A 72,089-nucleotide genomic window follows, 5' to 3' on the forward strand; every position below is an offset into this window, starting at 1 on the left:
TTTAATGCCCACTGAAGCGACTTCCGTTTTCGTCGACTCGTTTGATCTCCGATCCTTATGAAACCTTCTTAACACTTGTTTAACACTTCAATACCCATCTAAAGGACGATATTTCTTATCCCTAATACCTCATTATGCCATCACCAAATCGTTGCTTGTTATTCTTATCCGATACACAACGTATGATTCGTTTTCGTAGCAACTTTCTTTCCTTGCATTGTATGCCTTTAGAATCTCGTCGAGGGTCATCTAATACTCTTTCTTACTCGTCACAACATCGCCTACGCTATGTCCTTCGTTAGCCTACTCACTGTACATGTGCGGGGGATTTTCCAAGGTGTAACATTATGCTAGCCAATGATTTATTGCTACTGCATTTTGAAACTCCACGCTTATCGTACAACCCCTCACTTTTCTATCTTATTCTTTCATTTGTTTATGAAATGTCGGAAGCTTCGAGTTCTTCAAATAGTTGTAGAAGGGTTTGTGGATGTGGAGTTGTGGAAGGGTTTGTGGACGTGGAGTTACTGCACTCCATCTCACTTATGGACTTAAAATAATTCTACTAAATTTCGGTTATGCGTGAAATTCGCGAAAGGGCCAAACCACATTAAATGTTATGTAAGAAACCGTATAAATGCTTAAAATGTGATACTCTTTCTATTATTATTATCAAAATTTTGAGCACTGCGGGAGTCATTTTTTCATGTGTCATAAGTCTAATATAAGTTATCTCCTTTTTTATGTTTAGGTTTTATTGCAACAATTGTTGCATCCATTATTGTGTAGATATTGGGACTGAGAAGACGAAAAATATCCAGAAAAAACTATCTAGATCATCAACAAATTGAAAAATAAAAATGATATTATCATTAGTAAAAAAAAATCTTTTGAAAAGGGAAAATGGTGCTCTTGTTTGTGAAAACAACCTTTAAAAGATGGTTGTAATTGCATCTGCTCTTTTAGTTGTATAATTTTGATGTAATGCAATGGTGAATGGATTGTAATTACAAATGTTTTTTTATGTTTTGGAATGCAATGATATTTTGTGCCATAATATTCAGGAATTTCAAATGCTCAAATATGCCCTAGTGTTTGTGAAACTGAACAAATATGCCCTCCAATATTTTCCGTTAACTCAAGGGCATGTATGTCCAATAAAAAAACGTTAGAAACATCTTTGCACCAACCTTTTAACGATGGGTAAATGTGTATAATTTCGCAAACATTAGGGGCATATTTGAGCCTTAACCTTTTTTGAATTACATGACTCTTTTTGTTATTTCATCAATCTGCCTTTTTAAAAAATAATAATTAAATAGCAGTAGTGCGGTGGTAGTAATAAAATGGAGTAACAAACTTGGAAGCAGAAAGGTTATCAAGAGGCCGCAAACTGGCCATTGAATATGGAGTTTTGCTGGGTGTTTGGGAACGGGTTTCAGTCGTCACCTTCGTTGTTTTCTTCTTCTTCTTTTGCAGCTCCCCAACGAAACAACAAGTTCCGGTGTGTAGCAACTACAAAGATCTCTATTCCGTGTACTAAGCTAGCCGAATTTCATGTCTCCCCAAGTGTTTCCCGTAGTGATAGACACTCCGCTATTCTTCAAATTCAGGACTCATCTGACTTGCCTTCTGCTCTTTCAAGGTGAAACTCTCTCTTTTATTCAATTATTAAAGCAAACTCTGATCCTCTTTTTACCAAAATGGACAAATTAACCCCCATTTCTTTTGTGGGTACCCATTTTCTGGCATGAATTGTTAAATCGCTTTTAAGGCACGGTGAGACGCTTAAAGTACAAGATATGAATGTCATTTTGCGTTATTTCGGGAAGCTAAGTAGACGGCAGGAGCTTCACCAGGTTCTATCACCAAACTTTTCTTATTTTTGCTCATAATCATGTTCCAATGTACTATCTGTCTGATGGTTGTTAGCTAATCTAATCAGTAATATCAGCTCTAAGCCTTTTTTTTTTGTTGCTAAATCAGCATCTTGAAACTTTTCTGTCTAATAGGAACATTTTTCAGCATTAAAGTATGTGGAACAATTGTTATAGCTATCCGTGTAGAAACTTGATCGCCTATATTTGAAGAGAATCCTTCATAATTATGTCAACCAAGGAACTATGTCGTACATATTGCTATCTAGGAACCACAAAACTCTACCTCCTTCCTCTTCTCTTCCTCATCTACTAGTAAAGGAAGTGACTTAATTGCTGAACATTCTTTTTACAGAAAAATAAATACATACCCATCCAAGTTGGCTGCTCCAAACCTAAATCCAACTCTAATCAAAGTTGGAGTCCTAATCCTTGTAAAATAAGTGTCTCTGTTGCCTTGTTCCATCTATCCCATTCTTGTAGGCATATATGGGAAAACTTATGCTCTACCATGAATGGCTAAGTTAATCATTTCAAAGGATTTAAAATAAACAACTAACTGGATAAGCTAAATAAAGAATTATGATTAAAGAAACAAGTGTTTAGACTATTATGCATTTCTGTTCTTCCAAATTTCAAGTATGCTTCAAAAAATATATTAAGGTGAACCAACAGGCTTCTTCTCTTTTGTCTACTTCTATGCTATAATTCTGCTGTTTAAGTAATATATCTGTCCAAAATTTCTGAACCTCTACTCCGTGTCAATACATCTTTATTTTCTTAGCTGAATCCCCGCACCCGTATCCCTATCTTGATCCGCACCCCAGAATCTTAAAATTTAGATTTTGCCGAATCCGACACTCGGATCTGTACCCGCATCCGAGTCCGAGCAACTTAGGTCTAAACCACTTTTTGAAACTTAAAAAATTCATCTTCAAAAACTGCCCAAAAAATGATCGCTTTTTATAACCAAACAATGTTTTTAAAAATATTTTTGAAAAGAAGGGAAAAAACATTATGGCCAAACGGGAGGTAGATACTTCTAAGATTATCAGAAAACAAAAAACACCAAAAAAACAAATTTTAGAAGTGAAACATTCTGGACGCCTTCATCTATGGATATCAAATATGGAGCTACAGTTCGATCAGTACTTGTGATACTTTCTAAATCTTTCCAGGTTTATCTTTAATACTTACCAAATCAATCAACTTTCTATTAGCATTTGTTCTCTATCTAGTACCAAAATATGGTAACTTGTTTCTCTTTAATATTGGTGGCATCTGACTTAACGCATAAGTAGCATAGTAACCTCACTCAGACACATGTAAATAAAAAGACAAACTTGCAGTTTGTAATCCATAAATAGGACAGCAATGCCGGCTACTACAATAACAACAACAACATACCCAGTGTAATCCCACAAGTGGGGTAGAGGACAGCATTGACGGCTGGAAAAAAAGAAGAAGGTAGAATGGATCTTTTATCCACTATCTACAGAATTGAAAGAAACTGCAAAGACTCAACTAATAATAATTCAAATTATAAAATAGAGCTATATAGACCCCAACTTCTCTTTTCAAGCTCTTTGGTTCTTCCACTCAAAAGAGAAAAAGAAAGTCATGCAAGACCTTCCACCAATTCTCCTTAAGAATTGTTGCTACTGTCTACCAGAAGTCAGAACTCAGAGCACAACCCCTTGAATTCTTGCTTCTCTCTGTTTGGTCTGAAACACGAAGCACCGAATATGAGACAAAAGGACTATAATATTGAAGGTATGTCATTTCCCATGTCTTAAATCTGTTTTATCTTTCATTTTTGAGAAATCAAAATCTCAATTCCCCCCCCCCCCCCCCCCCCCAAAATTTGTCCATGGACTCTGGTCAAAGTATTCGAAGTTGAGTGACCCTATCCAAGACCTATCCCGCACGTGCACCCGCACCGTGTCGAGAGGGGTGCGGCAACAAAAATGAAGAGGCCGCGCAACTTAGGTTTAGACTAGTTTTTCAAGTTTTCTACTCACAAAACTTCAATTTCTTTTAAAGTAAAATGCATGTCCAAACACAAATTCAACTTTCAATAACCATTTTTCATCTCATCTTCAAAAACTCATTTTTTCAAGTTTCAACCAAATCTGTGTCCAAATGCTAGCTTATTTCGTATCTCTGCTCGACTGCGTTTCTTTGGGCTTCTTTATGGAGTGATTAGTAATCATTTTATCAGATCATCAGTCCCAGACCCCACTTTACGGGATTACACTGGGTATGTTGTTGTGTTGTAGCAGACCATCAGTCAATGTGCCGGAAAATGTATCTAACATTTATTAACACTCAGATTGTTTGATATTGAAGTTTTTTTAGTCAGCCAATTCCTCCGCAAAGTTCACTCTGTTTTCCATGTGTGAGAATATAACACAAAAAAAGAAATGAAGAATAACAACAACAACAATTATTACGCCTCAGTCCCAAACAAGTTGGGTTCGGCTATATGAATCTATGTTGCTCGGGCTCTCCAAAAATGATGCCGCACCCGTGTCGGATCCTTAAAAAATGCACTACTTTTGGAGGATCCGACACGCACCCGTGTCCATTTTCGAAGAGTCCGAGTAACATAGATATGAATTCCCACTTTATCATCTTCTTCATTTAAGTTTATTTGTTACGATTATACCGAACAAAAAAGCTCATCTCATATCATTATCATACTAAAATAAATAAGGAAAGAAATCAAGGCTACATAATATAAATACACAATATATCTCTATCTATTCCATTATCTTCCTAATCGATTCTAACTAATTTACACAATACTATGCACATTATTATTACTCAACCTCAAGTTGGTGCATACAAGTTGAATGTACCAAGCTTGTTATAGAAATGCAGCTAATTCAAGGAGCAGTAAGTAACTTGGTGAGAATACAAATAAAAAAAGCAACTTGGTGCTATATAGAAGGATAAGAATCGAGTTAGCTCCGCTGACAACAGACTTGCTGAAATGTGCTTACCGGAGGGGTCCTGTCCTTCTGACTGTGTTGGTTTGTGCACAAACACCTACGGAACGCAAGGGCCTTTGGATGGACAGTTTTCATATCGGCAAAATGACTGGTTTCTCAAAAATGCTCTGATACCATGTGAAAGATATAACACAAAAGAAAAAATGGAAGAATGTATTGCTTGATTATTCTCCAAAGTTTTTGGGTGTTTAAATAGTACATATATCTATTCTAAACTATGACAGAAATAAAAGCTACACAATTACAAAATACACAATGTCTCGCTAATTGATTCAATATACACAATATTCTTAACTCCATGCAAATTTTAATATTTTTGTTATATTCGAATGTCAGGGTATTATGTATCCTTATGTTTAAATAGACATGAAATTGTTCAGATTCGACATATGATATTTCCCTGCATGAAAGCTATTTCAATTTATTGTTCTATTTCGTATTTGTGTTATTACCAGGTGTTTGATTGGATGCAGCAGAATCAGAAGATCAATTTTGCATCGTACAGCAGTTATGTAAAGTTCATGGGAAAGAGCCTCAGTTCTGTTGAGGGTGTAGAAATGTACAGAAGCATCAAAGACAGGTCGACAAAGTTTAATGTCTCAGTCTGTAATGCATTTCTTAGTTCTCTAATCAAAAATGGAAAACCTGAGAGCAGTCTCAAACTGTTTACTCAAATGAAGCGAGATGGTTTAGTACCAGATGTTGTCACATATAGCACGGTATGCTGCTTCCGATTATAAACCATCCCTATTCCTAACAGTTACAGTCACCTAGTCGTGTTAAATAGGTGTTGGTTGTTGAATATAGAACTGCTTAATATGTTTCCTATTCAGGAGCTGCAGTATAATTTAGGACCGGTTTGGCCATGAGAAATTTTCACTTTTTTTCGGAATATTTTTTCACTTTATTTGAAAATCGGTGTTTGGCCATGAAAACTCCAAATACAACTTGAAGTTGTATTTGGAATTTGGAAAACAGCTAAAACCTTGTTTTCACTTTTTTCACTTTCATTACATTCAAACAACCAAATATTCTTTGCAAAAACTATAACCAAACACAACTTCATCTTCAACTCCAACTTCAAAATTCCAACAAAAGTGAAAAATATTTGGTTTTCATGGCCAAATGCCTACTTAGTGTTCAACCCGTTTTTAACTTTCATCTACCATGTCTTAGCTTCTTGCAGGCTGTGCCAAAGTAAAAGATGGATACTATAAGGCACTAGAGCTGGTTCAGGAGCTGATGTCTAATGGACTGCAAATGGATAGTGTGACTTATGGGGCGCTCCTTTCTGTCTGCGCTTCACATAAACAGTGCAATGAAGCTGCAAAGTACTTTCAGAAGATGAAAGCTGAAGGTCATTCACCTAATGTCTACCACTATAGCTCTTTGCTTAATGCGTACTCTGCTGACAGAAATTACGAGAAGGCTGAGACATTGATTGAAGAGATGAGATCTGCAGGCTTAGTATTAAATAAGGTTTGTCATTATGCGCTGTTACCTGTAAAGTAAATAAAATATCAATATACACATCTTTGTTTTTATGTATGTTTACTGGTTTCTGGATAGCAGATTTGAGAGCAACACTGGAGAATAACTCTTTCCAGTAGGCCTTCCAAGAGCCTCTTGTTGCTGTTGTTGTCAGTACTTTTGTGGGCAGGGTTACGTTCGTTTCCTTTTTCCTGCTCACAGTGAAAATAAGAGAGGAAAGAACTACATGCTAGGAACCAAAGAGAGGTCACTATGCTTATGGCATGAACATAACAGCTTCCTCACACGCGGGCCTAATTTTTCCTCATGGCCGCATGTGAAAATTCTTTTTGACAGAGGGTGACAGTGAGACTTGAACTCAGGACTTCTGTTTGCCTGGTACAATGTTGAAGTGTGTGACCATCTCATTTAAAAGGTTAAGCTATTAGAGGGAGGTCTCTTTTATTTTACTTAATTATGTTTTCAACACTCACTTGTCTTGAAAGAACCTCTCTGCCCTTATTTTCTTATATATTAGAGAACAAATTTAGAAACTCTTCAATAATCCAAAAAATGGAAAAATTAATTAGTTAGTGGGGTGGGGGAGGTTTGGTACTGTAGTAGATTCAGGAGTTGTAGCCAGTCAAATTTGGTGCTTCCTAGCAAGCTTGACGTGGTAATAAGTGCATAAAGTAGAGAATGTAGCAGCAGTACAGTTCATCTGTTCCTCAGAAGATAATGATGGATCGAGAATAAATCAAGAAGCAGAAAACGTTTGGATTTACGAAATTAACCATGAAAATTTTATAAGTAGAAGAGTAGGTCCAATAGCTAATGCTTTGTAGGTGTTGAGAATATAATTCAGTTAATAAAAGTATAAAAGTATGCTCTGCCTAACAATTTAAGCTTTTAGATGAGATGGTCATACACTTCAACGTGGTATCAGAATAGGCAGAGGTCTTGGGATCTAGTCTCGCTGCCACCCATTATCAAAAAGAATTTCTACGGGCTTGGCCCATGAAAAGAATCTGGCCTACCCTTGATGGGGTGTGTTGAATAATCTAATAAATAAAAACGTGTTCTCTTTAATAGCTTAAGCTTTTAGATGAGATGGTCACATTTCAACAATAAGTATTGGATGTATATTTCATGCACAAGGATAGTTCATTATGCGACCTTGCTAAATGAAAAAATAGCTTAGAGTTTGCCCTATACAATAAATGCTGATCTAAGCACTATTCTGTAGAACTTACCTTTTAGTCTAGGTGGCACCTTCTTATCGCAAAGCACCCCGGAAGTGAGTCTTCATTTCATCCACCCTGCTCCAATACTGTGTGCGACATCATCGTCAATCTCCCTGTCTCCTTGTATTATGGAGCCAAGATACTTGAAGCTTCCTCTTTTGGTTATAGCTTGTGCCTCGATTCTCACTTCCACATCTGTCTCTTACATCACGTCACTAAACTTGCACTCCATGTACTCCGTCTTAGTCTTGCTTAATCTGAAACCTTTAGATTCTAAGGTCGTTCTCCAAACTTCCAGCCTATCGTTAACTCCACTGCGCGTCTCGTCAATTAAAACTGTGTCTCAAATAACATACATCACGGCACCATCTCTTGAATATGTCGTGTTAATTCATCCATCACTAAGGCAAATAGAAACGGGCTAAGGGCTGATCCCTGGTGCAACTTCATCACGACCGGGAAGTGTTCTGAATCACCTCCCACTGTTCTAACCCGGGTCTTGCCACCCTCATACATGTCCTTAATTGTCCTGATGTAGGCCACAGGCACACCTCTAGACTCCAAACATCTCCAAAGGACAGTCCTCCCAAGGGACTTTATCATATGCCTTCTCCAGATCAATGAACACCATGTGTAAGTCTCTTTTTGTCCCTATACTGCTCCAACAATCTGCTGACAAGATGAATAGCTTCTATAGTTGATCGCCCCGGCATAATCCGGACTGGTTCTTGGATATGGACACATCCCTCCTCATCCTCATCTCGAACACCCTCTCCCGGACTTTCATAGTGTGGCTTAGCAGCTTGGTACTCCTATAGTTAGTGCAACTTTGAATATCGCCCTTGTTCTTGTACAACAGAATCATTGTACAATTCATGTTGTAGGTTTTCTACTTGTTTTTTGGTATACTTCTTGGATACGGGTGTTTTATGCCCAAACCTCAATAATATTACCTTATCAAAAAGGAGCAGCATAACTAACTAATTTAATTTAATTTTTTTTTGGATTTGTTAAAATACATTAATACGATCTATTATCAAATTAATAGGCATACCTGGGAACCATACTCTATTTCGTTAGTCTAGTCTTCAAATGTTGGGTCTTGCTACTTGAAAATACTTTGCTAACGGAACTTGCACTTGTGGATATTGACTATTTCTATATGGTTGTAACACCACAAACTGAAGTATGCCTAGAGTCAAAGTGTTTATGGGAACTTAATTCATCTTTCCGTTTTAAATTCCAAATTGTCGCTACTAGCTTTCAAAATTTTCCTTAAAAACTCATTGCTCATGATGTGTTTCAGGTAATCTATACAACTTTGTTGAAGGTATATGCAAAAGGAGGTTTGTTTGAGAAGGCAAAGGAACTACTAAAGGAGTTAGAAGCTCTTGGCTATGCTAAGGATGAGGTACATTTCTTCTTCCTTTAGGATTTCATGCGTTAAAAAACTTCCCAAATATTTCAGTTTGCATTGTATTTGATAGTATATTTTTGGATAAGTTTATTGACATAAAGTGAAACTCGTATAGAAGAAGTATACACTTTGAGGCTCTATGTTAGATGGATTCTTGGTTATTGTCAGCGATTGGTGTATGCACAAAGGATTACGATATAGCTGTGTGTCATATGGCATACATTATCCACGGTGCACCTCTCTGGTGTATTATCCACATGCAGTTGCATTCTGGAAACATATCAACAGTCCATGAAATGAGTTTCAAGAGAAAAGAAGGTTAAAAGTTGGTGATGGCAGAAAATTAAATTTTGGAGGACAAAAGTGTCACAACCCAACCGCGACAGGGCACCTGACGAGCTACTACCCATACATGATTTACCCATCTTCGGAGCGTAGGTGCATGTCCAACTAACTAGCCTCTTACCTGACATTTTAGTGGTTGCTCAATCAAGTGATAATGAATGCTAAACGGCTAATCAACTATCACACATACTCAAATCAATAAGAAGTATCAAGCAGTTTGAAAACACATATACAACCCTCGTGATTTAACTAGATACTTCAAATTTACCCAATCTAGCTCATGCTTGCCCACTCAGACACTCACCCGAAATTGATGTTGTAAATGCAGATAAGCATCAGATATGACATGCCTTTTGAGAAAAGCAAGCAAAATTCATTAGTAAACAGTCCAAATTAGTCTAGGACACGTTACATTGTACATCACAATTATCAATTAGTTGGGAAAAATCCACCATCGAAGTCAAAGTCTTGACCTTACCTTTTTTAATCAAGCTTCAACAATGCCTTTCCCTTTTCCATGGCCTCCAAACGTTCACAATCTAGCCAACAAATGCAAAACAAGGTTAAATAGAGCTATCAGAATCAATCTCATGAGAAAAAGGTTCAATCTTTATCAATATCTCAAAAGTCAACAAAAAGCTAACATGGCCAAATCTCGAAATGAGTCTAATCCCGGTGACCCATAACCCCTCGAGTTCAAATATGTAATTAGATTCTCAATTCGATTCCAAGTTGATGTTCAAATCATAAAGAATCATTTTCTTTTCATTCAAGTAAAATACCCTCTTTTCTTCTTTTGAATCCTTGGTTCCAAGGCATAATCGAAGATATATTCATGTAATAATCGTAGATCCAAGTTAGGATTACTTGCTCCAATGAATTAAATGAAAATCCTTTAAAAAATCACCTCAATCCGAGCTCCATAGCTCCCAAAATGATAAAATGAAGTCCAAATATGAAATGAGGTTATATACACAATTGTATAAATTCTAGTGCAGATTTTAAGAAATAGAAGTGCAGATTTTAAGAAATGGCAGCATTGCTACCCTTCAATAATGTCACGCCCCAAAACTGGGGTAGGACGTGATTGGCACCCGATCTAAGCTAACCGTCGAGAGAATCTTGAATTAAGTTGTATGGTCACAACATTTGCTAAATTAATAAGAAACAACTACCCAATAGGGCATTCACTGAGCATAACAAAATCTCCGTTCAATATTGAAATACGAAACTCACTAGGCTAAGTCATGAGCCTCTAAGAGAATACTGATAACGAATCTAATAAAAAAATGTCCACGGGGCATACCCCGGTATACTAAATATGTCTACGAAAATAATGCAAGCCAAAAAATGCTGGCTACTGCTGATAAAGTCAACGGAGCTCGCCAACTGGATCTATGAATGCCCGACTCTAGCCACGAAACTAGTCCTCAGCGTCCTGAACACCTGCTACACGACGCAACAGGCCCAAACGGGCTAAGTACCTCTGAAGGATACCCAGTAAATCTCAAAGGCTACCTCCTAAAGAAGTGGAGCAAGACTTACTGGTAAAGCATAATAAACGAAGAAACATATTTTCTCAAGTAAACACATGAAACAAGTAAAAATCTAAAAATTGATATAAGTTGAAACTGAGAACTAACTTTCTTGAGAAAAAATAATTTTTCTTTTTTACATAATGGCCCTGTGTACGTGAGGATCTAGCAACACGCATGGGGGAGTATCGGCCTATCTCCCCAACAAACAATTTAGTACCTGCGAGCGTTAGATAGCTAACCCCAGTGCTTTTTGGCACTCACACTGGAGGATGGCCACTTCTCCCTACTGAATGTGATCACATTAATGCATGGAATGAATGCTGAAACTGAATGTAAATATCACAAAGACAAGTTATTTGGCCATGAAATAGATTTTTGGAATTATCAAAATAAAAACCAAGACTGTGGAGGGTCCTTATGGGGTTAGTCTGTGGAAGTCAATCAAGAGCTTGTGGCCTAAACTCATGAACAAGGTAAGCTTTAAAGTTAGAAATGGCCTAAAGATATCCTTTTGGGAGGATAAATGACTAGGTCAAGAAGCTCTGAAACAACTTGTCACGCCCCGAACCATGGCCTGGGCGTAACACGGCACTCGGTGCCTTACTACATTTGCCTTCCCCGGATGATAGAGGATATCTACATCATAATCCTTAAGCAATTTGAGCCATCTTCGCTGTCTAAAATTCAGCTCCCTTTGCTTGAAAATATACTGCAGGCTTTTATGATCTGTGAAAATATCAACATGCACTCCATACAAATAGTGACGTCATATCTTAAGTACAAAAACCACAGCTGCCAATTCTAAGTCATGAGTCGGATAATTCTTTTCGTGAGGCTTGAGTTGTCTGGACGCATAAGCTATAACCTTGCCATGTTGCATTAAAACACATCCGAGACCAATTCCAGAAGCATCACAATACACCACGAACCCTTCGGTTCCCTCTGGTAGCGTCAAAACTGCAGCAGAAGTCAATCTCTTGTTCAACACCTCGAAACTTCTTTCACATTCATCTGACCATTGAAACTTAACCTTTTTCTGAGTCAACTTAGTCGACGGAGCTGAGATAGCCTGCCAGACCCAAGAAACTTCTTATGTCGGAAACTGAGGTGGGTCTGGGCCAATTCTTTACGGCATCAATTTTCTGAGAGTCAACCTTCACACCTTCACCTGAAATTACATGGCCTAGAAACGCCACTGACTTGAGCCAAAATTCACACTTTGAGAATTTAGCATAAAGCTCACGGTCCTGAAGTGTCTGCAACACTATTTTGAGATGTTCTGCATGTTCAGTCTCACTATGGGAATACATTAAAATATCATCAATAAACACAATGACGAATAAATCAAGATACGGCTTGAAGACCCTGTTAATAAGATCCATGAAAGCAGCTGGTGCGTTTGTCAACCCAAACGACATGACAAGAAATTCGAAATGACCATAACGGGTTCGAAAAACGGTCTTAGGAATATCAACTTCCTTAACCTTTAATTGACGGTAACCTGATCTGTGGTCAATCTTGGAATAACACTGGGCATCCTGAAGTTGGTCAAACAAATCGTTTATCCTGGGAAGAGGGCATCTGTTCTTAATGGTGATCTTGTTCAACTGACGGTAATCAATGCACATGCGCAAGGAACCATCTTTCTTTCGGACAAACAAGACTGGCGCACCCCAAGGTGAAACACCAGGCCTAATAAATCCCTTATCAAGGAGATCTTTTAACTGGGCTTTTAACTTTTTTAACTCTGCTAGAGCCATTCTGTATGGCAGAATGGATATCGGCTCAGTGCTGGGAGGTAGATCAATTCCAAAGTCTATCTCCCTATCGGGAGAACTCTGGGAAGATCCTTTGGAATAACTTCTAGAAATTTGTTAACGACTGGTACGGACTGGAGAGTTGGGGTTTGGGTCTCTAAATCCCTGACCCGAACTAAGTGATCGATATACCCCTTGGAAATCATCTTTCTGGCTTTGAGATAGGAAATGAATCCACCCCTGGGTACTACTGAGTTACCCTTTCACTCTATGACTGGTTCGTTAGGAATTTTCTGCCTCCACCTCCCCCATGACCGAAGTTCCCTGCAGACTTAGCTTTCTTATTAAATTCCCGGTCTTTCTCTTTCTGCAGAGCTTTCTCTTCTTTCATTCGGTCCTCAAGACCCTGAACAAAGGCAACCATCTTGGTGATAGTCATCTTGTCATTCTGAGCAACAATATTCGCATCACCATACAAGCCGGGTGTAAGGCCCAACACATCTTCCAGACTTAGCTCTCTTATTAAATTCCCGGTTATTCTCTTTCTGCAGAGCCTTCTCCTCTTTCATTCGGTCCTCAAGACCCTGAACAAAGGCAACCATCTTGGTGATAGTCATCTTATCATTTTGAGCAGCAATATTCGCATCACCATACAAGCCGGGTGTAAGGCCCAACACAAATCTCCTAACTATGGCCCTCATGTCAGGAAGCATATACTGAGCAAACTTAGACAAGGAAACAAACTTGAGATCATATTCGTTCACGCTGATACTGTTTTGCCTGAATCTCTCAAATTCGTAGGCTTTCACCTCTCTAACCTCAATCGATTGGAAGTGATCAATGAAATCATCAACAAACTCATCCCAAGTTGTTGGAGATGCATCTTCCCCGCGGGACTGTTCCCACGTATCATACCAAATATGAGCGACACCTTGCAACTGATAAGCTCCCAACTCTGCTACCTCTGTCTCTGTAGCATGCATAACACGAAAGACTTTCTGAAGCCCATCGATGAAGTTCTGGGGATCTTCTCCCTTAATAGACCCGGTGAACACTGGAGACTTCATGTTCAGAAATTCCTTGGTCCTAGAGCTGTTCGACCCTCCACTAGCACCTGCGCTAGGAGCCGTATCCTGACGTTGTGCCTGATTAGCAACAATTTGGGTGAGCAGCTGAATGGCTCCCCTAACATCCATGTCAGTAGCATTGGGCTGCGAGTAGCGGTGGGACGAGCTTCCGCAGGCCTTTCTGTAGCTGGGGGTGCAGTACTGTTGCAACCCTCTGAGTCTGAGGCTCCACCTCTGGAGTAACGCTGGCGGTAGCCCTCTGGCTGGTAGCTGTGGTCCTCTTGGAGTATTTTCTTTTCGCAGGCATTGTCTGAAATTCGTAATACGCACAAGTTAGAAGGATTCCTGAAAGCAGAGCTCTAACTGCACGAACTACAGTATGAAAGAAGTGAGACAATCTTAGATGTCTTGGTGGTCAACTTTTTTATATGTGTGGGGCCTGCACACATATAAAAGTGACCCCACGAGACATGGTTTCATAGACTCCCTAAGACACTTGAACTTAGGGCTCTGATACCAAGCTTTGTCATGCCTCGAACCATGGCCTGGGCGTAACACGGCACTCGGTGCCTTACTGCATGTGACCGAGCGAACCACATGGCTTGCTGAATCATCATGGGGCATAAACATGAGCGGAATATAACTTAAACACGATGAGCCTGAATAAACATAAGGTGTCATAATAGTTAATAAAATACTTGATTAAAACGTGAATACGGATTGTCATAAATGCTGAGCCAAAGATGGCTATACGACTCTGAATATCTGACATAACATGACTGACTAGTTTATGAAACCTCTGACATGAGTCTGACTGCTAAACTGTTTACCGGGACAAGGCCCCCGGCATACCTTTACTACATAACTGAAATAGCATAAATAAGATAAAACCCCGAATGAGATGGGGCTCACTAATAGCTGATACGTGTAGAGTCCTAACGAGCTGATCCGTCGTCCTGTAAATCTGCATCGTGAAATGCAGGTCCCCAGACAAATAAAGGGGACGTCAGTACACTTGAATTGTACTAGTATGTAAAGCAATTGAATGAAGTAAAGCATGGCACATGAAATAATAGAACTGAAACTGTAAACTTAAACTGAACATGACTATCATGAGTAAAATATTCTAAGTCTGTAAAGATATTTGTGGGAAAGCATTAGTGTAACCGACATGTAATCACCACGTAAGAACGTGGCGCTTGATCTCTGCCGACCAGCTAAGCCATCCTATACCTTGCCAGGGTACAAGACATGAATGTCAACATGAACATGAATGAATCCAATATCCCTCAATGGGGAAACATGAAGGAATCGTCCTAACTGGGTGGAGCGATTCTTATCCTATGTTGGCATACATAGTTTCAGGCTGTTTGAGCCTTCTCGGTAATCTGAGCAACTTCCAAAAACATGAACATGGATATAGTTGGCTTAGAAGCGCATGAATTTCATAAACATGACTTGCAACATGATTTGTAGACATAATATAACAAGAACATGGATACATAGTATAACTTGTATGAAAACATGGAGACATGTAGGATTTTCTTGAAAATAAGCATGATAGTTCATATCTTGCATTTAAGAACGCATGGAATGCAAAATATGAGTTTTCATGGATTGTGGACAGATTCTCAATAACCAAATTGGAATATCAAGAACACAATAACGAATTATTGATACAAACATGGTATATCATGGTACATGTAGAACTTAAGTTACTCGGACTCTTCGAAAGTGTTGCCGCACCCGTGTTGGATCCTTAAAAAATGCACTACTTTTGAAGGATCCGACATGCACCCGACGATATTTGAGGAGAGTCCGAGTAACTTAGTGTAGAACCCTAGTTTTGGGTGAACTTCTATAATCATGTAAGAACGTGGCATGGGGAAGAACAATGATGTTCCCACACGTAGCTAGCAACCCTACATACCTTAATCGCTTCAAAACTTGAAGAAAAGGTCTGAACTTTTGAAGAGAAAACCCAACAATCTGAACTTGAAACCTTGAGAAGAATTCTTGTTGAAAACCCTAAGATTATAGCGTAGAATCTTGTTAAGAATCCATGTATATGTGTTAGAATTACTTAGGAATACATGGGAGAGATTTACCTTGATGTGGGAGGATGAGGAGAGGAGAGGAGAGAAAAGTCGTGCTACGGTTTTGGAGGACTGAAAAATGGAATAAAAATTCGGAAAACGCGACTTTTAAGTGACTTTTGGGGGCGTCTACGCTGGCATCTGCATCGCAGATGGCCTTCTGCGGCCGCAGATGCCAAGGCGTAACCAAACATAATGCTGGGAACTTCGGGACGGAAAATTTTGCCCAAATGCGTCGCAGATGGCCATCTGCGTCGCATTGCGTATTCTGCATCGCAGATGCGTGTCCAGCGGACTGCTCTGCAGCCCGGAAGTAAAACGGCCATAACTTTTTGTACAGATGTTCGTTTGACCTCCATAATATACCGTTGGAAAGGTATTTCAAAGGGCTACAACTTTCATCAAGGAAGTTTTCCCAAACTCCCAATTAATAAAGGGGTTATGGTCGCTTAAAGTAAGCCCTTCTGCAAACTCTCTTGAAAACATGCTCCGTAGAGTCGCTTCCGACTTTGCTTTGCCCAAAGACTCTTCTGTTGACTTGATTAGTTTTCCATACACTTCCAATACTCCTCATATTGGTTCCATTATAACCCCTTCTAACGGGTCGAACTCTAGCCCGAATGCACGAGGTCTTACACAACTCTTTCTAGATCTTCATATTTTATCTCAGCAACAACAGGCAACAATTGGGGAGGTATGGAGCAGCCAAGGATGGAATTTGATCTTTAGAAGATGCTTCAATTATTGGGAAATGGATAGGCTGACATAGTTACTCAAAACTCTGGAGCCATTCACAGGAATCACAACTTGTGAGGATAGCAGCAAGTGGCAAGGAAATACTCAAGGAAATTCTCAGTCAGATCAGCCTACAAGGAATTCATCCATTTCAACAATCAGATTGGGTGTTGTCCTTGGAAGATGATATGGAAAATCAAAATTCCCTATAAGTATCATGTATTACTTGGCTACTAGCTAGAGGAGAATTACTCAAACAGGACAATCTTCGTAAGAGAGGTCATCATCTATGTTCCCGTTGTTTTCTATGTGGTGAGAAAGCCGAGACAATTAATCATCTGTTCTTCCACCGTAAACTGACTGAACAACTATGGAGGATGTTCCTGTATTTCAGAGCGATTCTCTGGACCATGCCAAGTAAGAGAGTTGATGTGCTAGCTGTTTCAAAAAGATAGTTGATGTGCTAGCATGCTGGAACAGAGAAGACAGTAATGCAATTCAGAAAATGAGACGGAAGATTATTCCAGCTTGCATTTGGTGGACAGTTTGAGAAGAGAGAAATCAAAGATGCTTTGAACATAAATCCAAACCATTTCCAGAAGATTAAAATGAAGTGCTTAGGGCTGTTCTACTTTTGGTGTAAAGGAATAGGTTTAGAAGATCACAAATCAATATTTGATGTATTAGAATCCTTGTGAGATGACACAGGATCAGATGCTTATACTTTTGTAATCTGTATTTAAGGGGGACTACACAGTTTTGTGTAGTCTTTACATAAATATACATACAAATATGTCTAAAAAAAGAATTATTCTGTCTTGTGTAGTTAATCTTGATTCAGACCTACAACAGTTAGGTATGGAAAATGCATTTCTTCGTGGAGATTTAAAAGAAGAGGTGTATATGGAGATCCCTCATGGATTGAGACTGAACAAGTCAAGAAAAGGTGTGCAGATTGAAGAAAGCCTTGTATAGACTGAAGCAATCCCTTAGAGCTTGGTTTGATCTTCTCCAAAGTCTAAAGTAATGGCCTCTTTCAGTTACCGACAAAGCAATGTTGATCGCACCCTCTTCATAAGACATCATCAACAACAACAACAACATACCCAGTGTACGCAGACCTTACCCTAACCCTGGGAGGTAGAGATGTTGTTTCCGATAGACCCTCGGCTCAAATAAAAGCAAACAAAAGCAATTCGGAACAAGAAATAACAAAAGTAAAAAAAAACAACAAATAATTACAAAAATCAGTCCGAAAAAAGGAACAATAACATAAATGCCACAAAATCATACGATAATTCACAAAATCATACGATAATCGAGGTACATTAAACAACAGAGAATAACATAAATCAAAGGACAAGAAAATACAAGAGTAGTACTACGACAACGCTCAACTACCTACTACCCTAATCCGTGTCCTCCATAACCCCCTATCTATGGTCATGTCCTCGGTGAGCTGGAGCTGTGTCATGTCCTGTCTAATCACCTCTCCCCAATACTTCTTCGGCCTTTCTCAACCTCTCTTGAAACCATCCATAGCCAACCTCTCACACCTCCACACTGGGGCACTCGTGCATCTCCTCTTCGCATGCCCAAACCATCTCAGCCTCACTTCCCTTATCTTGTCCTCCACCGAGGCCACCCCACCTTGTCTCGAATATCTTCATTTCTAATCCTATCTCTCCTTGTATGCCCACACATCCATCAGAACATTCTCATTTTCGTCACCTTCACCTTCTAGATGTGAGAATTCTTGACTGGCCAACACTCCGCCCCATATAACATAGTTGGTCTAAACCATCACTCTGTAGAACTTACCTTTAAGTTTAGGTGACACCTTATCACACAAGACTCCATATGTGAGCCTTCATTTCATCCACCCTGCACCAATATGATGTGTTACATCTTCGTCAATCTCCCAAGTTCCTTGGATATTAGATCTAAGGTACTTGAAACTTCCTCTCTTTGTGATGGCCTGGTATCGAGCCTCACCTCCAAGCTAGCCTCATGCGCTACGTCGCTGAACTTGCACTCCAAGTATTCTGTCTTGGTCCCTCTTCATAAGACATCAAAATTGGTAAACTCACTCTTCTCATCGTTTATGTTGATGACATAGTAATGACAGAAGATGATAAAGATGGGATGACCCGATTGAAGAAGCTGTTAGCACAAGAATTTGAGATAAAAAATCTAAGGAAGTTGCAGTATCTCTTAGGGATTGAGGTTGCTAGAAGAGTTGAGATTGCCTGAAAAAGGAAAACTTTCCTTATACTGCGACAACAAAGTTGCAATCAGTATAACTCAGAATCCCTGTTCAATATGACCGATCAAAACATATTGAAATTGATCATCACTTCATCATAGAGAAAGTTACTAGTGTTACCTTGAGTTTGCTTCATGTACTGTCAGAAAAACAGCTATCAAATGTTCTTACAAGCGGCCATCAACAAAAGGACTTACCATACTTTTGTTTGCAAGTTGGGCATGCGAGACATCTTTTCTCCAACTTGAAGTGGAGTGTTCATTGTGTTAATTGATTAGTATGATTTTAGGAGATTTTAGTTTTCCTTTCCAAAGCATAATTATAGGAATATAATTAATTGTCTTTCTTGGTTTGAGTACCATGAGGTCCTAGGATCAAATCCCAGCGGCGGTCAACAACACTAGGTGATTTCGTCCCATCTATCCTAGCCTTGGTGGACAAAGTTACCTGGTAATACCCTTGGTGGACAAAGTTACCTGGTAATACCGGTAAGAGGTGGCAGGTATCCCGTGGAATTAGCCGAGGTGCGCGCAAGCCAGACATCACAATTATAAAAAAATTGATTTTCTTACTGTTTCAGATGGGATGTAAAGACATACTTAAATACAAAGAAGTCTTTTCTTCTTTCTCTAATTCTACACCTAAAACCAGAATAGTGCTTGGTTTTATTTTCCTGAAGTAATGGCATTATAATAGCATTTTTATTGCTCTGAAGTTAAAAATCTTTTGATCCGAATGTTTTCCTGATTTCTTGCCTCCTTTATGGCTCCTAATGTTGAGAAAGTGCTTCTGATTTTTGTCACCGATCTACTGAAAGTGGTATACCTGAAGTTTTCACTTACAGATTGTTTGCTCTTACTTTAATTCATGTTGTACCATTTTAATGTTCTGTGGCTTACAAAATGCTACTTACAGATTCCATTTTGTCTCCTAATGGATGGCCTGGCAAAGTCTGGACATCTTCTTGAAGCAAAATCGGTATTTGATGAGATGATGGGAAAACAGGTGAAAACTGGTATATATCTTTCATACCATGGACTGGCTATTGGCCATTCTTAAATTTCTAATAAAAAATGTGAGAGGTAGTAGTGAAATGAATGAATATGTGTTCTTTAGCTCTTCAATCATTCAATGTTTCTCAGATCAGATCGGAATATACTTGGTGCCTTTTGCTTCATGTGTCTATTCAGCCAAGATATACTTTTGCTGGTTTGAGCACATTATTTTCATACTCCTTGATATGTTGAAGCTGGTCTAATTACTTTGCGATATTTCATGTGCTGCGGCTGCACGGATTCTCTATGCTTTCAAACAATGGGTGTCTACTAGTGCTGCTTCTTCTTCTTAATTTGCCTTTACTATCAGTAGGTAGTAGTACATAGTTTTCTCTCTTCACAGTGGTAGGGCAGATTCTAGTCTGGAGCATCTATCTGTTCCCTTACCAGTATTATTACTATTATGCTAGCATCATCTTATGCTTCAATTTTATTATCACTGTTGTTTCTTTTACTCTGGTTATCTTTAATATTTGTACAGTCAATACTTTTCTTCCTTTTGCTCTTGCATTTCTTTCAAACCATTTTCTGAAAAACGATTTTCTTGAGCCGAGGATCTATTGGAAACAACCTCTCTACCCCACAAAGGTAGGAGTAAGGACTGCGTACATCCACCCTCCCCAGACCTCACTTTTGGGAATATATTGGTTATGGTGTTGTATCAATTTAGTTTTTCCAAGGGATGGTTGTAAGTTGTAACCTAAGATTACCAACTTGATGTGGTCTTCCTTTCCTTGTTGCCTCACTATATTTGAGGGGTTCCTGCGCATGGCGTAGAGTTTTATGCTCCGTGTTATTTTGCTTGTAATATATATTAATTTGATTTGTTCTTTTGGTTTATATGATCAGATGGCTATTCCTATAGCATTATGATTTCAGCATTCTGCCGCAGTGGGCTTCTCGAAGATGCAAAGAAATTAGCTTTTGAATTTGAAGAAAAATATGACAAATATGATATAGTTATCTTGAATGCGATGCTCTCTGCCTACTGCAGAGCAGGAGAAATGGAGAATGTAATGAGCATGATGAAGAAGATGGATGACTCTGCAATTAGTCCTGATTGGAATACCTTTAATATTCTTATAAGATATTTCTCCAAGGAGAAACTATATATGCTTGCCTATCGTACCATGGAGGACATGCATAGAAAAGGTCTCCAGCCAGAGGAGGTAAGCAGAAGTTAAGAACTCTCACTATTTTTTGATCAATAAAAGAAATGAAAGTGGCACTAGTAGCAGGGTTAACTGTTATTTGTCTTCTGTGCACGGTTTAACATTCTAGAGACCCCAGACCAGCATTCTCACCAGATTAAGATAACCTCCTAAACTACTGTGTGTTACCTGGGTTTGTGGCCCAGTATTTTAGAAAGCAATATGCTCAGCTCAGATGCTTGCTTGTGTGGGTTGATGTGAGTCAAAAGTGAACACATATGGGGTTGCTCAATGAGACATCAAATCATAGAATGAACTAAAATGCAGTACATCAGGGTTAGGTAACCATCAAGCAGACGCAATAGTTGTGACAGAGTAACCTGTAGTAGCTTGAATTGGAATAAATTTGATTATGCACTCCACAGAGAATACATGGCATCAAAAGTTCTTTTGTTTTTATGGTTGCTGTTACTTAAAAGTGAACGCATACGGGGTTGCTCAATGAGATATCTAATTATAGAAATGAACTAAACTGCAACGCGTCAGGGTTACGTCAATCATCCAGCAGGAAAAATAGTAGCGGCGGAGTAACCAATAGTAGCTTGAATTGGAATAGATTTTGTTACGCACTCTGCAAAGAATACATGGCATCAGAAGTTCTTTTTGTGTCTTGTTTTTTTTTTTTTTTAATAGCAACAGTCTCAAGTCCTCTATTTTGGTGACCCAGAATTGCTGACGTTCCGCCTTTGTTTTTGTTAGGTGTTCCCCTTTATTCTGCACTACTGCACAACTAACATAAAATCGCTGGATAGCGGGTAGAATTATTTGTCTTTTTTCCCGTTTGAATAGAAAAATTGAGTTCCTATTTCTCCTTTTAAAGTATTCTTTCTTCTTCTACCTTGGAAAAGCTAAAAAAGTTCAGGTTGCTCTGTTATTTATATTCCCGACCCCATTTGTGCTTTAAGTTTCACGTTAGCTTTCTCACGGCATTGTTGAATCTATGATGATGCCTGAAAAATTTGCATGGGGTGGTAGTTGTTACACTATACATTGTTGATTATATTGAAAAAGATGAAGTAAATGTTGTCCATAGTTCTCACTCTTTGTCTAATTTCTTCCTTTTTCAGGGACTTTGTTCCTCTTTAATTTATCATCTTGGTAAGACAGGTGCATATTCAGAAGCATTTTCTGTATACAACATGTTGAGATATAGCAAAAGAACCATATCCAAAGTCCTTCATGAGAATATTTTGCACATTTTGATTGCTGGGCGCCTCCTCAAAGATGCTTATGTGGTAGTCAAGGTACTCCATACCTTCTTTTCCTTGCAATTTTCAATGTGTTTTGCTGTTTCTTATGAAAAATCCTAATCTAATCACTAGCTATACAGGACAATGCAGGATTCATCTCCCAACCGGCTATCAAAAAATTTGCTGTCAACTTCTTGAGATCTGGCAATGTAAACCTAATCAATGATGTGATGAAGGCCATGCACAGCTCTGGCCACAAGATTGATCAGGTAATAATTAGTTTCAATTCTCCTCTATGATTATTGTACTAGATAAGCATCGTCCTCTAAAATATCAGGGAACTTGGACTTAATTAATGATGTGATGATAAGGTCATCCAACTTTTCTGGAGAAAACCGACAAGATCGATTAACTGTTTATTTGTTTTAGACTGAGTGCGCCCATTGATATTACCGTACTAAGTTTGGTCTTCTTTTTTTTTTTTTTTTCTCTTCTGACATTCTAATATGAATCATGGAACATATCTTAGTTGGCATAACCTAAGTTCGTTGGGATAAGAAGGTTGCATATGTCTTCTCTCATAAGTTATCGTCATCCGAGGAGGTCACCACACTTTATTTCTAGAAGTGTAGAAACTGAAATAACAGAACCAAATAAAGATGAAATCAATTTTGTCTTGAAATGAGAAAAGGATGTATTAAAGCAAACATGTCAATGGGCCATCAGTATGGAGATTGTATTTTTCTATATATGGGAAAATCGTTATAGCCGAGCATGCTGCAAAGACATGGGAAGTTTAAAAATTAGGGTGAACAACACAAACATGACAAATTTATTTTGGATATGTTTCCTAAATCTACCATAAAATATTAATAACCATCTAACATAAGACAGAGAACCAAATAATAACTAGCAAACATAAGACACAGAACATACTCGTCAAATTCAAATATAAATTACTATCAAACATAAGACAGAATATACTCGTCAAATTCAGCGATTCCACCTTTGTTAACAACAGATTGAATATGTCAGCATCTCTATATTGATTAAGACAATAAGGGAAGGCATTAGAAATACAGGGATTAATTATGAGGGAATCTATGTTTTATCTTATGCAGGGATTATTTATTCAGGGTTTAGTTATTCCACCTTCTATCCTGCATAATAATAGGGGGTGAGAGGGGTACCGGGACTCGCAGAGACGGTAAAAGACTCAGCAGAGATAGAACTAAAATACTAGCAAACGAAAAGTACCTTGGTAGAGAATTGAATTACCAGTGCAAAAGTACCTTCGTAGAGATCGCATTGCTCGCGCAAACTTACTTTGGTAGAGATCGAATTGCTTTGCATAAACGTCTTCCTACAAGGTGGGTGTTGGAGGCTCACAAAGGCGTCCCTCGCCACAAATTGCCGTCGATAGCGAAATTCGGAAAACCCTTGCACTAACAACACAATACAACTACCGAAATAATTTTACACTGACAACGCAACACAACTACTAAAGTATTTTGCACTCATAATGCAATGCAACTACTAAGATATGTTTCCTCTACTACTATAATAATTTTTCTCATCTACTAAATTATTTTAAGACTACTCTCAATACTAAACCAGCCATATCCCCCACCATTTGAAGGAAGAAACTATAAGAGACTTAGCTAGAAGAAGACATCTTTTATTGCACATTTTACAAGAGAGAGAGCTAAATTGGAAATTGGATGTCTTCCAACTACATACAAGGCTCCTATTTATTTTTTTTGATTAAGCACCGGGTGTCCGGGTCTCTTTGAGCCCCGACTAATCCCGGGGGGGCACAGGCCCTCGGCAAGGAGTTTCCCGCAAGTGCACCACGGGTAATACAAGGCTCCTATTTATAGGAGTGGAAAAGCTAATACATGTACTACACCTATTTACAACACATAGTACAAGTGTCACATTTAAACAAGAAAGTAAATACAACAAAACAAAAGTTTTACATTGTAAGCCATTTAAAAGGCTAATAGACAAAGCATAGTGCATGATGATGAACTAGAGAACAAGGGAATAGTAACTTGCATGGCCTTGGGTTTTGGCAAAGGTTTTGTGATGCAAGTAAAATAAGGAAGATAGAAAGAAGACACAATTTGAATAACAATTGGGCAACAACTAAGGGAAGCTTACCTTAGCCACCTCCCAAAAGGATCAAAAGGCCCCTATCCTATTCGAACAATCCTCAAGAGAATAGTCATCTCTTGCAAACTGTTAAATCAGGAGTTGTTCAATTTGGACTCCACCAAATTAACACTAGTCATTCAAGACTAAAAGGTTTCAATAATATTCAATATTCAAAGATAGGTATCTTTCAAATGAATTACAAGCACCTTTAAATAAGGCTCTTAAAATATACTAGTCAAAAGAAATAAATGGAAGTGTAGTCTTGTAGGTGCATAGAAGACTACCAAATGCATACTCCTAGAAGCCTAGAAAGCTACTACACATTATGAAAGTCAAAATAGCCTTTAATAAGCCTAGAAAACACAAAAAGGGAAGCTTCCTTGTTCACATTAGACCAGCCCCTCATGTTCACACTAGAGCTTGCTAGACTTGTTCTTTCTGTGGGGCAGATATTGGGCTTCAATCCACCTCCTCTCGGGCTTCAATTTGGGTCTCCTCAGCTTGAAAACTTGGGTCGTCACCATGGTAATTTGGACTGCATCATCCTCCCTTTCTTGGAAGAATTTCGTCCTCGAAATTACAACATTAATATCAACCTCGACCGCAGCATCAACCTCAACCTCAACCACATCATTATGGCACACTTGGACATCATGGCTATATGGACTACATCATTCTCCCCCTCTTGAAAAGAATTTGTCCTCAAATTTGATCCTTGCAAAACATGGACGAGAATTTGTATGTGTAGCTTCCAAGTCTCAATCGGGTAATAATTAAGTAGCAACATGAGTGAATAATCACGATATAAAATAAGAGTGCTACAAAATTGACCAAAGATAATAGAGATTACCATCATGGATTTAGAAAGCCCAAGAAGAAGGATGAGCCAAGAAAACGTCTTCATGGAGTTTGCAAGTCGTGGTCACATACCACAATGATGTCCAGGGAGGATCTTTCCAATGGCTCTCCACCTGATTCACCTTAAAATACACCAAAATTCTTTCCAAGGCTAAGTACAAAACAAGTAGAATAACTCAAGTTCCAATACCGAAGTAATGTACCAGCCCACCCCAAAGTCATCAATTCCAACAAGTTATAAACCTTATGATCAATTCCGGGGTCAAAAACAAAAATGGTCAACACATCAAGCTTAGCATATGTCTCACGCATATCAACTAGTAACTCGAATAGTAACAACAAACAAGAGTGACAATGATGTATCCAATTACTACAAGAGTACTCCAGAGAAGCATGAATCATGAGGTAAGAATAAGTGCCATCATCGATCTTAGAAACAGCAAAGGGATCAAACCATGTGTATGACCAGATTTCTCATACCTCTCTCGTCTTTTCCTTTGAGAAGAAGTCACACAAAAGTCAAATAAGCAATCAAACTTATCAAAAGGAAGAATTTAACCTCTTAGATCATGACTACTATCCCAAGATTCAAATGCATTACTTCCACATTTCAAGCTAAGGAACTTGGTATAGCCTATCTCAAGTGAGTGATCCATGTAAGGATCACAATAAGTAAAGTAATAGACTAGTGAACTAGCACCACCATTCTACTTTCCTTTTCCGCTTCAAGCTTATTCACACCTAGAGATTTCAACTCAAATTCTACTCCTAGTGAGAACTTATCCTCAAATTCTTCTTTACTATTAAAGAATTCTGCACTACTTTCCTAATCCTCTTCAAGATCACTTCCTATATGTCTAGCAAACTCAAAGTCACACTTTAAGTCCTCAACATCACAAAAGCTCCTAAAACAATCATGACCCTCATCATACGCAAACAAATAGTAATGAAAAGTGCTACTTAAGGTCACTTCATCATCAGTAAGTTCACTTTCACAATCATGAATACTATTAAGCACAAGATCACGATTTGGACCACACAAAGAAGATTTATTACTTAAGCAACTTCCCACACTTTTCTTTCCAAGACAATGTCCTCTATCAAGTGAACTATCCAACAAGGAGTTAATTCCATCCCAAGAAAGAGTATTAAGAAACTCAAACTCATCATTAAACAAACAAGCATCTCCAAGTAAAAATAGTTTCACAAGAAAGGTCTCAGCCAAGTTCGCATCATCATTGAAGTCCACATGTTCAAACTCATCATTCAAGTCAATTTCATTATCATGTGCAGATTCAACATTAGAAAGACTCAAAGATGAATTGCTTTCTTCCCTATCAGACATGGGTGGTGTGCCTAATTCCAAACAATCACATTTATGGCCAACAATTCCATCATATCTAGAATAATCAACTAATAATGGAATATTAATCACACACACAAAAGGTTCAAGATTGCTTTCTAAAGACAAGACATTAAAATCAATCAACTTGTTTTCACTCTTTTCAACCACAGAAGTTGTGTCTTTTGCATTAAGACTCTCATCACAAGTGTCAACACTAGTTTTCATCACATCAAACTCACAAGTACTTTCAGTTTCAGGATCACAACCGAGAACAACTAGTGTATCTCCACAAGATTCATTCAACTTATCATCACAAGACAAAGAAGATTTTAAGCTTACACAAGATAATTCCTTACTCATACTCACACAATCAACATGCTCAACATTAGCATCTAAAGCAGTGAGTTTAGCCGACTTACCTTTAGGCTCTCAAGATTGATCTTTTTTACCTTCAAGTCCCTCTTTTGGACAATTCTGCTCTTCTGGAATTGTTGCATCCTTTTCATGAGTTTCCATTGTATGAGGCTCATTCTCAAGATTGTTTCCAATGGTACCTACAAACAAATTCAAACAACTAGAGGAAAAAGAAACATTGTGAGTGTTAGAGTGAAGAACTTCATCTCCCTCATTATTTTTCTTTTCTTCTTTCTTTCTCTCATGTTCTTTTCAATTCCATTCTCTTGTTTCTTTTGTGGCAGCCCACTCACTCCAGTCAACCCAAACTTCCCATTTTGCATGACATTACACTCCCCTATAGGCATAGAAGAGAAATATGCACTATTGGGATTTTCTTTCGGAAGTGGGAATGGAAAGAAAGGCCATCCTTCCTCGTCCATGACATACCTTATCCAATGTCGTACATTTGGAACGTCGTGTTTTTAAAACCAGGGCTGTCCAAAGCATAAGTGACTTATTTTTAGGGGAAACACATCACATCGGACCGTTTCAAGATAATCTCCATAAGATATTACCACCTTGACCATCCACTTAACTTGATACCCATAATATTCATATGGATATCTCTTTTTAACCCATGTCAAATTCAACCAATCAGCCGCATAAGGAGAAATGAATGTGGGGTCACACAAATCGTCAAGCTCTAGATCAAAGCCATTATACCCACAAACATTCATCTTCAATTGAAACCTTGGATTAGGCAATCTCTCTCCTTTTCTTGGAAATAGTGGTCCTCTCCTTTGTGTAAGCCATCTAGTTCTTACTTCCGATTGAACGGGCTTAGTTCTCATTTCCCCTTGGGCTATTGTACCTACATAACAAAGCTCAAAGAAAAGGTTATGAGTTAGACATCATCTTACTCACTCCCTTACTTTATCTGGGTGTCGCTCGCTTCACTCAATGATACAATAGGTTTGGTTCACTCTGTCTTGTAGTATTTGGCTTTCTCGGAATTGACCAACTCCTATTCAATCTTCCAAATTATACAAAAGATGCTACCTCTTCGGGATTAGAGTGAGATTATAGGACTCTATAGTCGGATGACTCTTTTAATTGTGGCGCACTTGAGTCAAACAATTCACGACGAGTTAAAACGAGAAAAGCTCGAAAAGAATTAGCACGAAAAAAAGTTATAGCTCAAGAACTAGTAAACTTTGAGTAGGTAATTACTCAATGTGTACTAGCTAGAAGTTATGTCACAAAGAAAGGATTAAGAAGATTCCCAACCCCCCTTAAGATGTGCTAGGCAGCCCCCTAAGTCTCACTAATTAATCTTCTTTGACCAACTTGTCTTGGAATTTAATTACTACAAGTTCCAATGATAGCTTCTCGTCTTTCCAAAAGATGACTAGGGACTTGCACACTTGGCTTCTCGTTTTCCCAAGAGGTGATTAGGAACTTGGACACTCTTTTCTCAAGGTGACTTTTAGTCTTCCCAAGAATTGACTAGGGAACTTGTGTCAATTAATGGTTTGGCTATTCGTTTGCCTCTACACTCTTTCACACCCAAATTGATTTTTGACTTCCCTTAATGAGTTCAGCCCCCTTCTCCATGTTTTGGAGGGGTTCAATGCACCAACTCCTTGGAAATTATCTCTTGGCTAGCTCTTTTGACTTTAAAAACAGCTTTCACACTCCCTAACACCTTGAAAGCTTAACTTATCACCAAATTAGATCAAACAAAGGTAGTAAATTTGAAATTATCAAGAACACACATGAACATTCACAAAATATTTATGAACACTCAAGAACACAAGTATTCAAAACATTTCAAATGATATACCAAACGACCATCTTGATGTCTAGTTTCCAAATATCACCACGGATCACCCAAGACACCTAAACTAATGGCACGATTGGAGACTTTAGAAACAATAGTTCATGAACTTCTTCTTGAACTTATGAACATCCAAGAACACAAGTCTTCAAGCACCAAAATCAGATTCACCAATAGATCAAGAACTCTAAATCTTCCCAATTTTTTGGATTATTGACCTTCTTAACTAGGAGAAATCAACCCAACAACTTTCAACCCTCAATTTCTACCTCTTCTATAAGACCCACTTTGAGTCTTCAAGTTTCAAGGTCTAACAATGGTGGGAATTGAAAACCTAACTTCAATTGACTCAAAACTTCAGATTTAGAACCAAAAAACTCTAAGGAACTCGAATCTAACACTAGAATCAACAATAAAACAAGGAATCAAACGTTTTTTTTTTTTTTTTTGTGTGAATACCAAACCCAAGACTAGATTTGTTGGAACAAATCTATATTGGGCTCTGATACCAAATGATGCAAGTAATTGAATAACAATTGGGCAACAACTAAGGGAAACTTACCTTAGCCACCTCCCAAAAGGCACCTATCCTATTTGAACAATCCTTAAGAGAATAGCCATCTCTTGCAAACTGTTAGATCAAACGGGAGTTGTTCAATTTGGACTCCAGCAAATTAACACTAGTCATTCAAGACTAAAAGGTTCCAATAATATTCAATATTCAAATATAGGTATCTTTCAAATGAATTACAAGCACCTTTACATAAGGTTCTTAAAATATACTAGTCAAAATAAATAAATGGAAGTGTAGTCTTCTAGGTGCATAGAAGACTACAAAATGCATACTCCTAGAAGCCTAGAAAGCTACTACACATTATGAAAGTCAAAATAGCCTTTAATAAGCCTAGAAAACACAAAAAGGGAAGCTTCCTTCGTTCACATTAGAGCAGCCCCTCATGTTCACACTAGAGCTTCTAGAAGTCCTAATCTTGTTCACATTAGAGCAGCCCCTCATGTTCACACTAGAGCTTCTAGAAGTCCTAATTTGGGCTGGTAGACTTGTTCTTTCTGTGGGGCAGATATTGGGCTTCAATCCACATCCTCTTGGGCTTCAATTTGGGTCTCCTCGGCTTGAACACTTGGGTCTTCACCATGGTAATTTGGACAGCATCATTTTGTGATGGCAAAAGGGCCCTTGCATAGTGTTTGCATGGCATGGAAATTTGGGAATTTTATGGCTAGATATTGATGACTTTATTTTCATGACAAAGGGGACCCCTAAATAGTGTTTGCATGGCATGGAAACTTGGGAAATTTATGGCTATACATGGGTGGACAACTCATGGTGGTGTTTTTTGGATTTTCATGGTAAATTAAGGTGGGGTAAAGTGATGAAAAGGTCACAAACTTGTGCAGATTTTTTTGTGTTTCTATGATGATTTTTGTGTGGGGTGGAGTGAAAAAGGCATAAAATGTAGGCTCATCGGTCACTCCATCTTGCTCATCATCAATCACTTCGGAAATTTTCGGCTCTGTGGCTTGATTCATGAAAACGGGCGGGAGTTTCTTTTCTGAGGAATCCTGTGAAGAATCAGTACTTACCTCGGAAGCATCTTCCGTTGAAGCTTCTTGGACAGGAACATCAGAATATTCCTCTATTTGTTGGGTGTCGGACCCTTGGTATGTCCCTTCTTCAGGATCACTTTGTGGTTGAGCCATGTATAGACTTGGGGCGTAAGGGGTAGAAATCATTAAGTTCTCATAATTAGCATTTTTTGATCTTTCTCCTACCTCTTTTCTTTCTCCAATGCCTCTGGGTTGCAAGTGCATCTTTTCTTTCCAAAACTAATCTTTCCCAAACTAATTTTGCAATGTCAAATTCAGGTTCTTCCACAGTTTGAGAAAACGGGTTCTGGAAAGCTATGTTATTCCTCCTTTGGACAGGTGAGAAGCTAGAAAAAGAATATTCTTGCTGGGGAGGGGAATAACTTTGAGCTAAAAAAGCACTTATGGGAGGAAGGATAGTGAGTTGAGAACTTTTGGGCTTTTAAGGCTCCAAGTGACCATTTTTCAACAGATTTATTTGGTCTTTTAGAGAAACCATTTCATTTTGCTGTTGCTGGAAAAAATGGAAAAGAGAAGTACATATATTCACTCATAACTTGTACATGTATTAGTTATGCGGGTTTCTAATTCCGCCAATTAAATATCGTATTAATTTTATACATGAATAACTTACCTCCTAACCCGCTACCAAACGTGGTATTACTTATGCAGAATTTGGTAGGGTGTATAAGAACAGTGCTGAATAGGGTGTATTAGTAATGGAAGGATTAGTTATGCTGAGATTATATCTTATCGACTGTTTGGTGTGGTGTATACGTTTACAAAAATATCCTCCACATTCTTTAGCTTTGAGGGACTTCAAGGGCAATTTTGTCTTTAATCGTGCTTATGCATGTATTAATAATTTTGGTATTGCTATGACCATGGTTTGTTTTGTATTAGTTATACATCGGATAATACCAAATAGGGTGTATTTATACATAGGTTGAAAAAGTGTACCAAACAAGGAATTAGTAATAGCAAAACTAATACATGTATTATTTACTCTAATACATCTTTCCAACCGACTCCCAACTTAAATAGTACCAACAAGATCATATAATGCCGTCCAAAATGGCTAAAATCTAAACTAAAACTTAAAAAGGAATAACATATGTCTAAATTAACTCAGTGTTACGTAAGATGAATACGAAAGAGGCATCAAGTGAAAATCCTATTTCATTATTTTTAACATCATCATAAGCATCTCTCTTTTGCTCTTGCTTGTAATGGTTCGTGAAACTTTCAAAATCAACAATAAACTAGGTGGCCAACCTGAGAAAGTGGAGCAGCCAAAGTCCAGCAAGAGAAGACAAGAACCGTTGCAAAGCGGGGTAATGTCTTGTCGGTGTCAAACAGAATACAAAAGCATCCAAAGTGGTTTATACAAGCAGCTGACGTTCAAAATTAAAGGAGAAGAACCTGTTTAAGGTGGATTGTTGCGAGCATCTCATACAGGTTTCTCCCTTATATACATGTTGACATATTGTCACGCCCTAAATTCAGGGCTCACGTGACCGCCACCGGACAACATAACCCCCGTGGGGTCCCGTAGCATCAATATGGATAAACAATTTTCAAAGCTTAATTTGTAACTATCATATTCATGACATGTCCCAACAAGGGACGACATTCTAAGCATATCCCAAAATACACATTCTACTCCCACAGGATAATACTTCTAAAAAAAATAACATGACATCGAATGCAGCCCGGCTATCCAGAGAATAGAGAAGTCTATATCACCACACTCTCGCATTGGGTTCATCAAGAGATAGGAAGAGGAAGAGCCTAGCTCGATACACCTTCACATTGAGTGCCTGCAACTGTGGAAAAAAAAATAGCCAACAACAAAGACGTGATGTGAGTACATAAAGTTACTCAGTAAGCCTCTTCGACTCCCTCCAAAAGGTGAGACAAGTCTTCGAAAAAACATGCATGCAATATCTCAAAATCATATAATAAGATATTTCTTTTATAATGAATGCATTATGTCATTTCAACATAGATTCAGATTTGGCATGTAATAAGTTCACTTGAAATCATCTTTTCAAAATCATAGCTTGGCTCACACACCTTCAACATAACCCTTTCCTTGTTCATACAAATACATATGCTTAAAAACAAACAACAATCATGTTCATAAATCATTTTTCCGCAATCCCTTTTTGCGATTGCATGTACTTTCTTACGGTCGTGGAGGTTGGTAAAATAGCCGTAACTTTTTATAGGTAAGTCCAAATGACAGTCGGTCTGAAGCATTGGAAACTATACTTTTAAGGCTACAATATCAATTTAGAAACCACAACCAAATTCTTCCTACATTAAGTGATGTACATTTTTGAAGTGAGGTATGTTTAACTTAGGCATCATCACCGTTAGCATGTCTATATCACTCCAACTAGATTTTATACATCGCCAACACACATATCATAATCCCAATCGCATTTCCAACATCATACTCAACCACCAACACATGATATCAATTAATTTGCATAAAACAAAGTAACAGCTACGTCCAAATATGTTCAAAATTTTTGGGGTACCACATATAACTCCTATTGACTGGCGATTCCTTTCTTATTCAGGTGAAAAAGGAAATTTTATTTTATGATTTTTGATATTTCGCCGATGCTCAACTTTGTTTCTTAGCCTCTCCCTTTTATGAAAGAGAGAAAAGAAGAAAAGAGAAGTAAAAATGAAGCGTCTCTTCCACGTCAATGTTGAACCCTTGATTTCGTGGCAAACATAACTTTAACTTTGTAGGACCATACCTTGTCAAAGATACTAAATCACCTATCTCGTGAAACACTCTTCTCAGGAATTATTTGATATGGCTATATCACGCTACATTGCAAAACCAGAAAAGAAGGAATTACTTATCCGGTTACTGAAGTGGATGCCTGGTCAAGGTTATGCTATTGATTCATCAACTAGAAATTTGATTCTGAAGAATTCTCACTTGTTTGGCCATCAACTTATTGCTGAGTCATTATCCAAGCAGCTTGTGATGTCAAAAATTGTGAAACCTCACAAGGAAAATGCAAGATAACGGAAGCTGGGTGGCTAAGTTGGACATTAATTTGCTGTAAAGAGAACTTTGATATGCTGCAGGTCTTAAGCTGATAATTTTGTTGCTGAGGCAGCTATATTTGCGGAAACAATTTACACTACTCTCAGCTTAATGACAAATATGGCAATGCATGTGACAACTTGAATAAGATATCTGAGGGTGTCACAAGTTTCTGATGAAGCATGCCAATGACCAGCACCAGCTTGTCTCCATTCATGTTGGGATAATCATTCGAATTTCTCATCATATTTAATTGAGCTATGACATTTGCAGTGCCTTGTGTAGAGCCATTCGTGATTGTGACAGACAAGTTTCGAAATATCAGTTACATTAATGCACACCTTCTACGGTGGATAGCTTCAAAGGCACAAACTTTTAGGAAAAGGTACTTCCTTGCACTATATTTGTTCCTAGATCTGAGTATAAATGAAAATCCTCTTATAAAATAGTATACCATTGTTGCCTATGCATATTACCATTCATGTCTTTGTTTTAGCAACCCATGTTATGCTGGTTGTAGGAAATGCTTTGATGCACAAACATCAACATATGTGTCAGCTGCAAGCTATTTCTTTTCTGGTATGGGTATTCAAGAAGTCACTAAATAATTTTGTTCATTTCCTGGGCCCGGCACTTCCTTGACCACCGGAAAAGCAAGCGAGCTTCCTATTGTTTCCCTGAAAAATATGACTAGTACTACATTTATAAGTCCTGTACCGGAAAAGCAAGCGAGCTTCCTATTGTTTCCCTGAAAAATATGACTAGTACTACATTTATAAGTCCTGTACCGGTGTAGAATAAAAATAAGCTATATCTATCTATTCTATAATAAAAGTGGGAAACTCTAAACCAAAAAGTTGAAAGACCAATGAACCCTTTTAATAATATATATTTGTATTTAATAATAATTAAATAAAAACTGAAAAATATTGATTTATCTTGTGTCTTTTCTAAATAGTTGTGTTCTCTTGTTAGTAACTAATTTTAAAGAAGCTATTTGGCCGTTAGAGAAAAACTTTTCAAAGACTTATTTGTTTTATTGGAAGGACACAACTCTTCATAAGAGAAATACACGTGTTTATTTTACAGTATGATTATTAAATAATACTATTCCCTCTGTCCCAAAAAGATTGTCCCCTTTTTATATTTAGAAACAATTTAACTTTATGAGATGATTTACAGTCACACAAATATCTACGGCTTGTTTTGGACCACTCATTTCAAAAGTCGTCCTTTATTTCTTAAACTTTGTGCCAAGTCAAAAGAGGACAATCTTTTTGGGACGGAGGAAGTAACATATATATGTAATTAATGTGGTTTTTTATGGGTAATATTACAACATACCCAGTGAAATTCCGCAAGTGGATCTGGGGAGGGTAGAGTGTGAGTAGATCTTACTCCTTGGGAGGTAGAGAGGTTGTTTCCGATAGAATCTCGGCTTTGAATAAAACAATAATTATAGTTAGCTTTTTTTTGGGGTTTGGGATGGTAGAGTGTACGCACATCTTTCAATACTAAAGTTAGTTCCATTTGGAAAGGAAAAAAGAATCAGAATATATCACCTACTACAAAACAAACACAAGAAAGCAACCTAAGAAGGTATTTCATAACTTCATATTACTTTACTACTATATATAAGCAAGAATAAGGAGCTTTTGTAGTCCTTACAAGTTCATTTTTGTCAATTTGCTAGAGTTTTTTTTTTTTTTTTTTAAGAAAATGATGTATGTTGTTGACTTCTTGTCCCTCTTTTATGTTGCCCTTGATTTAGTTCATTACTACTATATATAAGCAAGAAGAATAAGGAGCTTTTGTAGTCCTCATAGAGTCATTTTTGTCAATTTGCTAGAGTTTGCCTTTTTTTTTTTTGAAAGAAAATGACATGTGTTGTTGCCTACTTGTCTCTCTTTTATGTTGCCCTTGATTTAGTTCAATACTAGATAACAGTTCCGTAAGAACGTATTTTTTAAATAAATTTCATGATATGAGCATAATAGAATATAAATAGCAAAACAAGAGCTTGACAACTTGTGCAAGCATACAAATTCAACAGTTATCAGCCAACAACACATGAAAATCGCCGGAGACGGTTGGAATTCCAGGATTCTTGAGATTGCGAGAGACTGTCTAGCGAAGGGGAGTGAGAGAGTTAGGTCGAGAAATGCAGGTTTAACTGTTTAAGACTAGGAATGAGCAAAATATCGAAGGGGATGTATTGGGATTTGTGCCTGGGCAATAAAGTGTATTACTGATTTAGAGTATACACAATTCGGTTTGTCGGTCGGTTCGGTTCGGTTCGGTTTGTAAATATAACCAATGGTATCCGAATCGGGAAACCATAATAGTTTATAATTGAATTCGTACACCAAATTCGAATTGTGTTATCCAAATTGTTTCAAATTTGTTCGGAAATTCATGTTGAACCGATTTATGCACAGGCCTACCCCCACTTCCTCGTTTGCGTTGCATGATGTTTTGTCACTAATTTTTTGAGTGGTAAACAAATATGTGTTGGTTGTATTTATTTTATTTATAAGCTTTTGTTCACAAAAAAATAATCTTAAAATATATGATGATTCATGTAGGAAAAGGTACTTCCTTGCACTATATTTGTTCCTAGATCTGAGTATAAATGAAAATCCTCTTATAAAATAGTATACCATTGTTGCCTATGCATATTACCATTCATGTCTTTGTTTTAGCAACCCATGTTATGCTGGTTGTAGGAAATGCTTTGATGCACAAACATCAACATATGTGTCAGCTGCAAGCTATTTCTTTTCTGGTATGGGTATTCAAGAAGTCACTAAATAATTTTGTTCATTTCCTGGGCCCGGCACTTCCTTGACCACCGGAAAAGCAAGCGAGCTTCCTATTGTTTCCCTGAAAAATATGACTAGTACTACATTTATAAGTCCTGTACCGGAAAAGCAAGCGAGCTTCCTATTGTTTCCCTGAAAAATATGACTAGTACTACATTTATAAGTCCTGTACCGGTGTAGAATAAAAATAAGCTATATCTATCTATTCTATAATAAAAGTGGGAAACTCTAAACCAAAAAGTTGAAAGACCAATGAACCCTTTTAATAATATATATTTGTATTTAATAATAATTAAATAAAAACTGAAAAATATTGATTTATCTTGTGTCTTTTCTAAATAGTTGTGTTCTCTTGTTAGTAACTAATTTTAAAGAAGCTATTTGGCCGTTAGAGAAAAACTTTTCAAAGACTTATTTGTTTTATTGGAAGGACACAACTCTTCATAAGAGAAATACACGTGTTTATTTTACAGTATGATTATTAAATAATACTACTCCCTCTGTCCCAAAAAGATTGTCCCCTTTTTATATTTAGAAACAATTTAACTTTATGAGATGATTTACAGTCACACAAATATCTACGGCTTGTTTTGGACCACCCATTTCAAAAGTCGTCCTTTATTTCTTAAACTTTGTGCCAAGTCAAAAGAGGACAATCTTTTTGGGACGGAGGAAGTAACATATATATGTAATTAATGTGGTTTTTTATGGGTAATATTACAACAACATACCCAGTGAAATTCCGCAAGTGGATCTGGGGAGGGTAGAGTGTGAGTAGATCTTACTCCTTGGGAGGTAGAGAGGTTGTTTCCGATAGAATCTCGGCTTTGAATAAAACAATAATTATAGTTAGCTTTTTTTTGGGGTTTGGGATGGTAGAGTGTACGCACATCTTTCAATACTAAAGTTAGTTCCATTTGGAAAGGAAAAAAGAATCAGAATATATCACCTACTACAAAACAAACACAAGAAAGCAACCTAAGAAGGTATTTCATAACTTCATATTACTTTACTACTATATATAAGCAAGAATAAGGAGCTTTTGTAGTCCTTACAAGTTCATTTTTGTCAATTTGCTAGAGTTTTTTTTTTTTTTTTTTAAGAAAATGATGTATGTTGTTGACTTCTTGTCCCTCTTTTATGTTGCCCTTGATTTAGTTCATTACTACTATATATAAGCAAGAAGAATAAGGAGCTTTTGTAGTCCTCATAGAGTCATTTTTGTCAATTTGCTAGAGTTTGCCTTTTTTTTTTTTGAAAGCAAATGACATGTGTTGTTGCCTACTTGTCTCTCTTTTATGTTGCCCTTGATTTAGTTCAATACTAGATAACAGTTCCGTAAGAACGTATTTTTTAAATAAATTTCATGATATGAGCATAATAGAATATAAATAGCAAAACAAGAGCTTGACAACTTGTGCAAGCATACAAATTCAACAGTTATCAGCCAACAACACATGAAAATCGCCGGAGACGGTTGGAATTCCAGGATTCTTGAGATTGCGAGAGACTGTCTAGCGAAGGGGAGTGAGAGAGTTAGGTCGAGAAATGCAGGTTTAACTGTTTAAGACTAGGAATGAGCAAAATATCGAAGGGGATGTATTGGGATTTGTGCCTGGGCAATAAAGTGTATTACTGATTTAGAGTATACACAATTCGGTTTGTCGGTCGGTTCGGTTCGGTTCGGTTTGTAAATATAACCAATGGTATCCGAATCGGGAAACCATAATAGTTTATAATTGAATTCGTACACCAAATTCGAATTGTGTTATCCAAATTGTTTCAAATTTGTTCGGAAATTCATGTTGAACCGATTTATGCACAGGCCTACCCCCACTTCCTCGTTTGCGTTGCATGATGTTTTGTCACTAATTTTTTGAGTGGTAAACAAATATGTGTTGGTTGTATTTATTTTATTTATAAGCTTTTGTTCACAAAAAAATAATCTTAAAATATATGATGATTCATGTAGGAAAAGGTACTTCCTTGCACTATATTTGTTCCTAGATCTGAGTATAAATGAAAATCCTCTTATAAAATAGTATACCATTGTTGCCTATGCATATTACCATTCATGTCTTTGTTTTAGCAACCCATGTTATGCTGGTTGTAGGAAATGCTTTGATGCACAAACATCAACATATGTGTCAGCTGCAAGCTATTTCTTTTCTGGTATGGGTATTCAAGAAGTCACTAAATAATTTTGTTCATTTCCTGGGCCCGGCACTTCCTTGACCACCGGAAAAGCAAGCGAGCTTCCTATTGTTTCCCTGAAAAATATGACTAGTACTACATTTATAAGTCCTGTACCGGAAAAGCAAGCGAGCTTCCTATTGTTTCCCTGAAAAATATGACTAGTACTACATTTATAAGTCCTGTACCGGTGTAGAATAAAAATAAGCTATATCTATCTATTCTATAATAAAAGTGGGAAACTCTAAACCAAAAAGTTGAAAGACCAATGAACCCTTTTAATAATATATATTTGTATTTAATAATAATTAAATAAAAACTGAAAAATATTGATTTATCTTGTGTCTTTTCTAAATAGTTGTGTTCTCTTGTTAGTAACTAATTTTAAAGAAGCTATTTGGCCGTTAGAGAAAAACTTTTCAAAGACTTATTTGTTTTATTGGAAGGACACAACTCTTCATAAGAGAAATACACGTGTTTATTTTACAGTATGATTATTAAATAATACTACTCCCTCTGTCCCAAAAAGATTGTCCCCTTTTTATATTTAGAAACAATTTAACTTTATGAGATGATTTACAGTCACACAAATATCTACGGCTTGTTTTGGACCACCCATTTCAAAAGTCGTCCTTTATTTCTTAAACTTTGTGCCAAGTCAAAAGAGGACAATCTTTTTGGGACGGAGGAAGTAACATATATATGTAATTAATGTGGTTTTTTATGGGTAATATTACAACAACATACCCAGTGAAATTCCGCAAGTGGATCTGGGGATGGTAGAGTGTGAGTAGATCTTACTCCTTGGGAGGTAGAGAGGTTGTTTCCGATAGAATCTCGGCTTTGAATAAAACAATAATTATAGTTAGCTTTTTTTTGGGGTTTGGGATGGTAGAGTGTACGCACATCTTTCAATACTAAAGTTAGTTCCATTTGGAAAGGAAAAAAGAATCAGAATATATCACCTACTACAAAACAAACACAAGAAAGCAACCTAAGAAGGTATTTCATAACTTCATATTACTTTACTACTATATATAAGCAAGAATAAGGAGCTTTTGTAGTCCTTACAAGTTCATTTTTGTCAATTTGCTAGAGTTTTTTTTTTTTTTTTTTAAGAAAATGATGTATGTTGTTGACTTCTTGTCCCTCTTTTATGTTGCCCTTGATTTAGTTCATTACTACTATATATAAGCAAGAAGAATAAGGAGCTTTTGTAGTCCTCATAGGGTCATTTTTGTCAATTTGCTAGAGTTTGCCTTTTTTTTTTTTTGAAAGAAAATGACATGTGTTGTTGCCTACTTGTCTCTCTTTTATGTTGCCCTTGATTTAGTTCAATACTAGATAACAGTTCCGTAAGAACGTATTTTTTAAATAAATTTCATGATATGAGCATAATAGAATATAAATAGCAAAACAAGAGCTTGACAACTTGTGCAAGCATACAAATTCAACAGTTATCAGCCAACAACACATGAAAATCGCCGGAGACGGTTGGAATTCCAGGATTCTTGAGATTGCGAGAGACTGTCTAGCGAAGGGGAGTGAGAGAGTTAGGTCGAGAAATGCAGGTTTAACTGTTTAAGACTAGGAATGAGCAAAATATCGAAGGGGATGTATTGGGATTTGTGCCTGGGCAATAAAGTGTATTACTGATTTAGAGTATACACAATTCGGTTTGTCGGTCGGTTCGGTTCGGTTCGGTTTGTAAATATAACCAATGGTATCCGAATCGGGAAACCATAATAGTTTATAATTGAATTCGTACACCAAATTCGAATTGTGTTATCCAAATTGTTTCAAATTTGTTCGGAAATTCATGTTGAACCGATTTATGCACAGGCCTACCCCCACTTCCTCGTTTGCGTTGCATGATGTTTTGTCACTAATTTTTTGAGTGGTAAACAAATATGTGTTGGTTGTATTTATTTTATTTATAAGCTTTTGTTCACAAAAAAATAATCTTAAAATATATGATGATTCATGTAGGAGTGCGGCTATCCAAGTAATAAATTAGCTAATAATTTATGTGCTTTTTGTGTAGTTTTTTAATAGGGAAATATTATTTTAATGATTCAAACTTACTACAAGTCGACATAGTTAATAATTCAAAATATTTAAAATAAATTAGAAAATTATAGTAAATGAAAAACAATTTGATTACTCAAACAATAATGCCTTCACATAAAATGAGACGGAAGGTACACTTTTTATCCTTAACAAACGAATACTGTCAGGCAACATATTGCACTACTATTGCACATAGACATTGTATGATTCAGTCTTCTGAGATAGATATCACTAACATAGATATTTACAAGTTTATTTGTAGATTCTATTCTTCTATTTTAAGCTAAAATTTTAGATTCAGCTGCCATTGTTTGTGGCCCTTCATATAAGAGTTTAACATTATCACGAATAATTTGTGGAGTTCTGATATGATGAGCTTGCTATTGAAAGTAATGACTTTAGGATAAGTAATAAAATCAGTGAATATAGTTTTGTGTTGTTTATCAATATGAGTTTAGAATCTACCTTCGTATTTGTTCTTTGTTCTCTAAATGTTTTGTAAAAATAATAAACTAACTTATTTAATTATGAGTGCGATAAAGCAAAATAAAGAAATAATTTGTAAATAAATGATTAGCTTCGTCAACAAACTGTTGCTTTGTAATGCATAGTTTCGTTGCACGTTATAATGTCACCTATTCACTATTAATAAATCATATTCCGTCCGTCCTAAAAAGATTGTCCTCTTTTGACTTGGCACAAACACTACAAAAAAAAAAAAAAAAAAAAAAAAAAACAGCATTTAGCGACGGACGATTTTTGTCGCTAAACAGCATATTTCCGTAGCTAAATCAATTTAGCAACGGATTAGCGATGGATTCACGGGTGTTACTATATTGCTCGTAGCTAACCCTTCAGCGATGGAAAAATCAAATCCGTAGCAAGATTTAACAACGAATTAGCGACGGATACAGAATAATCTGTCGCTATTTTAATCTATTTTGTCGCTAAATTCAGAATAAATTTTGTCGTTTGTCTTTATTAGCGACGAAATTTTCCGTCTCAAAATAATTTGAGTGCCAATATAGCCTGATTTTAGTGACAGTTTCTTTTATCGCTAATCCATCGCAACAATCGTATTCTTTAATCTAACATTTTAAATATACCCTATTCAAGCATATAGCATACTAATAATTATTACAGTTAAAAGTAATTGAAATTCATATAAACTAGTAATATTTTACAATGAAAATGCATATCACAATTATATAGTCAAATTGAATACATCTACACAACCAATAAAGTTGAAATAAAAAAAGCCTAACTAATGCAAGGCTAGAGAGTTACAAGGTTCAGCTAAAACATTATTAAGTACTAATCAATTCCTATTAAACTAGAAAATTAAAATTTGAATGTGGAAAACCAAATTGCAATTTGCCCACAACTAATATACTCCCTGAGAAGCAAACACTTGGTAGAATGTAGGAGAAAATCCTTTTCTAGGTAGCGAAGTATTTGTCAGATTCAGCAAGCCTAAGTTACATTTTTGCCCTTCACATTCCTGGATCAGAGTCATCAAGGGACTCGCCTACACATCCTTGCATGGTTTGCTAGCACCTAACACAAAGTAATAGATTAGCTTCACAGCAAACAAAGAGAGATCTATAATTTGGAATGATACATCCATCTAATGACAAGAAAAGAGAAAATTGAAAGTACCTAAGTTCTGTGGATTTTGTATATTTCCAACAGTGAAAATAAATTTATTGGCAACTCATTGGTTCGCAAAGACATAGAAATTGATGAAATATGTTAGTCTACATTGTACCAAAGTAGAGTTAAAAGATGCCAACCACGCCAATTGAAATGCATTTTAGAAGAATTACTTATTGATGGATTCTACACATCTCAATAACAACATAAATTAAGAGACATCTAACCTATCATACTCGTACATACAATTGTGCTCTAGATTCTCAATGTTCCTAAGTTACTGTAGGTAACAACTTCTATAAGAACAATGCACAACCTAATCAAACCAAAATAATGCTACATTTGTTATTGGTTTTTACCAGGTTAATTAACACTTAGGTTATTGGGACAGGAAAGTTACACATTTTACAAGCCAAATATGTCTGCAAGTATCTCTATTTAAGGAGTGGAGATACTACTTTTCAACCAGAAGAGTGGTTCTTTGGAGAGATATCATGTTCCATAAACTTAAGTTCCTAAAATTGGACTAGTTACATAGTCTAAGCCATGTCAGTAATACATCTCAGAATGATTACAATGCTAGATTGAACAAGTTATAGCTTCTGAACATGGTTTCTATCAAGCGCAAAGTGTCTACAATATGCAAACTTGAGGATGGATCAATCAGGTACACATTAAGGTAAAAGACATCATTCTTGAGTTTACAATTGGGTCATAATCATCTAAAGAAAACATCAGTTAGTTTTGTTTTTTACTTAAACATCTATGGATACCCTTTGCGTACATAATTAAAAATTTATAAAACACTAGATATCTTATGGATGAGATTTAAAAAAAAAAAAAAAACTTATGGATAAGATTTAAAAAAAAAAAAAAACTTATGGATGAGATTTTTTTTTTTTTGAAAAAAAAAAAAGCTTATGGATAAGATAGCCCACTGTAGATTAGGAATTATAGGCAATGGTTATGAAGTAATCATACTACTAATTATTTAAAACCTAGTTAAACATCAAAATCCAATAGGAATTGATACCATATTTGCTGATAATTCTACCATCGAATTTAAATCAAACACTGAAAGCAAATGACGGCAAAATTCCTAGAATATGGTAACGAGCTAATAGAGAGTTGCACTTAAACACATAAGCATGAAGCAACTAACAATAATACGTCAGGAAATAAATCAATGTGAAGAGGTTACATGAAAATTAGGAACCGTTAACTAATGAAGTCCAATGTGGATGGAAGCTACAAAATCTCCAGTAAACGCATTAGCAAATGCAACGAATATTTGAAGCATAAAGATGTAGTTATAGCCATTCATGAGATTTTCTGCAATTGTACAATGATCTAATCCTACTAAGTCATTAAACGTAGAAGAGGCCTGATGGGTCATGAAATTCATTAACACATACACATAAAAAATATCTCAAACTACGGACAGATGGATGTGAAGAAATGTCTTAGGAGCCATCTTGTCTATCTTAGCTTATTCTGTGGTATGCTTTTTAAAATTAAAAAAAAATATAAAGGAAACTGGAAAATGAACAAACATCAGAAACTTTATAAGACATCAAGAAGAAGAACAACCTCATTTTCCATTCCCTTCTCAAGATCGGTCTCACTAATCTTATTCTGAAGTTGCTGCTGCTCGTTGAGAATGCTCGAGATTTGAGAATTGCACTCCTTCATCTTCAGACGAGCTCCCACTGGTCCAGGCCATGATCATCTTTCAACAAAGCAACCTGCAAGAGGAAGTTCATAAAATTTACAGAGAGTTAGGGGGGGGGGGGGGGGAGGGGGGGGGGGGAATATAAACGTTCTGCACTTAAAAACTCCCTCAAACCTATCATACATCCAATCATGCTCTAGATTCTCAATTTTCCCAATTTAATAGTGAAACAAACAGGACAATCAGAGTGTTTACTAGCAAGGGCTCGCATCAATTAAAAAAATTAATAACGAAAGTATGTGCACTAATCAGCACAATTAAAGACACATCTATAAGCTCTACGAACTTTTTTTTTATAAGGTAAATGTATTATTAAAAGGTACACCAAATTACATGAGAAAATAAGCTCTATAAGCTCTACGAACTGCTCCCCTTCACAAATGAAAACGACAACAGATTTTGTTATTACAAATTTATTTCATATTGATATGACGAATCACATCCAAGTCTTTCTCAGTTCCAAAAAAGATAATTTAGGAAGAATCTTGTTAAAAATTAGGAATTAATTAGAAGTTTGACACCACAATCTCACCATAAGCAAGGATAGGTTGATATAGACTCTTTATGTTGATTTGAGAGGTTTTGATTGATTCACTCCATGGTTGAGCTGATTTATCTAAGTCTTGTTATGGCTTATGGAATTGTGACTTTGTACTTTCATTGACATTTGATTTCATTGATCTACCATATTTGCATTCATTCACTCATTCATAGTTCACGGTTGATGAAAAACTTATGCTGATTATGAAAGGTTTTGAGATACTTTTGATGAGATATGATAAAGAACCTCCGTGGGCAAAGATCCGGAGACTCGTTACCCTTGGGCACAGATCTGGAACGAGTGGAATATGGACACCCCCGCGGGTCATGACTATTGAGTGTACGAGGCCTTTAGCATGTATGTACAGGTTGTGGCACTGAGCATTTCATTGCATATTTTATCATCTACTGATTTGTTGTGATGGTATTGTGTTGATTGGAGATTTATTGAGACTTGACGTACTTGTGGTTTAGAAGCTTCATCTTAGGTTGTGACTCGGTTATGTGATATTCTATTACCTTGGTTTGGGTATTATGTGCCTATCTGCTTATCTTGTTGATTTTAAGCTTATATGTGTGGACTAATCTTAGTCAGCCTATGATGCTTACTCAATATGTGTTGTTGTACTGATGCTACCTCGCTACACTCTTTTTCGGGGTGTAGAGTTTGAGACAGGATCCATGGCAGGCCCTTGTGAGTGATCCCCGAGGCAGTTCCGTTGGAGACTTGGGTGAGCCACTGCCAGATCTGCAGCCCGAGTTTCCCTTCCTCTTTGTATCTGTCTTTTACTTTCCGGATAGTATTTCTCATCATGTTATGAGTCTTGTATGGAAACATTCAAACATTTGTATTTATTGATTTATACTTATGTATTGAGTAGTAGCTCTTGTACTGATATAGACCAGATCCTTGGGGCGTCACTTGTATTTTCGCATTTATCTACGATATTGAGATCGTGTTCACTGCTTAATTTCTGCATATGACAATTAAAAATGGTTAAATAAAGGGAAGGGTCGCCTATCAGGTGGGATGGATGTCACGACCCAGCTAGGGGCCGTGACGGGTACCCGGGGCTAGCCACCGAGCACCACTCGTGCTACTACTCATCTTGCTCATTTAATGGTCTTTTATCAGCTTTATACTCAAATTGTAGGAAAATCATATTTTATATGGAAACATAAATACTTTTTATATACATTTGCCTCTCGGCCATCAAAATAATATATACATATAATAGCATCTCGTGAGACCATCTAACCCACACTGCGCATCTACGAGCCTCTACTGAAGTACTAAATATAAGGATGGGACAAGACCCCGTCATGCCCAAAAATACATATACATGAATATACACAAAAGAATCGTCATAAGCACCTCCGAACAAAGGAGTGCTTTCAATCAGCTGACAGCTAATGCTGGTCTTGGTCGAGCTCTCCTCCCTGTCTACCTGTGGGCATGATCACAGCGTCCAAAGCAAACGGACGTCAGTATGAATATTGTACTGAGTATGAGAGGCATAAACAAGGAAATAAGGCAACGATATACAAGAAACATCAATATGGAATAACTGTATCTGACTGTCAAGTGTAAAAGAAATAATGCATGCTGGCTTACTCATAGTCATCATCAGGTCATGTGTGCATAAACATATAAGCTGCCCGCCCATATAGGTACGGTGTAATAATGTATAAGCTACCCGTCCATATCGGATCGGTGTGATAATCATAACATTAGCTTGCGTCCAGGCCTCCCGCGTCCGGGGTATTATCTCCTGCCACCCACTAGTGGTGTCTGCCCATGCCATTTGGCCATCGTGTATCGTATAGCTGCCTGCCTTAGCGGTGACTGCCCGGCCAACTAGGCGCGGTGTTATATCATCATCATACATGCTCATCATAATATGCTTATCGTAACATACTTATCATAATACATGCATAAGGCTTATGAACAACTTTACTTTATCGGGGTGACGTAAGGTCGTGATCCCCCGATTTCATTATGGAGCAATTATTGACATTCTGCCTCACCTTGAAGGAATTAACATATAAGGTGAGTGTGAGCAATAAATATGTTACATCCGACATTTTTGCATATTCGAAAAAAATTGAGATAACTTGACTTGTAATGAATAAGACCATATTTGGACCTTGCTTGGCATGAATGTGTCAGCTATGAAAACATCGGTGTGGAATTACGAAAGGAGGCCAAGGGGCAAAATTGGAATTTTGGAAACTTGCTTAATGAATTACAAGATTAAGCCATCAATTTGGGCTCACAAAATAATAAGAAAGTGAGGCCCAAAATGGGAGGCCCAACCGGCCATACATGGCCCAAGTCCATGGAAATTAATTAATTTCCATGTGACAATATAAAGTCATCCATATCCTTAGAACCTTCATGAAATCAAAAGAAAAATTGAGAGGAAAAAAAGAAAAAGGCTCACGGCCAAAGAGAAAGAGAAAGAGAAAAAGAAAAAAAAAATTCTTGGAGCTTGATTCTTGGTTCAAAAATCCATCTCTTTTGGAATTTCTATTAAGCTCAAGATTCTCTTCAAGGTGATATAATTATTTTGGCAAGAAACTACCATTTGTGGCAAGTGGAAGAGTTGAGAAAAGGTAAGAATTTTACCATTTTTAAACCATGGAATATATGTATATATGTTGTAGTGTGTGGGAATGAATGAAAAACATGAAAATTTTGTGTATTGTGAATGTGTGTGTATGGCCGTGTGTGTGCATAATTGCGTGGTTGAGATGTGTTGAATTTTGTATTGTAATCTAGTTATGGTTATGGTAGAAATTGTATTGGAAATGAAAGTTGAATGAATTCGACGGAAATTGGAAATATGGAGTGTAGCCGTGTGGTGTTGTGTTGATGGTGGAGGATAAATTAAATTTCCTTAGTATGATGATTTTGTTGTTGTGAATTGAATGGAAGAAAAATGGTTCTTGTTGTTATGGAAAGTTTGTTGTTAAGTTGTTGTAGGAAATATGCAACTTTATTGTAGTTTATGTATATATGGAAATAAAAGTGGTAAGGTGCAAATCATGATATTCATCAATGAAATTGGAAGTTAAGAATGCATTATGAACGATTATGTTGAAGATTGGGAATTTTAGATGAATTATGGTTTTGATGAAAAGTTTGTATATCGTGTATACCTTGTGAATATATTGTAGAAAGGATATGAAATGCTTCCTATTTGCGTTGTAATGATCATGACTAATGATGAATATGGAAAGATTAAGATTGGTTTGGAAGTGTAAGGTCGGAACGGAAAATGTTAAGTTATGACGGAAAGTTGGCAAATTGTGCCTTATTATGTATTTTGAGCTACTTGTCGTTATTATGAATATTGTTGTTGGGTTGTGTTGATTGTTTGGCTGTGTTTAACTTTTGGGGATGTCATATATACAGAGGAAATGCTGCCGAAATTTCGGTAGGCAAGTATGTGTTAAGTTTGGACTATTGAAAAGTTGAAACTAACAAATGGTAAACATGACCATTTGTAGATTCTGGACGAAATTGGAAGTGAAGCTAAGCGAGCATAAGGCGCAATTGAGGTATGTAAAGCCTACCCCTTCGTTCTTAGGCATGTTCTGAACATGATAGGCTCGGTCGCGAGCCTTAAATACGACTCCGGTCCTCGGAATTCGAGATGGAAATCCGCTCCAATTCCTTCAGTAAGATTGAATCACTTTTCTTATAACTTGTCCCTAAAGTGAGCTTTTGCATGAAACCTTCCTAAACGGAGTCGGAATACTTCCACATGATTATGGATGACCTCATAAGGTCTATTATCAGTAATTTACGCATGTCGCCTCGAGTTGGTCCGAGGTGGGCCCACGGAGCCCCGATACCTATTGTATGACCTAAATTGTCTTATTTCTGTCCGTTTTTCACAAACAACATCGGAACTATTATTCTGATCACGATATGACTAGTTTTTTTATATAAATTTTACAAAATGGCTTTGACATCTGAAAATCTGATTCTGGTAATAATCCGTCGTGCCTTCCCAAGCAGGATATAGGCGCATATTATGAACGCTATCCGAATACTCTGATTTGACTTGCCATTTGTCCTACTTCAGTTTGATTGAGTCGGTATAATGATCCGTATGTATATGGTTTCTCATTAATCAGTTCGTGCATGTGCTATGATTCCTTTCACCGGATCCCGGACCGGTTTATATCGTGCGGATGGGCCACCGAGTCCCTTGTCAGGGGCCGGGTCCCATGTATGAATCCCGAAGTATGATGTGTCCAGTTCCGGGGTACTGTGGTATATGTCGTTCCCGGTTACCGTGTATATGTTACGAAGTATGATGTGTCCGGTTTCCCGGCGTGCGATCTGTCCCCGGGGTTACCGTGGTTATGATACGATGTGTTATGTGACGGAGATGTTCGAAGATATGAAATCTTCTGAAATGTGATATATTGTGGCGCCAAAGGCAGGAGTGGCGACCACGTTCTTGTGCCCTATCATGATCCTGTCTGTCTGATTGGATTCTGATTCTGTCTGTCCGTATGGATTATGATTTTATCCGTCCGTCTGGACTATGATTCTGTCCGGTATCCTTCTGTCTGTCTGTCTGAACTACGACTTTGTCCAGTATATCTCTGTCTGTTCGTTAGATTACGATTCCGTTTGCTATACTTCCGTGCTTCTGATTCAGACTATGATTATGTTTGTTATGTTTCCGCTTTACATACTCGGTACATTTTTCGTACTGACCCCCGGTTCTTCGGGGGCTGCGCTACATGCCCGCAGGTACAGACGCACTTGGAGACACGCCGCCAGTCTAGGGCTCAGATTCTGCCATTTTGGAGAGCTCCTTTGATCCGGAGCGTGTACTTTTGGTATATATCTTCTGTCTTCTGTATATTCTGTATGTATGGCAGCTCCGGGTACGGCGGGGCCCTGTCCCGTCATATGACTCTGTATGTCTGTTAGAGGCCTGTAGATATGTTTGTGGGTTAAGGTCTTTCTGTACGGATGTGTGTATATGTTATGTTTGGGGCGATCCCATTCGCCGCGGCGGCCGGTCCGCATATGTTTATATGTTGCTTTGTTGGCCGGTGTGGCCTTTGTTGGTATTTTCTGTGCGCAGGGTTATTTTGGATGGTCTGTAAAACAAAGGAAACTCTGCCAAAATTTTTCTGGAAATTATCTAAATTTGAAATACAGCCTTGACGGCTTCTGCTTTATACTTGAATGCGTTTGATAACAGTTGAGATAGCATTGGATATGTGTGTTTGGGTGCCCAGATCGGGTACTAGTCACGGCCTACGGGGTTGGGTCGTGACAAAATAATATCATGCCATTTTAGGATCATCATATCATATCTCTTATCTTATATTACCATTCATAGATATAGGCTTTTAGCTTTCCGGAATATAGGAACTCATGAAGAGGAAGAAAAATTATGCTATGACATTCATGCCATTAGAAAGAAGGGACTAGCCTCACATACCTTTGACGTTTAACTAAGCTATCGTTCGCTTGTTCTCATTCGATATCACGTTTCTACCTTCAAAAGAGAATTAACATTTACGTTAGTTAATCGACTATAAGAACGCGCTACTATTTCTAGGGAAAATTGGGCGGCACTTCCTTTGGTTATACTACTTTTCCCATATTCTATATCAACTCCCACACGCTCACAACAACATTCACAATATCGCAATCAACAATCATCATTTATATACGTTGACCACAATCCACCATTTCTCTTCAATTTCTCCACATTTATGGTTAGAGCTTACTATCGCGTCTCGTCATATCTAATACTTATTTCATGGCCTAAATGTCATTTATAACGTATTCATAATCACAACACTCCAACCATGACACTATTCACTCACAAATGACCCATTTCCTATGTCTTTTTACAATTCAAGTATCTTAACCTTCCAATACCTTAAACAACATATTTTAGTCATGAAACTTACTTTAGATGATGGTTGAACAAGCCTTGAATGGAATTACTCCTTTAGCACCAAAACCCTACTTTACTTCTTTTGGGTTTTCTTGAGAAAGATGAACTTTAGTGTGATTCTTACACTTGATTTCGTGGGTTTCAGGTAGTTGATCACTAATTTACTTTGGTTTTCTTGTGATGAAAAGTAGAGAGTATTCTAGAGGCTTCTTGAGAGAAATATCGTGGAGTTGAAATGAATGGAATGAGGTTAGGTCTCCTTTTAATGACTTAAAATCTAATCCGGAATGAACAGTGACTGAAGTGCACAGTGGTCGTAAACCCAGTTTACGGTCCGTATTCAAGTTTACGGGCCGTATATCGTGGTCGTATTTGTTACATCCCGCGTTTTCACAAGTTGGAAAGCATACGAGTTCAATGACATTAGTAACGGAATAAGTTTGATGAATTTTGAAACTGTTATATATGGTCTTGATATGGTATTTTCTTTTAAGTAAACCCCTTTTAGTAGATATTTGATAAGCATGATTTTCTATAGTTATTACTGTTACTACTTCTGGGATACATTTTTAATTATGTGTGCGGTATGAGGACATTTAGAAAATGAGATTTTATTTGTTATGGGTACATAAATTATTTTCTCTTATGAAAAGCTATCTTTTTCCATTATGAGAATTGATAGTACAATAATTTGTACTCTTGATGTTAGGTTGAGGAAAGATTATAATTTGACGAACATGATTTCTAGATGTATTAGTTTTTGTGAAATACCTGTATGTCTTAAGTTGATATGATATTTCAATAACAAAAGTTTTGGAAGCTTATGTATTTCAAAGAAATATTAAAATATTAGTGTATGAGATTATATCTTATGATTTTACTTTTTATATTAAAATAATTGGAGGGGTGGCATATTATCCACGTTACCACATGGATTTTGGACATGTATTAGACATTATCATTACCTATTCATTCTTTATAATTAAGAAATTTGGCCAGCAATAATTTTTTTCTGATGAGTTTCCATCTGACTCCATAACATCCCGCATTTTTGTATTAGGAAAATTGGACCGTCCAACGTAAGTAAATTTATCCAAGCACGGAGGATTTAGTCATATTCAAGTATGGGAATCAAGAAATCAATGTGTAAAAGGAATGAAGTCCCGAAATTATTTAAGACTCGAAAGTGAATGACAGTGATTGAAAATAATATTTTGTGTGTACAAAAAGGGACTGTGGACTACTGCTATGTCACATGATCATGACAATGAATATGGAGTGTATTAAAAATGATTACTTTTTAAATGAATTGAGATCAAGAAATTAATTCTGTGTTTAATTGGTTAGATTGGGAATTGTGGAAAATGATAAGAAATTAAGATTTTTGGATAATTATTACATGGACACATGTCCTGGACACTTGGAAGAAGGCTATTTAAATATGTTATACATAAATGATGTGGTGGCTAATCTGATAAGTATCAAAAGAGATGGGCCAAGTGAATGCCATGTGTAAAATGGCAAGGAACAAATATATATTTGTTGGTCACTTCTTTGACAATCCATTTGATGAAACATGAGCAGCAACTCACGTTTTGCAATATCCCCTATAACACACGTTTTGCAATATCCCCCATAATTTTAGTATACCATAATTTATATAGCAGCCCTTTATGGAGGCTATATATATTCTTTCTAAGGCATTTATTAGATGAAGACTTTACATCAACTTTTTAATTGTGGGAAGGCCATACACGTATTGGTAATCATCCTAATTGGAGAAATTCCATACAAGGAAATTGGCAGTAACGTTTGAGGAAAAAAAAATTTACGCTGAAGCAAAAATGCGAAGAACGACATAAAGGTTACCCCCGCGTCGGTTTTCTCCGGGTAATAGCAAATCAGAAATTTCTTCAAAGCAAAGTAAGGTGGAAGAAGATTATTTTTTTGCCATATTAGGTAAGAACTATTCTCTCCTCGGTATATTTTTTTGCCAAATTTATTAAGGTAAGGTTTAATATTTTCCTACATATTTTAGAAGATGATTAGTCTTTGTATGAATTAGTGGATGTGAAAGAGATTGCAAGAGTTGTGTATGTTGATATGGAAGTGGAGTTTGAGCCGTATGGGGCCAATTTAAACTAGCTATGGTAAATTAAGTTTAATTAGTGGTATGGTTGTTGTTATCATGGATTATATGGCGAAAGGATTAGAAAGTTAAAGTTGAAATTTTGTTGATATGAATATGTTGTTGTTTTCGTTGAATTGAAGGAATTGAAGATATGATTGTATGCATATGTTGTTGTTGGTATGTCTGTGTCAACAGGAGAGCAAATTGGAAATTTGGGATAGGCGAATGTATAGGGGAAGTGCTGCCGGATTTTCTCTAGATTTTTAGATAATAGAAAACCCTAAACGATGATATATAAACTAAAATATAGGTTCAATAAGAAATGGGTTATAGAATTGTGGACTAGAAAATATAGTTACTAACGATAACGTTACTTTTATATAAATAGGCTAAAAGAGCGACGAGACGAACGGGTTACGAATAGCCGCTAACAGGTATGTAAAGCAACCTTCTTTCTTTTTGGCATGTCTTAGTTTTACATAGGCTAGATTAGAGCCTTAAGGGAATTCTAAATCCGAAATCCGAGCATGTTATGATCCGTATATGTTCCTTGGCACTCTTATGTATGTTTTGATGAAATATGAACCTTTATGTATTTGAAATATTCGCTTTCCGAACCTTGCGCAAAAAGGTTTCACTTTAAAGAACTTCGAAATTTCTGAATGCCATACCTTTCACATGAAGGCTCGGATTGTTCCAATACTTTTATAGAAGTTTGCATGATGTATAATGAGTATGATTTCCATAGGCGGGCCCGACTCGGGTCAATACCCGTCCGTGGGTCCCGCGACTTTCCTTTATGTAATTCTGACGACTTTTGAAAGAATTTGGTATGATTATCATTTCGAATTTCAAGTATGGTCACTTACTTATATTTGAGTCTATGATAATGATTTTATGCCTATGGTTACTCATGACTCTGCTCGTGCGTTCTGTTACATCTTTCGCCGGTTCCCGGGCCAGTTCTGTTATCGTGCGCGCTTTGATATACTCCGGAGTTATGCTGTGTTTATGGTTCACCGAGCTACTCGCAAAAGAGGGTCGGGTTCCACATATATTTGGTGTTATGCTGTGTATGACGTTATGTTGTGATGTGATATGTGACGGGGATACGGAGATTTGAAACATTCTGGTGTTATGCTGTGTTATGGCGCCATCGACGGGCGGGCGACCATATTCTTCTGTACCCTACGCATGACTTACATATTTTTGAAAGTAAACAAATTGTGATATGTTGGATTTATATTTATGTTCTGTACTACTATTTCATTTATGTCTCAGATTTGTTTCTGTATTTTCTGCTTTGCATACTCAGTACATATTTCGTACTGACCCCCCTTTCTTCGGGGGGCTGCGTTTCATGCCCGCAGGTACAGATGCACAGTTTGGTGATCCACCAGTTTAGGACACCCTCTTCTGCTGTTTGGAGTGCTCCTCTTATTCCGGAGCCTACATTTTGGTATATATACTTGTTTGATGCATATGTATCTATTTGTTCAGGGGTACGGCGAGGCCCTGTTCCGCCATATGATCCGTTTGGTCTGTTTAGAGGTCTGTAGACGTATTTGTGGGTGTGTGTGCCTACTTCTGTACAAATGTGTTTGTATGACCCTGTTCGTTATGGCAGCCTTGTCGGCGTGCACTTTGTATATGTTTTGGGCCGTTGCGCCATCTGTTAGCCTTGTCGGCTTTTGATACATCTGTTAGCCTTGTCGGCTTTTGATACTTTTGATAGCCTTGTCGGCTTTTGATACATTTGATAGCCTTGCCGGCTTTTCGATATAAGTATATGTATATGTTTGCGCTGAAATGTGTCCGATACAGTTTGACATAGTTTGAGACGGCATATAATGTTTATGGCCGTATATGCTATTTGGATGTGATCAGATATGGATAGGTATGTCAGGGTGCCCAAGTAGGGCGCCAGTCACGGCCTACGGGGTTGGGTCGTGACAGTATTTAAGCATATCAAAACCAGAAAGGTAAGCTGAGGATCATGGCGATTTACGATCGCAGTTTACTGGCCGTATTTCAATTTACGGTCCGTATTCCAAGTCGAATTTAACCATTTGAACATTTGGCAGAAAGTTGAAGTTTTGTGAGTTGGAATACGACATGGTGATTTACGAGCCGTATACCACTTTACGGTCCGTATTTCACTCTACGGTCGACTGGGCGAAAATGCAAATCTGCGACTTTCAAGTCTTCAAAACCTATAATTAGTCATTGTGGAGCATAACCTTATCCCTTGTTCCCATTGCCTTTGAAATCTTACTTAAGGCCGTCAAACGTCGTTCCCTTCTCATTAAAACATCGTATACTCGTATTCTTCGTTAGGCTATTCGTTGTGCGTTCACGGGGAAATTTCCGAGGTGTAACAATGGAGTAGGTGCCCGTACGATTCGTAAATTGGGTCGCAACAACTGCATTAGCATTCTTTGTTCTCTATCTGATTTCAAAAATAATCTCCTGAGTAAGTAATACATTCTCAACTATACTTCTTCCCTTCACAAAACCAACCTGATTTAAAGATATAATATCAGACAAAGCTTCTACCATCCTTTCATGAATCAGTCTTGAAAACACTTTGTTGATGAAATTACTCAAACTAATTGGCCTCATATTTGAGAAAGTATTGATTACTTCCTTCTTGGGAAATAACACCAAATTAGTATGAGTAATAAATCTTTGAAATTCAGCTCCACAGAGAAATGCTTGCACCACTTTTGTTAAGTCATCACATAATATTTCCTAGCAAGTTTGAAAGAAACACCCCGTGAAACCATCTAGTCCACCTGCACTCTCACCATTTCAACTAAAAACAACTTTCTTCACTTCCTCTTTAGTAGGAAAATCTCCTATTCCCAAGTTCTGTTCCTCCGTGATCATGTCACGACCCAAACAGTCGTGAGTGGCACCCACCCAATCCCCTAGTGGGCGAACCAGCTACTTAACCAACCATTCAAAGCATTATCAAATTACTTAGCCAATTTTTAAGCATTCAAGGATATAACAAATATAGATATCTCCAAAAGTCTAGTCATGCCATAAATAAATAAAATCTGCGGAAGTCTAACTATTACAAACCCAAAATTCGAAAGTCATCGTACAAGGACTCTAACACGACTGTCTAAGAGAGAAACACTGTCTAATAATAATATAAATGCCTGACATGAAATAGACATCTAAAATAGGAAAGATCTTCAGGTGGCTTGGCATGAAGAATAGCTCACCCTCAAATCTATCGGAATCTGGCCTCAGCTAAATATGAGGTCTCGTAAAAGAGAGATCACAATCTGCACTCAAAGGAATGTAGCAAGGTAGTATCAGTACAAACACTATGTATCGGTAGATATCATAGGCCCACTAAGATTAGTATCATGCATACAATTACAAAATCAACAAAATAGACAGATAGGCAGAACAACACATAATCCCAAGAACTATCAACAGAAATCATCCAACACCGAAATATCAGCCAACACAGGGATAAGGTAAATCCACACAAATAGAAATCAATAAGAGTAACTCAACCCACGTAATCACCAAACACAATCGTAAATCACAAATTATCTCAACTCTGTCGCATATCCGTACACACATGCTAAATGGTAGTGTTTGACCTATTAGCCATGACCTGCAGGGGACACAAGTGTCCATGTATCCTCGCTCCAGAATCTTACCTCGGATCACGAGCCTTTAACTTAGGCCACACCCTCACCCCCTGTCAAATGTTCCTTTTCATATTTATATATCTTTCTCATCACAATGTATTTCTGTTCCACAAACAAACAAGGAATGGGAACAATCAATAAATATTGATCAGGGAACACAAGTCACCATGTCACAAGTAATATCAAGACTTAACAATCAATCACATGAATAAGGGAGTCCTCCAAGTCAACAAGAAGAGTATTTATCAACTCCTTCTTTATCATTTTATATCAGTTCATAACTTAATTAATCAATCAATATCAAAGTGTAGGAATTACCAACCACATTTTATGTCTGAAGCCCTAATCATGCTTCTTCTATCAATTTCATAATACATACAATCAACTAATCAAAGTCTAACTCAAGTAGACCGTAACCTACCTCATAGCAGAACTAGAACAATGCAATCACTTCGCAATAGATTTCCCCTTTTGCAAGGCTTCCGAACGTTCAAAGTCTAGAAATATAAAGCTACATGAGTATTCAATCATCTACTCCAACAATACAACAATTTGGGGAAAAGAACCCAACTACTTATACCCTTTTAAAATGGGTGGACTATCACTAAGAGTGAATTCATCATAATATCAACCCCAATAATCATATTCTATCCATTCATGGGTTTTCTAATCATTCGAACCCTTTTACAAGCAGTTTTTATACCAAAGTTATCATCTTTATGGAACCCTAGGTCTCAATCAACAAGTTCCACCATTAATAGACAAGTTCTCATCCTAGAAAGCAATAACATATACTCCAAGATTATTACGTAATAACAACATCAACAACCCACTCATTAATCAAGGGTTTTCTTAGGTTCTAGGGTTTTAGCCCTATCATTCACCATTAACAGACCTTTAACTAGTCATGGATTCTAACATGATGATGGAATTAACAAGGTCAAGGGTTGATACGTACCTTTCAAGTGCACTCTAGCCCTAGCCTTAATATTTTGCCACAACAGTTCTTGGAAACTGTTTTGGTGTTATGTGGGGAATGGGTTCGGAATAAAGAATATAAATCACTAATTCTGCCTCCCGTCGACCGTTGCAGTGGTCTCGCTATAGCGGGAAGGTTCGCGCTATGGCGGTGTCACGACCCAGCTAGGGCCGCGACGGGTACCCGGGGCTCACCACCGAGCACCGCTCGTGCTATCACTCATCTTGCTCGTTTAATGCTCTTTTATTACTCATATAACCAAAACATGGGAAAGTCATATTTCATATAAAAACATAAATGCTTTTATATACATGTGCCTCTCGGCCATCAAAATACAATATACATAAACATGAAAAATATGAGACCATACTACCCACACTGCGCATCTACGAGCCACTACCGACATGTTATACATCTAGACGGGACAAGACTCCATCGTGCCCGAAATATACATATGCACCAAAAAAAGTAATCATAAGCACCTCCGAACGATGAAGTGCTCTTTATCAGCTGACAGCTACTAAGAATCTGGATCGAGCTCACCTCCCTGCCTACCTGTGGGCATGAACACAATGTCCAAAGAAAACGGACGACAGTACGAATGTTGTACTGAGCATGAGAGGCATAAACAATAACAATACATCAAATAAATAAGAGAAGTATCAAATATGGAGCAACTGTATCTGGCTGTGAATCATATAAGAAGTAATGCATTCTGACTTACTTTATGCTCATCATCATCTCATGTATGCATAACATGTATATGTGCAAGTAAACTGCCCGACCATATAGGTGCAGTGTGATAATCAATAACATTAGCCCGCGTCCGGGGTACCATCTCATGCCGCCCACTAGTGGTGTCTGCCCATGCCATTTGTGTTACACCCCGCGTTTTCAGAGCAGGAGTATGACATTTACCTCACCGTAGTAAGGGAGTGTCAGAGACGTCCCATAATGTTTTGAAAAGCCCAAGCCATGGAAAGTACGTAACAACGAAGAAAGAGGGTGAATTACGATCTCGTAAGTCGTAATCGGGAAAGAGTATTTTGAAACATGAGAACATGATCATTATTAGTATAATAAGTGATAAATATCATGTATGGAGAGTTTCAGAATATTTCGAGATCGAGCAAATTGAAGAAAATAAGTTCGATGAAAATTTGAGAAATGCTGGAAAGATTTTTAGTCAAATTTGGAGGGGTATATCTCCATGTATATTTGGAGTTTTAAGGCGTTTCAAAATCCTAAAATGAAGTTCGTCGAGTCTAGTTTGTAATGCAACAAACCGCTCATCGATAGGGCGTCGGAGTAGAGAATTATAGACGTTACAAACTGAACTGTCGCGCAGAAACAGAGCTGCTACAGCAATGCTACAGTACCGCTACAGTACTGCAGCAGTACTGTAGCTACAGTACGTCGGCCCCACCCTCTATAAAAGGGCTAAAAACCCCCATTTTCATCACAAAAAATGCTACAAAGTTCCAGAAAATTCAGCCATTAAAAGGCTCTTAATCTCACATAAAAGTGAAGATTTTGGGCGAAATTTCAAGCTACGAAGTACTAATCGAAGTCCGGGCAACGCATAGTCACAAATATGATTTCATTTTGGAGTTGGAGTGGCTTGGAAACAAGTAAATGTTGAAGATTTGGCTACCTTCATGAAAAACAAGGTATGAATTTCTTGAATCTCTTTCTCTATCAATATGAATTAAGAAATAATGGCAAGAACAAGGTGATAGTTTGTTGTATTGATGTTGTTAATTTGTGGGTTGAGATTTGAAGAGAAATTGGACGAAATATACATATATCTATCTTGTAGGATGTTGGGGATGTTATTATTGATGTTGTTAGTACTAATTTCAACTTCTTTACGGAAATAAAGTTATTAAATAGTTGTATCACAAGTGGGTTGGTTGAGAAATTTGGAAAATAGTGTGTGGGTTGTTTTATGGCATATGTTGGTGTTGGAAATGATATTACGACTATTGGTATTGTTGAAGAATAATGAGCAAGTTATATTTAGTGTTTTAGTTGTTGTGTTGTAGATTGCATATAGCAAGTAAAGACTTGATAAGTGTGGTAAAGTATTGGTAATTGGAAGATTATGTATATTGAAGAATAATGTTCTTGCATGGATAGTATGTAATGATATTGGTATGATGCCGTTGGAATATATACTATAAGGTTGTTATCGTGTTCATTGGAGTCGGAAGGTTTTGAAGAAGGTAATAAATTGAAATCATGCATCTTGGATGAAATATGTGAATTGCTAGTGCGATTGTTGATTATGTTAATAGTTTGGCCGGGTTTGAATTCCCGGATTGTGTTGGTTGAGAATTTGGCTATGTTGAATGTTGAGGATGGTATATTTACAGAGGAAATGCTGCCGAAATTTCGGTAGCCAAGTGTTTCCTTAAGATTTCAACTCTAAGTATACTAATGAGAGTTTTGGTAAAAACGACCAATTTGCAGATTTTGACGAAATTGTGACGTGAATTTGGAATAGCAAAAGGAGCGGAAAGAGGTATGTAAGGCTTCACCCTTCTTTCTATGGCATGTCTTAGTTGAAATAAGTTGGGTACGAGCCTCGGGGACAACTCGGTTCCCCGGAATCCGCACCTAAAGTTTTCCACTTTTTGTTCAATAGAATTGAACTAGAAAGTGTGCCAATTGTTGGAAAAACCTCCTACACCCTTAGAACTTGTATAAATGGGACCCGATTACCCTAAGACCCTCACAAGTAACGCTATGACACGTAACATACGTAAATCATATACGCTACCTCATCCGGCCCGAGGTGGGCCCGCTACTCTCGGATTTTTCCTTACAGTCTTGCTTGACTTACTTGAAGTGAATCCAAAGGGGACCTTTGATCCCGATTTCAATACCAAATGATAAATACTATGACTCCTCTAACGAGGGCACTTCCATGACGATAATGATAACAATGATGTTAGATAAGAGAATATGCCTATGATACGTACTACCGGAACGACTCTATGACTAAGATGACTAAGCTAAGTATCTTATGTAAACATGAAAATGATAAACTAATTTTTGAATCTTATTTATATTTCCTAGCTATGACTTTATTTTCTAAAACATTTCAAAGTCTATGAACCGTCATCTATGATGCCCCGATTTCATTCTACGTTTACTTTAATATTATTCCCCGTTGGTAGTCTCACCTTAAAATACTCGTTCCTTCAAGGTGAGACAAAGCGATCACGAGTATTCTATAATATAATTGGAGGTCACCGACCTTACGTCACTCCGATGACTACATGATTCTTCTTTGGGCTTTCCTGCGTGCCTATGAGATATATGTTTATAGGATACGTAAATGCATATAAGACATGTAAATGTATGTAGGATATGCGTATATATTTTTAAAATATGCACATGACGAAAGAGCTAGAGCGCTATAGACGCTGATGTACCTACATGACACACGTATATGTATATGATAAAAGAGCTAGAGCGCTATAGACGCTGATATATGTACATGATATATGCATGTGTATACGGGGAAAATGGAGGTAAGGGCAGAGCGTTATGAACGCATATCCACCTGATCAGTTGGCATTACATGATATGATATCATCCCGGATGCGGGATGCTCGGACGCGGGATGTGTATATTTATGGTTAAATGGATCGGCTGCCGACGCCTCGGCAATATGAGATGTCCTATTTTATATGTATATGTATATGAACAAGGAAATATTCTTAAAGGAAAGCTAAGTACGCATAGCACCTGCCAAGGGTACATATATATACAGGTTATGTTTCTATCCCAGGACATGTGTTGTAACTCTCTTATGTCATTATACATGATTCATATTTTCTGTATATTACTATTCATGCCTTACATACTCGGTACACTATTCGTACTGACGTCCCTTCTTGTGGACGCTGCTGTCACGACCCAGCCCCGTGGGCCGCGACTGGCACCCTACCTGGGTGCCCAGACCAAATCGCATATTCATTTCCGAATCCAAACTTATTTCAGAATTTTCAAGAAGTTATATCAAACATAATTTATATCGAAAATATGTCTTAAGCGGTCATATCAAATCAAACTCAAACAAAGCGGCGGAATAGACATCGCCGGTCAAAATACAAATATATACAAAGGGCCATTTGGGGCCATCATAACAAACAGACCGCCTTAAGACCAGATAACGGAATCAGACAAACATACATAGGACCCTCGCCCCACATATATGACTACAGGCCTCTACGAACTCAAAACAAAGACATATGGCGAGACAGGGCCCCGCCGTACCCAAATAGTCAAATATACCACATATATACAAAGCAAAAGAGTCTGTACCAAAAGTGGACTCCGGATCAAATAGGAGTACTCCGGAATAGCAAGAAGTGAAGCCTACTGCGGAGGATCACCGATATCTGCACCTGCGGGCATAAAACGCAGCCCCCGAAGAAAGGGGGTCAGTACGAAATATGTACTGAGTATGTAAAGCACGGAGTACAGAATTATAGATCAAAACCGAAAGCAAATCAAATGTCAAAGTGGGGTACAAACTGGTATGTCAAAATCTGTATCGAAATCATATACATGTATTTTATGCAAACAAAATCATGCAAACGCTTAAGAACGTGGTCGCCACTCCGACGCTGGCACCACACACAGCATAACACCAGAAGGTTTCAAATCTCCGTACATCCCCGAACATAATCATAATCATCGGTGAGCGTATCGCATCACGAGCCATATCACAGCATAACTCCAAACGGAACCCGGCCCTATGGCGAAGCCTCGGGAACCGTAACACAGCATACAGCCGAATTGTCATAAGGCGCACGAATCAAAACCGGCCCGGGAACCGGTGAACGAAGTCATAATGAGGCACGAGCGGAGTCGTGAGCAAACAAATGCAAATCGTATTTCAAAATAGTGTTTCAAAACAAAGTAAACTCATAAATCATATCCTATTACAAAATAGTCGAATACTTAGTCGACATAAGGTTTCATTTTGCGAAACGGTTCCAAAATGGTCCATATAGTTCAAAACCTGGATTAGTGCATCGAATAGTCCAAACATACCCCGTGGAAGGATGTTCCAAAGATCAGAAGTGGTACGTTTAACTCTATTCTCAAAGATGGCCCGAAGGGCAAATCGGGCATTTTGGGGTAGCGGACCCACCTCGAGTCGAAGTGAGGTGGCGAACATATTTTTATGAGCAGTAATATGCCAAGGGTCATACATAATCATTTCTAGGTTACCCGACCACATTTCGATAGGTTTCGGACGAATAATGGCATTCTAGCCAAAAAGGGAGCCTTTAGGCTTCAATCGAATTGAATGAATAGTAACTTTCCTGTGGATCGGGTTTCGAGGAGCAGAAATGCTCCGGAAGGTCTCATATTCAACTAACACACTAAGATATGCCAAATAAAGAATTGGGAAGCTTTACATACCTCACAGACGTCGTAAGCCCTTCCAAAAGTCCCGCCCCGTTTCGTCAAAAATCTGCAAATGGTCAAAGTTACCAATTGAGATTCTTAGGCTCAAAAATGCCTTTAACTCCATATTTGCCTACCGAAATTTCGGCAGCACTTCCCCTATAAATCTAACATCCCCGAGACGTAGCTCGGCTCAAAATACAACAACAACAACAGCCCACACATCAACAAACAACACAAACAACAATCAAGCCATTCTAGCTTCAAAATTCCACTTTGTTATCTAAATTGGCAACTTCCATTCAAACTTTCAAAACTCCAATTCTACATCTACATAATTGTATTCATTTCCACATTCAAACTTATACAATCACAACCTAACTACAATTCAAGCCATACCCGAAATTACACCAAAATCCATTATGTTCCATAATCCTTCAAAACAATCAAAAGTGCACGACGAACATTCTAACTCACGTCGTTTCATTCCGAATTCATTAACATCATTATAAGTTCATATCTAAAGTATCTAGCACCCTAAATATACAATGATATACATAATGATACCAAGGGTATACGCTTTCCGATAATATCCAAAATCATTTTTCAACGCCAATTTCATTCACCAATTAATCATTTACGACATAAGGGTCACAACAACACATTATACCAACTTAAACAAAATCAATTCAAACCATTTCTTTCCTTCCATAACTCACGGCCAAACACACTACACACACACACCCACGACTTTCTATTTACGTTAAAATTACGGGATCTCCATCTACTTCCAATGCTTAACACATTCACATCAATTCTATAACATAAAAGGGGCAAAATTCTTACCTTTTCTTGAAAACCCGACTTGTCGAAAACGTCGTCCTCGTGCCAAACTATTTATACCACGTCGGAGAGCGTCTTGAGTACTCCACAAATATGTGAAAACTTTGAATTTTGGATCACTAACCAAGCTTGGGAATTTTCTTTCTTTTTTTTTTTCTAGGTTCGGCCGAACCTCTCTTATGGGGTGTTCTTGATTTTTTTTTTGTTGATTTGATGAAAAATACAAAGTGTTGTGGATATATATCCTACTATGAGTCATGTGCTATGCACATGACATTAATACTATGGGTTTGGGCCTACACAAGGCTGGCCACCCTTCCATGGTTTGGGCCTCAATTTGTTGCATTTTTTTCCTTGGCCCAATTAGCTAAAGTCCCGTTTTGTAATTCCCGAAACTAATTTCCAAAATTCCAAATTTACCCTCGGCCTTTCCCGAGGTCTTAGCATTTAAAGATTTCACAACCAACATAGTCATATTCACAAAAATTAAATCCTTTCCTTTTTAACACACAAATCGTAATTATTTCTCGATTTCCAATTATACGAAAACACGGGACATAACATTCTCCCCCCCTTAAGAACATTCGTCCCCGAATGTTAGATTAATCTTATAAGGTCTTATGATCAAGGCAGGAGTGTCCCTTTTTAATAATGACATACATAGTTCATTTTATCAATCAACACAACAACTGAAAAAGAAATTAGATTACCTGTGGATGCCGGAAACAGGTGGGGATATTTCTTCTTCATCTCGTCCTCCGCCTCCCAAGTCATCTCCTCCCGCTTATTGTTGCGCCATAGGACTTTGACGGAGGGCACTTCTTTAGTGCGTAGTCTCCGCACCTGTCGATCCAGAATAGATATAGGCTGCTCGTCATAAGATAACTGCTCCGTCACCTGAATGTCATCTACTGGGAATATCCTGGCAGGATCACCAATACATTTCCGCAACATAGACACATGAAACACCGGGTGTACGGCCTCCAAGTCGGATGGTTAGTCTAGCTCATAGGCGACCTCGCCTATCTTTCGCACGATCTGATACGGTCCAATGTACCGGGGGCTCAGCTTACCCTTTTTACCGAATCTCATGACACCCTTCATGGGCGACACCTTCAGGAATACCCAGTCGCCAATCCGGAACTCTAACGGTCGACGTCGTCTATCTGCATAAGCTTTCTGTCGACTCTGAGCAGCCAATAATCGCTCTCGAATAAGCTTTACCTTATCTACAGCTTCCTGGATCACATCTGGCCCAATCAGCTTAGTTTCGCCCACGTCAAACCAACCAATAGGAGATCTGCATTTCCTGCCATACAGGGCTTCGTACGGAGCCATCTGGATGCTGGAGTGATAACTGTTATTATAGGCAAACTCAATAAGCGGCAAATGATCATCCCAGCTGCCCCTGAAATCAATAACGCAGGCCCGCAACATATCTTCGAGCGTCTGAATAGTGTGCTCGGCCTGCCCGTCGGACTGAGGGTGAAAAGCTGTACTGAGACTCACCTGAGTCCCTAATCCCTCCTGAAATGACCTCCAGAAATTTGCTGTAAACTGGGTACCTCGGTCAGTAATAATAGATATCGGGACTCCGTGAAGTCTGACTATCTCTCTGATGTACAATCTGGCATAGTCCTCAGCCGAATAAGTAGTCCGAACCGGAAGGAAATGGGCTGATTTCGTTAGCCTGTCAACAACAACCCAGATAGAGTCGTACCTGCGTGGAGTGCGCGGTAATCCAACAACAAAATCCATATTAATCATCTCCCACTTCCAGGCTGGAATTTTCATCTCCTGTAATAATCCACCGGGCTTCTGATGCTCGATCTTAACTTGCTGGCAGTTCGGGCACTGACTAACAAACTCAGCAATATCTTTCTTCATGCCGTCCCACCAATACAAACACCTGAGGTCCCGGTACATTTTAGTGGAACCAGGATGGACAGAATATCGTGCATTATGGGCCTCGCCCATAATCTGCCGCCGTAAGCCCGCAACGTCCGGTACACAGAATCTGCCGTCATATAATAATACTCCGTCAGGCGAGATCTCAAACTGAGTCTTTGATTTACTAAGGGCCACATCTCTGTACTGAATCAAAAGAGGATCCTCAAACTGGCGCTGCTTTACCTCCTGAATAATAGATGACTCAGCAACTGGACGGACAGAAATCCCAGAATCTCCAGAATCCACCAAACGAACTCCGAGGCTGGCCAGCTGATGAATATCACGAACCAAATCTCTCTTATCAGATGGAACATCAGCCAGACTGCCCACGGACTTGCGGCTAAGCGCGTCAGCTACCACATTGGCTTTCCCCGGATGGTACAGAATATCAACGTCGTAGTCCTTTAGTAACTCAAGCCATCTCCGCTGCCGCAAATTTAGTTCCTTCTGTCTGAAAATATACTGGAGACTCTTATGGTCCGTATAGATATCAACATGGACCCCATATAAATAATGCCGCCAAATCTTCAAAGCATGAATCACTGCGGCCAACTCAAGATCATGAGTGGGATAGTTCTTCTCGTGCGGTCTAAGCTGCCGGGAAGCATAGGCTATGACTCGACCGTGCTGCATCAATACACATCCTATCCCAATACCAGAGGCGTCACAATAGACAACATACCCGTCAGATCCCTCTGGAAGAGCCAAAACTGGTGCTGTAATCAATCTCTCCTTCAGCATCTGAAAGCTGCGCTCGCAAGCATCTGTCCACTGGAATTTTGCTGCTTTCTGGGTAAGCCTCGTCAGTGGTGCTGAAATAGAAGAGAAATCCTCCACGAACCTGCGGTAATACCCAGCCAATCCAAGAAAACTACGCACCTCTGTCGGTGTAGTAGGCCTGGGCCAATTCTGCACAGCCTCAATCTTCTGCGTGTCAACCCGAATACCATCTGCGCCGATAATATGGCCCAAGAATGCCACAGAAGTCAACCAGAACTCACACTTAGAGAATTTAGCATATAACTTCTGCTGACGGAGGATGCCAAGTACCGTCCTCAGATGATCTGAATGCTCCTCGACTGATCGCGAGTAAATCAGGATATCATCAATAAACACAATAACAAACATATCCAGGAAAGGCCGAAATACCCGGTTCATCAGATCCATAAATACTGCTGGAGCATTAGTCAGCCCGAAAGACATAACTCTGAACTCATAATGCCCGTACCGAGTCTTGAAAGCAGTCTTCGGGATATCTGACTCCCGTACTCGCACCTGATGATAACCAGAACGCAGATCTATCTTTGAAAAGTGTCTAGCACCCTGCAGCTGGTCAAACAAGTCATCAATCCGGGGGAGGGGATATTTATTCTTAACAGTCACCTTATTCAGCTGCCGGTAGTCGATACACATCCGCAATGACCCGTCTTTCTTTCTGACAAACAGCACCGGCGCTCCCCAGGGTGATGTGCTGGGTCTAATAAAGCCCTTATCCAGCAAATCTTTCAGCTGCTCCTTCAACTCCTTCAACTCGGCTGGTGCCATCCTGTACGGAGGAATAGATATAGGCTGCGTATCTGGCATCAACTCAATAGAAAAATCAATCTCCCGCTCAGGCGGAAGGCCAGGAAGCTCGTCAGGAAAAACATCTGGGAACTCGCTGACGACCGGAACAGACTGAAGGGTAGGTACCTCCGCGGCAGTATCGTGCACACGAACCAAATGATAGATATAACCCTTCTGGATCATCTTCTTAGCCTTGAGGTATGAAATAAACTTACCCCTCGGCGATGCTGTAGATCCGAACCACTCTATGACTGGTTCTCCTGGAAACTGAAAACGGACTACCTTTTTCTGGCAGTCGACATTAGCATAACAGGAAGACAATCAGTCCATGCCCATAATGACGTCAAACTCCAGCATGTCTAATTCTATCAAGTCAGCCTTAGTGCTACGATCATAAATGGTCACAGAACAATCCTTATAAATCTGTCTCGCTACAATAAAATCCCCAACTGGCGTAGCTACCTCAAACGGTTCTATAGGCTCAGACACTATCCCAATCTTACTAGCAACGAGCGGGGAAATATACGATAAAGTAGAACCAGGGTCAATCAATGCATATACAGATCTGGAGAAAACCAGCAATGTACCTGTGACGACGTTTGGCGAAGCCTCCTGATCCTGGCGGCTGGCCAAAGCATATATGCGGTTCGAGGGACCGCTAGAACCTGAAGTGCCACCGCGGCCTCGACCGCGTCCTGCCGGTGCTGAAATACCTCGCCCTCCAGGGCGTGCAACTGATGGAGCAGAAGAAGAACCGGCGGCTGACCCTGTCTGCTGAGCAGCACTACCAGAACCGCTAGCCAATGGACAATCTCTCATAAAGTGGCCCTGACCGCCACAAGAAAAACACGCTCCCGTCGCTCGGTAACACTCCCCGGGATGTGACTTCCCGCAATGAGGACAACGGGGCCTGGGTGGTCTGGCCTGGCTGGGACCCCTGGGTACCTGTGAACCTGCCACTCTGGAGCTCTGACCGGCCCCAGACGGTCCTGTACTATCGAATCTCCGGCTACCTGACTGAGTGCCCCTGCCGGAAGGAGAAAAATATCTGTCAAACTGCTGCTGCTGCTGAGGCTGTCCGCCTCGAGAATCCCCTGAATAACCCACGGATCTAGCCCTCTTGGGCGGCCTCCTGTCTCGATCTCTGCCAGCAGGATCAGATCTGCGACGGTCCTCCATACCCATCGCATAGGCCTGAAGCCGGGAAATGTCCATGTCTGCCTGCAATGACACTGCCATACAACTATCAACCAAATACCGGTCCAATCCCATAACATATCTGTGCATCCGATCGGACATATCTGCTACCACAGCCGGTGCATATCGGGCCAGAGAATCAAACTCAAGGTTATACTCGCGAACACTCCGACCCCTCTGCTGCAGACGTAAGAATCGATCAGCCCGAGCCCGCCGTAACTCTGGTGGCAAAAAAGTGGCGGGTGAATGCTGTCACAAACTGATCCCAAGTGGCTGGAGGGGCACCCTCTCCCCTAGACAGCTCCCAAGTCTCGTACCAGTGGGTAGCCACATCTCGAAGCCGGTGCGAAGCCAGCTCAACTGACTCGGTCTCTGAAGCCCTGACCAAGTCCAGTGAGCGTCGCATCCCCCGAATAAAGTCGTGGGGGTCCTCGTCGGGCTTAGACCCGAAGAACTCTGGAGGGCCACATAGCAGAAACTCCCGAACTCTCAGGCTGTCCCGCCTGTCATCATCATCGTCGTCCCTCCGCCCGCGCCTGCGAGCCTGTCCTGCTACCAGTGTAGTCAACAGCTGTACAGCCTCCCTCAGGGTCCTATCCTCCGCCCCTGGCTGAGGAGCTGGAGTCTCAGGTACGGGTACGCGGACCTCTGGAGCTGCTGAAGGTCCTGCTCCAGGCTGTACTAGTGGGGGTGTAGCAGACCCCTCAGAATGAGGTACATCCTCAGGTAAATCATAGACACGAGCCCGGGTAGCTCGCTGTGCCTGGCTAGTCTCTCCAATCCTCGCCTTGCCCTTCTGGGCCGCCGTTGCCTTCTTCGGAGGCATCACTGCAAACACAAAGGCGAGTCAGATCATAATCATCCTAATAGCACAGCTCTGTCGCACGATCTAAGATTTCAAAGAAAGTGACATCCTAAATGCCCTGTAGCTTCCCGTTTATAGATGTGGTGCACAGCACATCGATAAACAAGACTCTACGAGACACGGCCTGTAGACATTCCGAGGACAAACCGCTCTGATACCACTTTTGTCACGACCCAGCCCCGTGGGCCGCGACTGGCACCCTACCTGGGTGCCCAGACCAAATCGCATATTCATTTCCGAATCCAAACTTATTTCAGAATTTTCAAGAAGTTATATCAAACATAATTTATATCGAAAATATGTCTTAAGCGGTCATATCAAATCAAACTCAAACAAAGCGGCGGAATAGACATCGCCGGTCAAAATACAAATATATACAAAGGGCCATTTGGGGCCATCATAACAAACAGACCGCCTTAAGACCAGATAACGGAATCAGACAAACATACATAGGACCCTCGCCCCACATATATGACTACAGGCCTCTACGAACTCAAAACAAAGACATATGGCGAGACAGGGCCCCGCCGTACCCAAATAGTCAAATATACCACATATATACAAAGCAAAAGAGTCTGTACTAAAAGTGGACTCCGGATCAAATAGGAGTACTCCAGAATAGCAAGAAGTGAAGCCTACTGCGGAGGATCACCGATATCTGCACCTGCGGGCATAAAACGCAGCCCCCGAAGAAAGGGGGTCAGTACGAAATATGTACTGAGTATGTAAAGCACGGAGTATAGAATTATAGATCAAAACCGAAAGCAAATCAAATGTCAAAGTGGGGTACAAACTGGTATGTCAAAATCTGTATCGAAATCATATACATGTATTTTATGCAAACAAAATCATGCAAACGCTTAAGAACGTGGTCGCCACTCCGACGCTGGCACCACACACAGCATAACACCAGAAGGTTTCAAATCTCCGTACATCCCCGAACATAATCATAATCATCGGTGAGCGTATCGCATCACGAGCCATATCACAGCATAACTCCAAACGGAACCCGGCCCTATGGCGAAGCCTCGGGAACCGTAACACAGCATACGGCCGAATTGTCATAAGGCGCACGAATCAAAACTGGCCCGGGAACCGGTGAACGAAGTCATAATGAGGCACGAGCGGAGTCGTGAGCAAACAAATGCAAATCGTATTTCAAAATAGTGTTTCAAAACAAAGTAAACTCATAAATCATATCCTATTACAAAATAGTCGAATACTTAGTCGACATAAGGTTTCATTTTGCGAAACGGTTCCAAAATGGTCCATATAGTTCAAAACCTGGATTAGTGCATCGAATAGTCCAAACATACCCCGTGGAAGGATGTTCCAAAGATCAGAAGTGGTACGTTTAACTCTATTCTCAAAGATGGCCCGAAGGGCAAATCGGGCATTTTGGGGTAGCGGACCCACCTCGAGTCGAAGTGAGGTGGCGAACATATTTTTATGAGCAGTAATATGCCAAGGGTCATACATAATCATTTCTAGGTTACCCGACCACATTTCGATAGGTTTCGGACGAATAATGGCATTCTAGCCAAAAAGGGAGCCTTTAGGCTTCAATCGAATTGAATGAATAGTAACTTTCCTGTGGATCGGGTTTCGAGGAGCAGAAATGCTCCGGAAGGTCTCATATTCAACTAACACACTAAGATATGCCAAATAAAGAATTGGGAAGCTTTACATACCTCACAGACGTCGTAAGCCCTTCCAAAAGTCCCGCCCCGTTTCGTCAAAAATCTGCAAATGGTCAAAGTTACCAATTGAGATTCTTAGGCTCAAAAATGCCTTTAACTCCATATTTGCCTACCGAAATTTCGGCAGCACTTCCCCTATAAATCTAACATCCCCGAGACGTAGCTCGGCTCAAAATACAACAACAACAACAACCCACACATCAACAAACAACACAAACAACAATCAAGCCATTCTAGCTTCAAAATTCCACTTTGTTATCTAAATTGGCAACTTCCATTCAAACTTTCAAAACTCCAATTCTACATCTACATAATTGTATTCATTTCCACATTCAAACTTATACAATCACAACCTAACTACAATTCAAGCCATACCCGAAATTACACCAAAATCCATTATGTTCCATAATCCTTCAAAACAATCAAAAGTGCACGACGAACATTCTAACTCACGTCGTTTCATTCCGAATTCATTAACATCATTATAAGTTCATATCTAAAGTATCTAGCACCCTAAATATACAATGATATACATAATGATGCCAAGGGTATACGCTTTCCGATAATATCCAAAATCATTTTTCAACGCCAATTTCATTCACCAATTAATCATTTACGACATAAGGGTCACAACAACACATTATACCAACTTAAACAAAATCAATTCAAACCATTTCTTTCCTTCCATAACTCACGGCCAAACACACTACACACACACACCCACGACTTTCTATTTACGTTAAAATTACGGGATCTCCATCTACTTCCAATGCTTAACACATTCACATCAATTCTATAACATAAAAGGGGCAAAATTCTTACCTTTTCTTGAAAACCCGACTTGTCGAAAACGTCGTCCTCGTGCCAAACTATTTATACCACGTCGGAGAGCGTCTTGAGTACTCCACAAATATGTGAAAACTTTGAATTTTGGATCACTAACCAAGCTTGGGAATTTTCTTTCTTTTTTTTTTTCTAGGTTCGGCCGAACCTCTCTTATGGGGTGTTCTTGATTTTTTTTTTTGTTGATTTGATGAAAAATACAAAGTGTTGTGGATATATATCCTACTATGAGTCATGTGCTATGCACATGACATTAATACTATGGGTTTGGGCCTACACAAGGCCGGCCACCCTTCCATGGTTTGGGCCTCAATTTGTTGCATTTTTTTCCTTGGCCCAATTAGCTAAAGTCCCGTTTTGTAATTCCCGAAACTAATTTCCGAAATTCCAAATTTACCCTCGGCCT

At 38.5% G+C, this 72,089-nt stretch overlaps 1 protein-coding gene and 2 long non-coding RNA genes across 10 annotated transcripts; 2 read left to right on the forward strand and 1 right to left on the reverse strand.

Moving 5' to 3' along the window:
• The first annotated feature begins 1,319 nt into the window (after positions 1-1,319).
• On the forward strand, positions 1,320-39,680 carry LOC132606152 (pentatricopeptide repeat-containing protein At1g10910, chloroplastic). 6 transcript variants are annotated; one of them, XR_009569617.1, is made up of 13 exons: positions 1,320-1,645; positions 1,775-1,859; positions 5,347-5,610; positions 6,068-6,370; positions 8,912-9,016; positions 19,742-19,841; positions 20,731-21,050; positions 22,160-22,336; positions 22,423-22,551; positions 30,760-30,819; positions 31,747-31,938; positions 32,192-32,391; positions 33,302-33,438. XR_009569617.1 is itself a non-coding variant. In XM_060319520.1 (11 exons), exons 1-11 carry the CDS (start codon positions 1,407-1,409, stop codon positions 33,530-33,532), a joined length of 2,013 nt encoding a protein of 670 aa, XP_060175503.1. In that variant the 5' UTR covers positions 1,320-1,406; the 3' UTR covers positions 33,533-34,004. The 6 variants fall into 6 exon arrangements, 2 of the variants coding, with proteins under 2 accessions (XP_060175503.1, XP_060175504.1); XR_009569616.1 differs by lacking the exons at positions 31,747-31,938; positions 32,192-32,391 and adding an exon at positions 34,074-39,680 and having other exon boundaries at positions 33,302-33,938; XR_009569619.1 differs by lacking the exon at positions 30,760-30,819.
• A 2,114-nt stretch (positions 39,681-41,794) lies between these two features.
• LOC132606154 (uncharacterized) lies at positions 41,795-44,709 on the reverse strand. 3 transcript variants are annotated; one of them, XR_009569620.1, is made up of 3 exons: positions 44,556-44,709; positions 43,882-44,036; positions 41,795-42,195 (listed from the first exon to the last, which is right to left on the reverse strand). It is a non-coding gene; the product is annotated as an uncharacterized LOC132606154 (long non-coding RNA). The 3 variants fall into 3 exon arrangements; XR_009569621.1 differs by lacking the exon at positions 44,556-44,709 and adding an exon at positions 44,357-44,508; XR_009569622.1 differs by lacking the exon at positions 44,556-44,709 and adding an exon at positions 44,138-44,332.
• A 7,380-nt stretch (positions 44,710-52,089) lies between these two features.
• Positions 52,090-54,449, forward strand: LOC132605085 (uncharacterized). Its single transcript, XR_009569021.1, has 3 exons — positions 52,090-52,464; positions 53,025-53,070; positions 54,007-54,449. It is a non-coding gene; the product is annotated as an uncharacterized LOC132605085 (long non-coding RNA).
• The last annotated feature ends 17,640 nt before the right edge of the window (positions 54,450-72,089 follow it).

Source organism: Lycium barbarum, chromosome 8, assembly GCF_019175385.1.
Source record: "Lycium barbarum isolate Lr01 chromosome 8, ASM1917538v2, whole genome shotgun sequence".
NCBI lineage: Eukaryota > Viridiplantae > Streptophyta > Magnoliopsida > Solanales > Solanaceae > Lycium > Lycium barbarum.

Excerpts from the sequence above, each read along its gene's own strand:
- LOC132606152 (XM_060319520.1), top strand. The coding sequence starts at position 1,407 with ATGGAGTTTTGCTGGGTGTTTGGGAACGGGTTTCAGTCGTCACCTTCG. Across the intron at positions 9,017-19,741 it reads TTGGCTATGCTAAGGATGAG|ATTCCATTTTGTCTCCTAAT; the intron begins GTACATTTCTTC and ends TGCTACTTACAG. Across the intron at positions 30,820-33,301 it reads GTTATTCCTCCTTTGGACAG|GAATTATTTGATATGGCTAT; the intron begins GTGAGAAGCTAG and ends CACTCTTCTCAG.